The sequence below is a fragment of the Urtica dioica genome, chromosome 7, assembly GCF_054948205.1.
Source record: "Urtica dioica subsp. dioica isolate 48M chromosome 7, U.dioica_male_clone48M_v1_H2, whole genome shotgun sequence".
NCBI classification, from domain to species: Eukaryota; Viridiplantae; Streptophyta; class Magnoliopsida; order Rosales; family Urticaceae; genus Urtica; species Urtica dioica.
Genome location: NC_142762.1, coordinates 46,764,757 through 46,825,704, shown reverse-complemented (window position 1 = coordinate 46,825,704; position 60,948 = coordinate 46,764,757). Strand labels below are relative to the sequence as shown.

The 60,948-nt window shown below is 34.9% G+C and overlaps 6 protein-coding genes across 9 annotated transcripts in view; 4 read left to right on the top strand and 2 right to left on the bottom strand.

The window, feature by feature from the left end:
• Positions 1-2,808: 2,808 nt before the first annotated feature.
• LOC149392275 (DNA glycosylase superfamily protein) lies at positions 2,809-5,590 on the top strand. The gene is made up of 4 exons (XM_089621273.1): positions 2,809-3,519; positions 4,340-4,481; positions 4,584-4,725; positions 4,973-5,590. The coding sequence occupies exons 1-4, from the start codon at positions 3,117-3,119 to the stop codon at positions 5,330-5,332; spliced, it is 1,047 nt and encodes a 348-aa protein (XP_089477399.1). The 5' UTR covers positions 2,809-3,116; the 3' UTR covers positions 5,333-5,590.
• A 541-nt stretch (positions 5,591-6,131) lies between these two features.
• Positions 6,132-7,819, bottom strand: LOC149392274 (protein BRASSINAZOLE-RESISTANT 1-like). 2 transcript variants are annotated; one of them, XM_089621274.1, is made up of 2 exons: positions 7,378-7,819; positions 6,132-7,067 (listed from the first exon to the last, which is right to left on the bottom strand). In XM_089621274.1, the coding sequence occupies exons 1-2, from the start codon at positions 7,615-7,617 to the stop codon at positions 6,321-6,323; spliced, it is 987 nt and encodes a 328-aa protein (XP_089477400.1). In that variant the 5' UTR covers positions 7,618-7,819; the 3' UTR covers positions 6,132-6,320. The 2 variants fall into 2 exon arrangements, with proteins under 2 accessions (XP_089477400.1, XP_089477401.1); XM_089621275.1 differs by having other exon boundaries at positions 6,132-7,031; positions 7,378-7,815.
• A 65-nt stretch (positions 7,820-7,884) lies between these two features.
• Positions 7,885-11,342, bottom strand: LOC149392273 (Methyltransferase MT-A70 family protein). Its single transcript, XM_089621272.1, has 9 exons — positions 11,007-11,342; positions 10,693-10,912; positions 10,414-10,550; positions 10,198-10,231; positions 9,959-10,034; positions 9,674-9,851; positions 9,468-9,557; positions 9,276-9,375; positions 7,885-9,025 (listed from the first exon to the last, which is right to left on the bottom strand). The coding sequence occupies exons 1-9, from the start codon at positions 11,334-11,336 to the stop codon at positions 8,838-8,840; spliced, it is 1,353 nt and encodes a 450-aa protein (XP_089477398.1). The 5' UTR covers positions 11,337-11,342; the 3' UTR covers positions 7,885-8,837.
• Positions 11,343-17,131: 5,789 nt separating this feature from the next.
• LOC149392272 (NAC domain-containing protein 101-like) lies at positions 17,132-19,819 on the top strand. 3 transcript variants are annotated; one of them, XM_089620418.1, is made up of 6 exons: positions 17,132-17,289; positions 17,890-18,086; positions 18,175-18,401; positions 18,501-18,617; positions 18,848-19,082; positions 19,184-19,819. In XM_089620418.1, the coding sequence occupies exons 2-6, from the start codon at positions 17,927-17,929 to the stop codon at positions 19,402-19,404; spliced, it is 960 nt and encodes a 319-aa protein (XP_089476544.1). In that variant the 5' UTR covers positions 17,132-17,289; positions 17,890-17,926; the 3' UTR covers positions 19,405-19,819. The 3 variants fall into 3 exon arrangements, with proteins under 3 accessions (XP_089476544.1, XP_089476541.1, XP_089476542.1); XM_089620415.1 differs by having other exon boundaries at positions 17,133-17,289; positions 19,178-19,819; XM_089620416.1 differs by having other exon boundaries at positions 17,164-17,289; positions 17,881-18,086; positions 19,178-19,819.
• Positions 19,820-26,666: 6,847 nt separating this feature from the next.
• LOC149392271 (uncharacterized) lies at positions 26,667-29,802 on the top strand. The gene is made up of 6 exons (XM_089620729.1): positions 26,667-27,177; positions 28,150-28,276; positions 28,608-28,747; positions 28,859-28,936; positions 29,016-29,084; positions 29,217-29,802. Exons 1-6 carry the CDS (start codon positions 26,977-26,979, stop codon positions 29,286-29,288), a joined length of 687 nt encoding a protein of 228 aa, XP_089476855.1. The 5' UTR covers positions 26,667-26,976; the 3' UTR covers positions 29,289-29,802.
• A 30,889-nt stretch (positions 29,803-60,691) lies between these two features.
• LOC149392270 (calcium uniporter (DUF607)) overlaps positions 60,692-60,948 on the top strand; it is a 1,320-nt gene continuing 1,063 nt past the window's right edge. Inside the window, exon 1 of the mRNA XM_089620826.1 lies at positions 60,692-60,948. This exon is cut by the window's right edge and continues 332 nt beyond it. Within this exon, the coding sequence (XP_089476952.1) occupies positions 60,726-60,948 (223 nt within the window). The 5' untranslated portion in view covers positions 60,692-60,725.

Below are 60,948 nucleotides of genomic sequence, written 5' to 3'. Positions count from 1 at the left end.
ACTGCTTTCGACTGTGTCATCTCACAAATACGAGATCTATATGGCAACCCTTCTATCGCTTGTCCTATAAAGGCTAATTCCGAGCTTTGTCCCTCCCTCGAGATTGAGGACGGCCAGCAAGGAGGTACCCATTGCCAAGCTCGGCCTAGGGACCATTTAGAGATTAAGTTCAAGTTAAACACAAACAAGAAGAATAAAAGATAAGGAAAATAATAGAATGCCTAAGAAATTCGTTGCTGGCTATTTTTTTTTAAATAGCTAAAAATTTCAATTTTTTTTATAATTCAATGAAAAAGTACTTCGAATCCGAAAGTTATAATGCTTAGTTTGGTATTGAAATGGATACTAATCAAGCAATATTTGAAATATCCATTGATTTACCGAATGATTTATCATTTAAGTATATGAGAGTGATAATGATTATTATTTGGACAAGAGTAGTTAACTCCAAGGGCAGAACCGGAAAAGTTAATTAGGGGGGATGTAAGAAATATTTATGGGGGTTATTCTACAAATTTTTAAGGTAAATTTTTTTTTAAGAATAAGTCAGCCCCTCCTAGGCAGTATCTGCCTCCGTCCCCGGCTAGCTCACTTATCTACAACATGAAAGTGAAACTAACTTCCGACTAGACTTGATGGAACTTGGGGAGAAGGTTGAAAAAGTGTGGCAGCAAAACTCGATGACACTCATATTTTCACACGGCCGCAATCGTTCATATAGTAAATATCTACATCGGGAGTAGTATGGAGATAAACAAGATGAGTTTGGATAACAAAGAAGGAATCCGTGATCATCTTGTTTAGAAGTACTCCGTGAAGATTTTAGGGATTCAGAGAGAAAATGAAGTGTCTGAATAATAAGAAGAAAATACAATAATTTGGATATATAACTCTAATAAAAAATAAATAAATAAAACATTAAAATAACTCTACATAAATATAATAATAACAAATATACTATGCTAATACTCCGATAGGTTAAATCCTCGAATTCGGCATATAGCTAAGAAAATGTTTAGAAAACGAAGTAGCCAGTTAATGTCCAAGCGGCCCATAGCTAAGAAACTTGGGCCTCAAGGCCAGACCTATGGAGTGAATGTGAATGTGAATCTATGTGAGGCGACCAAGTCAAAGAAATGTAGCCGTTAGAAACGCACTAAGTGCAGAATTTGCTTCTTTCTTTTATGTTCTGGTGAGTGAGCAAACTTTGGATTCTTCCACTCAACGGTAAGGAAGACCCTAACTTCTTTAGCAAAAAAAAAAAAAAAAAATCCATATCCTTCACGTAACCCTTTTTACATCACCAAACGACTATGACTCTTGGCCTAAGTTTTTGGCTTTAATGCTTTTTTATTTATTCTGCATAAAAAACCGGAACCAAACCCTTAGTCGCATTTCACTCTCAAACCAATAGTTTATCCATTACGACAAGCGCTTTGAACTTTTTTATTATTATATTACCAACAGCTTACTTATTTTTTTGCTCAAGTACCAACAGTTTACTTGATGGATTACTCTGGATAATCTAGTATTGGATGCATTTTAGTGCACCAAAGATTTTCATTTCTTGTGGTTTAAGGAAAGATATTGTTTTTCTCTTGAAATGATGTGCTATTTGACACATTGACTAATTCAGTCCTCAAAGTTTGTGAAAACGGAAAGCGAAAGATTATTTGACTGCTTTTTACTTGGGAAATTTAAACAAATTAATGCTAATTACAATTATCACTAGAGGAAATACAAATGTTAAAATTAGTGCCTGAAAAATCTTTGGTGGGGAATATCAATTTATCCCCATCAGTAAGGATTTTTGCTTTTCTAGCATCTCACAACAATCAGCGGTTCAAATTGTTATGTTTCATAGAGGATCAAACGAAAACATAGGGATTACAAATCAGCTCAAATGCTATCTCATTTCCTTTCGTAATTTCCTTGAAATTTTGTAATTTCATATAAATATCCAATATCAATACTTTAAAATCCACTCACCGTCATTAAATTACAGTAACACAATACATAACTCTATGTATCTAGCTCCGACCCAGTGTGGTGTATTTTTATGCTCTCTAGTAGTGGGTCCCACTTGACTTAATATTCATTTACAACCATATGATGGTTAGACTTAGACTGATTGGTGATTGTAACGGTAAAAACCGTAAGAGCAACATTAATGGTTCCTAGCTTAACAATTTAAGGCCTTGCTTGCAATTATGAAAAATGTTAAGCTATTTGCTTAATCATTATTTGGCATTTTAGCTATGTGTTTGGCTAGTGAAATTAGCTCTATAGAGCTAATTGCTTAAGCAAACTACATGGGACCCAATACACTATTTTGGTAATTATTTTATTGTTTTTACAAATGGAAATTGAATAAAAAAATAAACAAAAATAGAAAATGACAAGTGGGATAAACTTAAACAAGATGATAAATTAGCTTACCATTGTGGATGATTTAATTTAAATAAATTATATTTTGCTATGGCTTATGTGGCATGGTAAACTAATTTGACATTAGCTTACCATTGTGGATGCTCTAAGATCCTTTTTTTGTACGAGAAATTAGAACATATCGTTAGAAACATAGAAGGACACGAGTAACTTTTTTTTTTTTTTTTTTTTTTTTACTATGTGTCAATTTACCTGAAAGTGTGTCATTTATATCATAATTAATTTACATATTTTGTCTCTGTGTTACTCCTTTTCCTTTTAGATCTAATCAAACACACCCCAAATGCGATGGATGTTTAATTAGAGGATAGTGGTGAAGGGGTAAAATCGATATTTTGCTCGAACCCACAAACGTCCCTTTCAAATCGAAACGGTAAACCCGACCGACACGAAAGCAAAGTCACCGGCTATTACAAGTCGCCTTACCCCAGTTCTTTCTCGTTTTAAAAACCCTTCTTTCTATTTCGTCGTTTTGTGCTCGCTCTGAATCTTCTCTCACACTTCCCATGCTTGCTCTGTTCTCCAAGTTCTCAGCTCCATTTCGATTCTCGCAAAAGAACCTTCTCTTTTGACTTTTTTACCCTCGTCTGCTCTCCCAATTTTACCTCCAGTGCCACACAAGAACAAACTCCCCGTTCATTCATACTCAGAGCTCAAATTCATCGGAAATGTCTGTGGCGACGAAGCTTCAGTCACCGGTCTGCGAACCGCGAGCGATTCTTGGTCCTGGAGGTAATCGAGATATTAGGGTTTCGGACAAGTCCGAGAGTCTGAAGAAGAACAAGACGCCGCAGAGAACCGCCGTGACGGCGGCGAGAAAGCCTGTTTCGGAAGTTCCTCGGTCGGTTGTTCGGAGCAATGTCTCGGTTGATAGTTCGTGCTCTTCGGACTCTTCTTCGAGCGGTTCTCTGGCCAAGACGGTGAGCTCGAAGAAATCGACGACGACTCCGATGTTGAAGCGCAAGGGATTGAAGCCTGTGAAGCCCGTGCATGACGGAGTTGAAGTCTCGCCTATGGCGTCGAAGATTCTTGGCCCGCCTAAACGCTGCGATTGGATCACATCGAACTCCGGTAAATTCTTAAGCTCTTTTTTTCCCCCGAATTGTCGTATTAATTTTATATAATAAAGAGTTAAAGAGTGCAAGTCTAAATTGGTATTTATATAATAAAAAAATTGAAAAAAAGTACGCTGGTTTGCAATTGATTTGAGACTTGATAGACATTTCTTCCTTGTGAAATTCGATCTTGTTTCGTTATTAGATTTCGAAGAGATTGAAAATCGTAAATAGGAAACGGCATTGAAAATTATAACAGTAAAGCTAAAGCATATGTATATAAATATAGTTGTGTTAGGTGTTTTTTCCTTCTTTATATACATAATAATAATCTATGCTGCTTTGGATCGATAATTTAGGCTTTAATAAAATATGGCGGGAATAATATTTTTTAATCGTGAGATATTATTTGTGCATCTCATTAATTGTAGTAAATCACGGAACTGTCACAACAAAGACGAATAAACAGAGCAATATGTACATTATTGTCGGTGAATTACATCATTTAAGTCTGCATAGTAGTGTTGGTGTAGCTGAAGCCTGAAATACATAACGCTGAACATTTTAATGTTTTTTAGTTAGACAGCGTGGTTACAACTAAGACCACGCATTATAATACCCTGTATGCCAATTTTGTGTATTTGGGTTCATTAAGTGTGTCCTTTAGAGCACGTGAAGTAAGAAATCTAAGTTTACTACCAACGAGTTTGTTGGTGTTTGTGGGCCAAGAACCTTAAATCTACCAAGATCACGGATGTGATAATGCTTGTTACTCAAATGAGATTTTATATTCACTCTGGTTCTATTATATGACACGATTGATGCTCTCGAAACAGACCCGTTATACGTTTCATTTCACGACGAAGAGTGGGGCGTTCCAGTTCACGAAGACCAGAAACTATTCGAATTGCTCGTCTTCTCACAGGCTTTAGCTGAACTCTCTTGGCCGGCAATTCTAAGCAAAAGGGACATCTTCAGGTATATAATTCATGGACTTCCTAAACTAAGAGAAGAAAAACAAAGGGCATATATTCACATATTTGATCTTATCATATCAATTGAACCCCCCTTTTTTTGCAGGAAATTATTTTATAATTTCGATCCATCTTCCATTGCTCAATTCACCGAGAAAAAGCTGATGTCTCTGAAAGTGAACGGAAATCTCGTGCTATCCGAACCAAAGCTTCGTGCTATTGTGGAAAATGCAAAGCAAATACTCAAGGTAAAAATACTCAAGTCACTTACATAACTTGGAATCCTTTGTTTATTGAGTGCCATGCCATCTAGAGCAGAGCATCAAGTGCGGAATGTGTGTTTATCTGAAATGGAAAGCTTTCCTCTCTTTCAGGAAAAATCCTTATTATTATTATTATTAGCTCAGTACCAAAAAGAAGAATAAATGTTGGCATGTGATGAAGAATAGAATGAAATGAATGAATGATTGATTGTCTCATCTAATCCATTTGCAGGTTCAACAAGAGTTGGGCTCCTTTAGCAATTACTGTTGGGGCTTCACGAACAAGAAGCCCATCAGGAACGGGCTTCGGTACGCGCGTCAAGTGCCGGTCAAGTCCCCGAAAGCAGAGATCATCAGCAAAGACATGATGGCGAGAGGCTTTCGGTGCGTGGGACCCACAGTGATCTACTCCTTCATGCAAGCCTCGGGCATCGTCAACGACCACCTCACAGCCTGCTTCAGATACCACCTTTGCTGCAACGACGCCGTTAATGCCGAGAAATCACGAGAGCAAGAAGAGAAACTGTGCGAAGCTCTTCTCGGCAAGGCAAGCTTATCATCATCTGATACTGAAACTGACTGTGTCCACTAATCATTCAGCTACTTAACTAATCAATCACACCGATCCCCATGACTAAGATATCTTAAAAAAACTATTGTAATAATAATAATTGTAGGTTTGTGCAGCTTTTTAGTCGTGTTAGTTTGTGTTCTTGGGTTTTGATTTGACAAGTTAGAAGGGTTTTTTTTTTTTTTTTTTTACTCTCAGTGTGTTAGTGATTTCTGTGTAACTCGCTATATTCATCATTTGCCATTTTCTTTTAATAAAATCAGTCGCTACTTTACTCAACATTCTATTAATCAAGGCAATAATCAGATAAACCACTCAAGTTAGTAAATAACATCTTTTAGTGCGAGTATGTTGTAGCACGTGATGAATAATTGTTGAGAGAGAGAGACAGAGAGTATGGGAACTCGTGGGAATGTTGGTGCTTTTGGTATAAAAAGTAAACGATACATGAAATGAGGCAACAGAAGAAACCTGCCTCAGAAGGCAACAAATTCAAATGGCTTGCCCTAAAGGTCGTTATACCTGTAATAATAAAACCAACACTTGTGAACATAAAGAAAGCCCTGTAATCTTCTCTCACATCTTAATATAGTATAGCAGCGAGGGACCATGAACATGGCTTGTCATTAAGAAGGCCCCCATTTATTGGTCAAGGGGGAAGAATCACAATCCACACTCAAACCACTTGAATGATATATATATTGGCCATTGATTGATTGGCTGATTGCAAACGATTTCTTTTGTTCTTTTTCAATAATAACAATAACAAGTATATCTTTTTTCTTCTTCTTATAATTTCTATGGGGGTTCCGAGAGTATGTAATGGCAATAATATCTACATGACATGATCATAATAACTCAAAAACAATTCAAACTCAAAATGGATTAACCATGATTTTAAAAGGAAAAAAAAAATAGAAATATGATGCGAATGGAATTCAATACTTGAAGGAACCCAAAGATCATTGACAAACCAGCAAAGAGTTTTTTTTTTTTTTTTTTTTTTTTTTTAACTCGGAGCCGCTTTTCGGTTCCCCAAAGTGAGCTCCAAATCCTCCAACCCGACCTCGTGAATCCTCTCCCCAACCCAGGGCTTGACCGGACCGCCCCCGAAGTCGAACTCCTTCCCGGGCCCCGCCGGAGCTCCCGCCGGAACCGGCTTGGCGGGCACGGGCGGTTTCGCGAGGTTGAACGTCGGAGATGGCGGCATTCCGGCGGAGAACTTCCCGAAGCTGACCCAGTGGTGGCCGGAGTCCACGGTGGAGGTGTCGGACTCGTCGCACTCGGGGATCGTGGCCGCCGGAAATTGGAGGTGGTGGTGGTGGTGGTTATGGTTATGGTGGCGGGTCGGGCTGGCCGGAGCGGACACGGCGTAGAAGGGGTAGTTGAAGGAGGCCATGGACTCTCTCGCCAGGGCTTCCCAGTTCGGGAGCGGCTTCGGGTTCCTCGAGGAGTTCGGGGAAGAGAGCGGCGGAGTCACCGGAGCAGAGTTCGAGATTCGCAGCGGAGGGAGCGAGGACCGCAGGTAGGGAATGAGGTTCGACGGGTTGTAAGCCCCGTCGTGGCGGGACGGGCTCGGGAACGATGACGAGGACGGGCTCGCTTGGTACGACGGAATCGGGCTCTGAAACGCCGACGACATCGGGCTCGGGTTTTGGGAAGCGTACGGCGTCGCACGCGTCGAAGTCCCCGCCACGTCACTTTGGGGTGCCTTGGATCCCTGTGAATGAACCCACACTTTCACTTCTTTGGAGATCTTGGGTACAACAAGTACAGATCTTTTAGAGTTCGCACAGGCTTCTATTTCCGTTTTTATATTCGTTTTGATCAAAAGATTGACTGACTAGTACTATTAACTCGTATCGCTCAAGCTTAGTGAAACAGCAAAAGAGAAATCGCAAGGAAAAAAAACGTGGTCAACTGACGAACAGGATCCGGAAACAAACACACGGCGAATTTTCCATTTTTGGAACAGATAAACAGTGAAATCAGAGGAAGCGATGAAATGCGAAATGCAAGTTCAGATCTACTACGAACAGATTCGGGTGTATAGGGAGGATTATTACCTTGCGATAAGTAGTGCCGTCCTCTTCGACGGTCCAACCAGCTTCGACGCAGAGAGCTTTCAAGACCTCGTTGTTGTCGCAGTGTTTGGGGAGATTGAAGTTTCCCTGAGCTCTGAGACCTGTGTATATCTTCGCCGCTATGGCTCTTCTCCTCCTCTCTCTCCGCCGGTTGTTCTCTCTCTCCCTCCACGATGGCTTTCTACGAGCCGTCGACGCCGACGTGGCTCCGTCTGACGTCATAGTCTTTTCCCGGCCACCACGCACTGCGTCGCAGCTGATTTATCTCCACCCTTAAAACACACAGAGCAGAGAGAGAGAGAGAGAGAGAGAGGAAAATAAGAATAGAGTTGTGTTCACGAGGAATGCGCTTTCGCTTCTTCGCTGGTATTAGAAGAATCTCTCTCTCTCTCTCTCTCCCCTCTGGGTATGAGAGCGAAAAAAAGAAAGATAAAGCTTATAATTTTTGGGATGCGCTAGCCTGTGGGCGAGTGCACCATAGAGTTAACACTCACTTTAATAAGTTCCGGCATACCATTTGACTGCTTTTAATTCATATAATTAAAACCTCATTTGACTGGTCTTTTACCTTTTAGCTATGTCTTATTTTCTTGTATTAAATGCTAAGAAAATAATAATATGTCTATAGTTTCCTTTTTTTTATGACTGTTTCATTCAATCATTCCTAGACAATTTGCTGATTGATTAACCATATTCTGAAAATACAACACGCTTTTCCATGTGGTGTGAATTGAATCAATGGATTTTGAAGAAGCAATTAGCTACTCTAGATGATGATTAGGACCGTTGGATCAGTAATGGGCGGGGAATTTGATGTGATATGGGACTGTGCACAGATGGTGGTGACCGCAGGGTATAAAGACAGAGTAAGAAAGGGCTTAAGGCGCGTGGAGAGATTATGTGAAAACGGTTTTGTTTCTGATGACCTAATAATTGCCAATAGGGGATTGTGGGTCCCACAACAAGTCAGCTTTTTTAATGTCTCTCTCTCTCTCTCTCTCTAATCCTCTCTCACCCTTGAGTTTCAAAGTGAAAGCCCACAGTGGAGATGTTAGTTTGTGTCTACATGTCTTTCAGCTAGGCCCGTCTTAGCCCAACCCCAGGCGTGCTATACCCTTTTGGATTTATATCTCCAATTCATTTCCACCTCATAAAATCTAATCAACTGTGCTCATCTCTCCCTAGTCTAGATGCAGAGCACAACTAAATACTAAACACACATTAAAAAAATAGTGCCAAGTTAGTTGATTATATCTTCTTCCTGTTAGACGTGACCTCTTTTCTTTGCCTGTTAAAGAGTTTTTCGTTACGAAAACAGTCCCGAGTTAAAGACGTGTATGGATAGAACATCTGATAGACTTGGGAAAAAAATAAAAAATAAATAAAAACCAATTTGATTACATGATGAGGAAAAGTAGTTTGAGGATCATCACCATGTAGTATTAATCTTGGGCCCCATGTAATGGTGATCCGCTACTAGTTCTCGCCTCTTCGTTATTATAGAAGAAGCTTGACTCTTGGTAGCGAAGAGGTTCGTTTCCCCAAGAAACCCAACCCGGATTCATTTCCCTCGCAAACAGTTCTAAGCAACGACTAGGACCATGCCCCGTGACGTACTCTTTAAGGATACCTAAGAATTTTTGGAACAAAGAATTCAGATAAGCCAATGTCTTTTTAACTTCACTCAACAATAATGAACTCTTTGGAGTATCGAACATTTGACTCGATTTTTTTACTTAGCTGACTACATAGATATCAAATATTGAAAAACATAGGGAATTGCCCGAGTCCGACACGTTTGTTGACAAAGAAACTAGAATGGATTTATTTCCCAGACAAGTGAACGGAAGAACTGTGTTCAAAGAGAAATGAGTGAATACCTCCAATTGGGGGTTTCCTCGAGTAATCGCCGGGTATACTGATGATAACTTGGTTATCTGGTATTGTTTTGATACGTGATGTTTTATTGGAATCGAGGACCTGCGAGATAGAAATAGAATGTGTTGTGTAAACAAGATAAAATTCAAGAAAAATATTAAACACAATCAGGATCTTAAAGATTACGAACTCACATCTGTATTACACTGTCCAAGAAGAAGGCATTCGTATGGCCTGTGATGAAAAAGGTCTAAGTCACTGATCGGTGAACCGTCTGCTTTTACCTGAAACAGTTGAGAAGAAACGGGAAATCTAAATACAATACCTCAGTGACCAAAAATAGATAAATAAATGAAGGTGAGTCATTTTTGTTCAGAGTTCAAACGGAAAATGAGATCACCTTCAACCAGTAAAAAGTAGCCATGTATTTCACTCCCCAGGAAGGGAATAGCTCTTCTTCAACGAAGCGGCGTAATTTCTCCCTATTAGTTACCCATAAGGCTATAAGTGCTCCGTCTTTGTGACCAAGTTGCTTGATAGGAAGTGAAAGAAAATATCTGTTTGGCAAAGTTGGATACCTGACTCAACACAGCATTAAAGAAGATGATTATCATCCGAGCTAAAAGAAGAACCAACACGAAATATTTTCATGAAGTAGGAAAGTCTTAAGAACTATGATAAACACCTCGACTTCTGACGAGCACTTCCATTTTCCCACGGAGGATCAATCACAATGAGATCAAAGCCAGAATCATTTTTGGCTGCTTACAAAGAAAATAGAAAAGATAATTGATACAACAATATCAGATAAGAATGCAGAGAGACTTATTCGAGACATTTTGTAAGCTACAAAACTGGACTACTCAACTCACATAGCAGAACTACTGTGTAGAATTATATCCAACTTTCATACCCAATGATTACCAGGAATAAGATTGTGAACCTCCTTCAGATCAGACTTCCATCCACATGACAAAACATTAAGAAGAAAATGTAAGTCAAGGATTCAAAGGCAGAGAATGGGAATCTGTCTCTAAGGAATTAAAGACTGCATAAATCAACAGAGTGTAAAAATCTACATTTCAGAACAGCGTCGTAAAGAATCTCAAGTAAAAGCATGGATTGAAAAGACTAATTTACCATGTAGAAGCAACTATCGCGAGGTAAAATGTAGCGAGTGTCTATAAACTCAGCTTCCACTTCGTCACCGGTCTCATTAACGACTAAGTTATTAAACAAAAGGACAACTCGTTCATAGCTTTGCGTGGTAGGACCACCTGATACAAGAAAATTATCAAAAAATTATCAAATCCTTACAATTGCATTAACACATTCCAAAATCTATACCCGTCGCAAATTCATTTATCAGTTCATCACGGCACCAGTATCGAATTCCATGGTTTTGGAAACAAAGCGTACCTCCATTTTCAATTGATTTGCCACTCCGATGAAATCTGAGAGTAATGTCGTACAAATGAGCTTGCCAAACGCGCCCAAGATCAACGAAAGATTGCTGAATAGCACTTTTACAAGGAGACTGCGAAGAACGCGAAACCTTTCTCGAATCTCTCGTAGACTCCAAAAGATAATCCGCTCCAAGCATGGACTCACAGGCCTTCAATAACAGAGGCTTCGCTTCCTGATATTCAATAGTTTACACTATATATATAAAACACACACAAAAAAACGGCGAAATTCAGAATCGCTACGATTAAGAACCAAGAAGCGATTACCTGGTGGCGGCGATCGGCTGATTGCTCTCTCTCATTGAGCTCGTAAGGTGTCTCTTTCTTCTTCTCATTTCGTTTCCTTTTCTTCGAATTTGAAGATGGTTCCTTCGGCTCCTTATCCACCGGTTCGAAAAATCGGGAGTAATATCTCGAAGGACAAACCCTAAACCGCGCATAGGAATTGTTGAGAACACGAACCGGGTCGATGAAGAAGGAATTTGAGTCCTCGAACCGGTAAATTCCAGAATCAAAGAACTTGGAGAGCTTTTCGCGGTTTCTCGAAATCTCCATTGTTAGGGTTCCTCGGCGAGATTGAAGCAACTCTCCCGCCATTATCAAACTGGAATATTGAGCTCATTACGTGTGGAATTCAAAGCGGATTGGGCCGGAGTGTTTGTAACCCGGTTCAACATAAAACCCAACTCTCCTATTACTTGGTTTACCTCAATTTTTAAACATTTCTTATGATATATCATTTTTTTTTCTTATGAATTATTATGCAATTTACTTCATGTATTTGTATAGAAAACAACAATAGCTATAGAACGAAAATAATATTCATGAAAAAAGGAAGTAGTAACTTTGTCGGAATATTCCATTTATAAGGTATTCTAGGAATTATTTTAAATACTATGTAATTTAGTGAATTATGTGTTCATTCATTTTGAGTTACATCAATTCCCGATCACTTGTTTTATTACTCATTTGAAAGTAACCTCAGTTTCAGTTCTTCTTACTTCTTATTAGCAGGCCATGCCAATTACACACTTAAAACCACTATGAACGTTTTTTGTTTTTTTTTACATTTTTTGTGTTTTTTTCATTTTTTGGCGTTTTCATCCTATTTCGTTCGTCTTTTTCATGTTATTGTTGTTTCTAGTGATTTTTCGTAATTTTCGCTTTCTGTTTTGTTTTAATTATTTTCGTCTTTTTTCATTTTATGTCGTTTTTGTCCTATATCATGTTAATGTTTATGTCGTTTCTAACAATTTTGTTTATTAAATTTTCCGTCGTTTTTAACGATTTTCATTGTTTGTCTTATTAATGTTTCTGTCGTTTCTAACAATTTTTGTCGTTTAAGTTTTTTGTCTTTTTAACGATTTTCGTCGTTTTTTTAATTTTCGTCCGATGTCCTTTGTCTTGTTTATATTGTTAATTTTTGCGCCTTGTCATTCTTTTTGCTTATTTCGATTTTGGCAAAATAAATGCGTACCATATATCCGAACTCAAAGCCAACCGCTACAGGTTTGTCGTGCAAACCACTAGACAACACGTGATGATATCAATTTTCTTTAATATATGTATCATAATATAGTTTAAGACGTACCCATTAATAGCTGTTGTAATCTATAATTTATTTTATACTTGAACCAAAACAAAATTTTGATCAAGTTCTTGTACAATAGATTTTCTCCACTAATTTTGCTACATAATAGTATATTGAATCTCTTTTTTTTCATAAAAAAAAGTCACCTAATGGGAGTGAGCTTCTGGTTTTTATGCGTGTGAAAAAAGGATAGTTTCAATTGAAATTTTAATAAGTTTCAAGTAATTTTTTTGTAATATTGATTAGACCTCAATAATATAGGACATGTTTGAATTGAGAGATCTGCGTACACCATATCCCTAGTGTTTTTTTTTAACAGCCACAGTGCATCATTAATTAGCAAACTAAACTTAATTAGCAAGTGATTTTTTGGTCTCTGTCCCACCAAAATGTTGTTATCTCAAATCGTTGACTGATTATTTCACAAACTATATTATGATCACATTTAATATACTCTACCCTACTTTAGCAACAAAATTTATGTCGTGAAATAATTCGAAGTTGAAAGCTGTTGGGCTTGAATCCCAAATGAGATGCGCTTTCTTTATAATATTTCTTGCACCTCGAAAATATTTTAAGGTAAAAAACAAGAATACTGCAGGATACGACAAGCCTGAATTCTGACTGCACCAAGACACAGTATAATCCGAACGTAGGCAAGAACGATTTTCTGAAAAACGTGTTTTAGAGAGAGAGATATATATGTTTGAAAAGCAAGTGACAAATTCCAGAAACCCCACATGATTTATATAGGAATTCGTACCTGTTCGCGAAAAGGTAACGACCAACAGTCGCACCTGTTCGTTTGAAAACAGTTATAGTCGCAAATGACACGACCGTTCGTTTCCAAACGACACAACTGTTCGTTCAAACGAACACTAAAAAATAATCAATATGCCAGAGGACACGACCGTTGGTAAGGTAACCGCCACGAGAGCCCGCGAATCACGCCATAAGTGTGCCTACAAAGAGCCACTAAAACCTCTACGCCCGAGCTCAACCGTAACGCTGACGCCGCGCTCGCGTGCGAGAGAGTGACAAGTGGCACTTTCTATGCTCCGTATCATTTAATAAAAATTATAAATTAGAACATATATAAGGAGCTCAAATCCTTAGTGTTTGTTTCATGTGGAACTATGTTCCCAATCATTCTCTCACAACATACTATTTTTGTCCTTTAATGAATGAAAAATAAATTATTGTAAAAAAAAACAAATGTTTTGTTTCCAACAATTGAACCACCGTGCTTAAATATTTTCACCAATGAAGTAATCATTGGTATGTTTTATGACAATTGCAGTGAAGTCGTGACCTTTGCAAATGAATTGACTGTTTTTGTAATATTATTTATAATTTTTTTTATTCCACGTTGCAAAGAAGTCTATATGTTTATACTATTATTACTTATATAGCCATATTTACGGTTTCACATTATTATATAGCCAACGTTTTGTAAATTTTAGGTAAATATGGCAAAGCAAGAATGTCACGTCTACTTCATAGTTATTTACCTAAGATTTACGAAACGTTGACTATATAGCAACTACAGACATTTTAGTTGGCTACTTACCTAATTTTATATTTGAGGTATATTAGCCATTTAAGGGAATGAAACCAGATAATCATCTTATACAATACAACTGAATCTAATTTAGTTATGGACAAATAAAAAAATAAAAGTGAATAAAACCGAAATCTAACTAATGTACTAAGTTTATGTTTTACTCCGACGGTCAATATTTATAATTAGGGATTCAGAATGTCAGCGATTAAAAAACTTTATATAAATGTAGATTTAGTATTTTTATTTTGTAGTTGAGGTTTAAAATTTCCACGATTTTTCGCCGATTTTATGCGATGGCGCCGCTATAATCCGACCGACGAAGGAAATTTTTGTTCGTTTCGTCGTCATTTTTTGTTTTTGGTCGTTTTCGTTTGTTGTCTAAATAAGAAAAATATACATGGTCTCCAAGAATCGAACTTGAGACGTGATGCTCCAAGTTAGGAGTGCTAACTACTTGACTAATTTCGTGTTTGTGTTAGTCTAGTTTTTTTTATTATACGTATGTTATTTAATTTAAGACAAAAGAAAAAAATAATTTTAAAAATGTATATAAAGAAAAATGATACAATATTTACGTGTATATATATACATATATATTTACATTATTAACACATTTATAAAATATTATATATATACAAATTTTTATTAAAAAAAAGGTTATATACACAATGCATTTTCTTTATACATATATTAAACAAATAATTGGCTGCATAAGCCACGAAATGTGTAGTAATTTATTTTTAGCCAATTTTTCGTTAATTTCCTGTAAATAGCCATATTGCTTACGTGGCAGCTTATTAAATAAATTAGGTTTACATTTTTGCCCTTATTTAATTCGGCAGATTGAATTAATTAGGCAGTTTTTTTTTTCAAATTTCGAATTAAATAAATAAGGCAGTTTTTTTAAAAAATTTTGTTGAAGGAAACCGATTAGGAAAGTAGTTATAGGTACCGGTTGACCTTAGGCAATCAATTTCTATTTTTGTGGCAAAATATAATATTCAATCTGCAAAATATTCCTCATTTATTGACTTTATTCTGGAAAACAATTCAAATATTACAATTACGATATTCATGATCTCAGTTGGCCGCCAAAATATTTTAGAACGTCCAAAATATTTACATAATTTTTTCCAGTTTTTATTTAGACGAATATACTGTAAATATGTTTCTTATTTACAATGAATATACTGTAAATATGTTTTGTATTTACAATGAATATACTATAAATATGCTTCTTATTTACACAAATATACTGTAAATATGTTTTCTATGAACAAAAAAAAAAAACTGTTCTTCGCGGTGTCGCAGATCGGGACCTTGGACGCAGATCGCGGAGAGGAGGACGAAGTGACGCTTTGACGGCGGTGGTGACGTGGTGGTGGTCGTGATTATTAGTGGTGGCGGCGGCCTGAAGGAGGTGCTGCCTCTCGCGGAGCTTGGAGGCCATTTCACACGCATGCACGGCCAGAACCATATATGGCTGTGAAATCAACTCTCTGGTGCTCTCTGCGTCGTTTCCCGGTGTCTCCTCTCAGTCCGACATTCTCGGCGGCTCGTGGCTGTCCTCGTTTTCTCGGCTGGAACACGCGCGGGTGGTGTTCAGTCTCGGCGATTGATGGCGCGCAAGGAATGAAAAAGAAGATAGGAGAAGGAGATGAAGAAGACGATGACGATGAGAGAGAGGAGGGGGATGCTCGGGCTCGGCCATTGATGGCAGCCAAATCCTTTTTTTTTAAATTTTTTTTTCCTGAAGAGTAGTAAATAGCGTGTGAATGGATACGGTTATAATGACTTTCCTCAATTTTCGCCATCATTAATGACCAAATATTTGAGCCGATGACATTTAATAACCGTGATCACAAAATGGGCGGGAATAACAAAGGGCAATCTTGTCCCATTTTGACTGTAAATAAATCTCAATGGCTATTTACCATTAATTAACTAAATGTGGGCTAAAAATAAATTGCTTATTTTCGGGAGGTCATTTAGCTTAATTACCCTATATTAAATATATTTTGCCATATTTTTTTTTCTGTTAAGTTTTTAATCGGTTTGTCGGTTTTCCATGGAAAACGGCATATCGATTATCATTTTTTCACATTTTTTTTCGTTCGGTTTAAATCTACTTGTTGATTTTTTTGTAAATCAAGAAGCTGAAACCGCAACAAAAATGGCATTTCAAACTTTGGTTGTAAGTTGTCCTAGTGAATATGTATAACACATTTTTTTTTTACATTCTAAAGCAACAACAAACATGTGCATGTATTCAGTCTTGCAATTATTCAACCACCATAATATATATTATATTTTTTTTACATTTCTTAGTCTCATTGCTTTGCTTTGTGTCGACAGGTGGAGACAAAAATTTGAACAGGCTTGATGTAAGTAAATCAAGGAATCAAATGTCGCCGGATTTAGAATTTCGGCTGGAATTTCCATTTCGGTGGGTCAACAGCGGACGAAGAGCAAGTTTTTCGTTTCGTCGTCGTTTTTCGCCGAATATCATCGTTTTTCGTTTTTTGTCGTTTTTTTCGCCGAAATGTCGTTTATTAAATAAGCAAAATTTGAGTGAGTCATGGGATTCGAACTCATGAGCTCTGATTCATACGTTCGGTTTAAATCAGCTCGTCAATTTTTCGTAAATTAAGATGTTGAAACCGCAGCAAAAATGGCATTTCAAACTTTGGTTGTAACTTGTCCTAGTGAATATTTATAACAATTTTTTTAAAATTCTAAAGCCACAAACCTGTGCATGTATTCAGGCTTGCAATTATTCAATCATCATAATATATATTATATTTTTTTACGTTTCTTAGTCCCATTGCTTTGTGTCGACGGTTGGAGTCAAAAAATTTGAACAGGCTTGATGTAAGGAAACATTAGTTAACTAAGGTCAAATATATTAAATAATCTTATCTAATTATCGTTAGTATATTTATCCATTCAAATGTGTCCAGAAAAAAACCCAGATGCAGATAGCTCGAGTCAGAGTTGTCCTTTGGTCAAAATATCGTCAATTTTTCACGAGTTATTGCGAAATGAAATATGCGGGAGAGAAGCTTCCAAGAAAGAGTGAGGAGAAGTGGGGTCCACTTTTATGTGAAGTCAGCAAATTACGTACTACCACGTTTCCGTAGCTCAGTATATAAAACAATAAGAGAAAAACCACGAAAATAAATTAAAAAATAATAATGAAAAAAAATTTGAGAGTAAAGTGTGGTATACTATTCGCGCGTTAACCATGGTTATGTTATGCTTTGTGACTCTCTCTCTCGTTTTCTCTCTCTCTCTCTCGTGGACTCGGAGGCTATAAATACGTGTCTCTCAGAATCTTGTCCTGAGTTCTGCGAGTGAAAGATTTACGACTCAGACGATTCGCTCTCTCTTCAAAGGTTAGCGTAACTTACTTTTCATCGACGGTTTGATGGTTTGTTCGCCATAATTTTTATCTTGTGATTGCAAATTTCTCATAAACGTTTTATTTATGTCCGTTTGGCTGCGTTCTTGAATTCTGTTTGGCTGATGATGAGAAAATGAGACCGAAAATTTGGTTTTGAAATAACTATGATGATTGATTGCCTTTTTGTTTTGAATTTTTTAGTCGTAGACTCGTGTCACCTAAGTCAACTAGTGAGCATGACCGTATTTCATTCATCAAATTTGGAATTATTCTTGTTAGTGATTTGATCGTGTGTTTCGAACAATTGATTCCTTGACGATATTGAGTTTTGAAAGTCTTGGTCTCGTCGGATTTACGACTATTAATGTAGTTTAATCTTTCTGGGGGAAAAGAGAATTCTATGGTATTTATGTGTAGTTTCTTCTCCGTCTTGGACTCGGGTTCAATTTGGGATTAATAAGTGGACGAGAAATCTTTTCCCTTTTCTTTAATTTACAAAGGTCTCGGCTATGCCAACCATTCATGATTAATCCCATACTTGAACTATATAGTATCTAATGTGCTCTGTAACTACAATTTCTAGGATTCACAGAGCGTTTTCTTTTCGATTGAGTCATCTCAATCTGGTCATGTGTCCTCCGGCGGCTTCTCTGGCCAGTGATGCCGATCTCTATGGCGGGGATAAGGAAATATTCATGTTCTTGGACGGAATCTCGAATGGAACGTCACTTTCAAGTAATGTGGTTTCAGACGTTAATCCTTACCAAGATCATCCCTCGGCTTTACCTGGTATACCTTCGATACATTTTTTTAGTCACAAACCTTGATACATTGTTATATAAATATAACAATGAATGCGATTTCTTGATTTGTACAGAAGGGGTTTGGTTCATGATTCGATCCGACTCGAAGAAGGACGCGGATTTTGGGTACTGGAGGACCGAAGGGGATGCAAGTAAAATATTCCACAACTCTTCAATTACTGGTTGGAGAAGCACTCTTGAATTCTTTGAAGGTCAACCTCCTCTTGGGAATAAAACCGATTGGGTTATGCAAGAGTACTGGATTACTCGAGAGATATCTTCTCAACCGATTAATGATAAGGTATAAGCCAGATTTGCTGACCCTATATGATTTGGAATCTAACTTGGTAGTTTTACTGTTCCGCTTCACCCTATAATGTCAGTTGGTTGGGCTCTGCAGGAAATTTGCCTACTTTGCAATGTCTTTTCTGTTGATGAAAAGCCTCGAACGATTGCCCTATCAATTTCTCCTGATGCCAAAAATGATCAAGTGGCAAGCTCTACTAGCAAGTCTCAGGTACATAAATACCATTAATTCACCCTTCACAATAACATAGCAGAAATGTTGTTGAATTCTTTAGCTGATTCGAAGTCAAAACATATTTTCTTGTCTGAGATCTCTTAATTTCCCGTGTTGCAGCAATATATTTATAAAAACAGAAAATAGAGATCCGCTCATGACTCATTAGTTCATACATACAAACATAGACAAAACATGTGATATGTTGATCTGTCCATGTATTTTAGGTGGCCGATAATGGTGCGGATTTTGTAGCCGAGGACGACTGTTTTAATGGAGGCGACTACTTAGAACTTCTGGATCTAGAGGCTCCCGCGTCACGTTCTTCTAGCTCGGATTCAAGCTGCATGAGTATGTCGTCCGGTGAATGCTTTGATTTCGATCTCATGCAAGACTTGGAAGCCCACGATGAATCTTCTAGGCCAAACGAGATGGTCCCTAGTCCATCCTCTACAGCTAAAGGTATATATATTCCAATGCCATTTATATTTCCATTCCCATGATATAATTCTATGTTTTTGGGGTCATCTTTTTTTATGTCATGTGGTTGGTTAAAGGTACAGCTCACGAGTCACCAAGCGAAGACAAGCCAGAAATCAAGAGACAGCTCTCGGATAAGGTCGAGAGTTCGGGCAAAAGTCAGGGGTCTGATTCGGGGAACGAGGGAAGACCATCGACTTCTCGAGATCATCAAGCTGTCTCGGACGAGGATGTGAAATCGGCAGCTTCGGGAAGGAAGAGAAAGGCGAAGAAGAAGAAGTATCTCTGCTTCATACCGTTTTAGGCATATGTGTATGTCGACTTTAACACGGTACGTATAGTGTTTTGTAAACTGGAAATATAGATAACGTATGTAGAGTAGTACCATTCACGACCATGGCTTTGCTTATTAGCTCAGGATCACTGGAAACACAGGGTTAGAAATAGAAAGACAGGGGTGACTTATAAAGATAGGAAAGGGGTTTCAGAGATCTGTTGGTGTGTTGTATTTGTGTAGTGTTGTAACGGCGGTTTAATACAATAATTGGGTTCGGTTTTCTTAAGGGTGTGCTTGTTTTACTTTTAGATTCATGGATTATATGGAATTAAAAGCATTTATATATATAGCTTCGTAACACTGGTAGTTTTGTAGTCACGCGACATATGATGGGCATATTTGGGAATATATGTACGGGCACATGCACGGTGTTTTGATTTTCTTTTTTCTCTTGCATGATTTGATATAAACACTTATTTGACATTTTGACCAACGTTTATTACTTACGAATATCTTTAATTGAAAAATCCCAGAATATATATTATTACTGTGATGATAGGTTGATGATGGTATTGCTGACCGCAGAAGTATTTCACATTGCGGATCTTCCCCCAACCAACAGCATTAATGAAAACTAAACGAAAATAAATAAATAAAAGGAACAAGGAGTGACAGTTGACCTGAATAATACGTACCCAAAAAACGTCACTCACATGTGTTTCAGTTAAGTTTGAAAGTCAAGCTCCCTAGAGTGGGAGCATCTAACGTGCGTCGGATATGAAAGCCTTGGTTTTGAAAGGAAAAATAAAAATAAAAAATCTACACTGGAAATGTAATGAGTGTTTTTTTTTTTTTTTTTTGGCTATTGGTATTACTAACAATGGTCTTATACTTGAAGGTATTTGAATTACACCTGAAATTAATCATCGTAGATGAGTGTGTGATTGGAGTAAAATGGTTTCGTTCAGAGTAACTCGTAATGTGCACGTTTGAAAGTTGAAAACAAAATATGTTTTTTTACATGTTTAAAATCTTTGTCACATTATGATATGACTATTTATATCAAACTTATGAAATGTTGGTTAAATTAAAATTTCAACGTTTTAATTTGACTATTTACTTAGAGCGCTCTAATAATTAAAAAAAAAAACATATATTTACTTTTAGAAATTGTAGTCCTCCCTATGTGGTTACCATTGGAACTTCAATTTCAGACATTGGCTGAACTCTCTCATTTTGAGTTGCACATTTGAATTGACATTAACGAATTATATATAAAAAGTCAACCAAATATTGTTAAGCAGATTAATTTGAACATTAAATATGATTTCATTTAACAATAGACACATAGCTCGTAGTATGATTGAGGAATGCAGCCTGCAAATTTCTTCAGGGGCTAATATATATAAAATTAATAATGTCGCACATAAGATTGGATGACTATTATAATTTTCTATGTATATAAAATTAAAAAAATACTCCAGATGACTTAGCAAGTTTTCATTCTTTGAAACTGTAGATATTGGCACCAATCTTTAAGTTAGTTTTTGTTGGTAGTAAAAATATTAGATTTAGCGTTCGATTAAATATGATTATAGAAAATGATCAAAATAAACATCTTGATATAAACATATTTTAAAAAATAATAAACAAAGAAATCATTTTTTGATCTTTAGTTATTTTGTAGAGTACCATTTTCATAGAATGAGTGTGATATTTATATACTTAATTATGTAAATGCGTATATTTATTTTGAAAATATATATTTTATCATAAATATTTGTTAGAAAAATTATAAAAGATAGTTTAAGTATTTTGACTCGATATATTTTGTGAATGTAGGTGTGATTTGTTATTAATTACAAATGCGCATATTTTAGTTTCGGTATATTTTATTATCATATATATATATTTTGTTATATCAATTTTTGAACGACTTACGAAGATAACCATTGCAGTAACTTCATGTGCAAGCAATCTGTGTGAGTACCTCTAATTTCTGATCAAAGCGAAATGTACATCGACGAGTAAACGTTGAGTTAGTGTGTACTATGGAAAACTCGAACACTATCAAATGCTTATATAATTATATAATACAATATTTAAAAAAAAAAAAGAGTGGAGCCCATCATGCCCCGTCTCATCACTTGCCAATTGCCACCTCACTCTGCACACCTCTTATAATAATTTCTTCACTATTAAAAATGTGGGTGAACTTATTTATTACAATTTACAACCACAATTTATCATATCCAATGCCATAGTCTAGCCCAATGTTCAAAATATCGATACCGATACTCATACCGAGGTTCTGATTTTACGGATATATCAAGTATCGACGGATATATCGACGGATATTCTATAACAATTTTAATACCGACTACCGATTATATCGGTGATATATCGATGATATATCGATTATCGACGGATATATCGACAAAAATCTTATAACAAAATATAATAAAATATGTACCACTATTTATATTTTTAAATTTATAATAAAACAATCAAATTTAAAATATACCTATAAGCTATAACTTTTTTCTTATAGATATACATTATTAATATTTACATTACTTTCTCAATATTAAAAAATGTAATAAAATATTTTTTCAAAGAAATTGTAATATTTTTTCTACTACATTACAAATATTCTTTAAAATAATAAAAAAAAAAAGAATAGTATTATATATTTAATTATTTAGTCTATTAGTAATTTAGTATAGATATTATATATATAATACGTTATGTATCATACATATATTTATATGTATAATAAAATATAAATAAAGAAATATTGATAATATCATTATACTAAGTAAAATTAATAAGTAAAATGTATAAATAATAAGAAATAATCAATAAAAAAATAAAATAAAAAAATAAATAAACAACGATATTTTCAAATTTGGACGATATTTTGTCGATATTTGTCGATATTTTGGATTTTTTAACTAAACGATATTTTGTCGATATATCATCGATATTTTACCGATATTTATAAAACGATAACAATTACAACGGATATTTTACCGAGACTCTTCAAAAAACGATATATCGGCGATATATCACCGATATATCCCGATATTTTGAACATTGGTCTAGCCCAATCGACCTAGTTCTTACAAGTATGAAATTCATTTATATGGAATCCAATCAATTTTACATCTTACAAATAAAAATAGTTGACATCGTGGGTTATTGATATTAGATAGAGTTTATAGATGAGACTCGACACTAATGATGTTACGGTTATATTATTAATTTATTGTTTTCTGTTTAATGCAGTTGAATTATGCGGGTTAGTGATGGCTGTAAGTCTAACGTTGACTTAACACTAGTTACACAAGTCATCATCTGCTAAGTACACACTACGCAGACCTCGGAAGAAAAATAAAAATAAATAAAGGGAAGTTGAAGGCAGCTAGCTAGCACTAAATGTAGTACAGTGTCAATAAATATAAAGTAAATTGTGGCAATAAACCTGAACATTTTATCGAATTGAGAATTTGAGAATAGTTGGAAGACAATTGAGAATTTGAGAAATTCGTCGCCGTCCTTGTGGGGTTTGAGAGCTTTTTCTTGGAAGACAATTTTAATTTAGTTTTGTGTTTTGATTTCTTGGTTTTAGCTCTTGCTGGTTCTGTAGTGAATCGTTATCTTTGTTGTTGTGCTTTGGTTTTTTTGACTTGTTTATGAGCCGGATTAGCCGTAGTCTCCTTATCCGTAGTGGATTTCCTGTTAGGTTTTGATCTATGCAGGTGGAAGAGTCATCTTCTTCGTGATCATCGGACCGAGGTTGGTTGGATTTTTCTACCGCCAATCTTTGGGTTTTTGAACGAGCCTATTGTGTGCTCTATTGGTGCTTGTAATTCTTCTCGTTGTCGGAAGTTTGCACATAACGTACTTTTACCGGATCTTAGTGTTAGATTCACTTCGACTTAGGTCTTGGTGTTCCTTGTATTAATGTGTTTTTCTCCTGTATTGATGGGTTTTTTACCCAATTTTATGGAAAATCCGTTTATTCAAAAAAAAAAAAAAAAAAAAGAATTTGAGATTATTGAGATTGCGGTCTTCAATTGATCGGAATGTTCTATTTATAGTATTGGAATTTTGGCGAAATAAACATTACATTTTGGTTAATTCGAACTATTCACTTAATAAATAAAATAAAATAACACTCGAATGGTATCATAATAATTTTTTTGTTCCGTGAATAATATTAGAACAAAATTCCGATACTTACGGAAACAGAACAAATTTTCAGTCTTGTTCGTTTTTACTGCCCAAATTTACACTCAATTACTTACAAAATTGTGCCACAAATTTCTCCATTATTTTATTCTAATATGAGAATAGTTCAAGATGTTGTATTAGACATGACAAAATACATTTGAACAAAGAGTTTAAGTCAAAGTCTGAAATGATTCAGAATAAGAATTGATTAATTGCACCCAGTGTTCCAAATACTAATAAATATTAGGATTTGAGCCTCAACCGACCTAATTACAGAAAACGAATCACATCAAACACGAAGAACAAAGACACACAAATTTATAGTGGTTCACATTCAATGCGAAAAGTACGTCCACTTGTGCCGCCGCAAATTCTCACTAATACCCAAAATCAGGATAAAGGTGTTACAATATCTCTTACGCTCTACAACATAAACTCGCGGACAAAATATTTATAAGGAAAAGATAGGGCTTTTCCGACAAGTTGATCAGCGAATCATCGTTGTAAGGTCTTCATTCGTCATAGTCGATCAATTAGGCTCCGCACCTCAACGACGAACACTCATGAATAAATCAAAACAACCGATGACTACTCACTGAAAATTTTGAAATTTCAAGTAGCGCATCGTATCTTCATTAGAAAACAAACATTGAGGTCGTTGAAGAAAGCATCACCATTGGGTCAATATTGTATACGAAAGAGGGTTCAATAGATGTCCACCCTAGTTCAAGGACTCCAACGATCCAATGAAGAAGGGTATGTGGTGCACCAAGAAGGTCGGTGTTAGCCAGATGGAGCCCATCACTGACCGATGATTAGCAAGAAATACTTACAACAAACGAGAGGAGTTGGAGACACAAAAAAGGAGATGAAACCATAGAGTCTGCTAGAGAAATTATATTTAGAGGAAAGACGAATTCAATCCCTTAGAAAATGCCGCAAAGTTGTTTATTATAATTTGATTAGTTTTTTTTTTTAATTAAAATACTTTGATTAATTATCCGAATTGAAAAACTGTTATTAATAAAATAAATTATATAAATTTTTCAAAATTACCCTTATTAAAAACCAAATGAAAAGTAACTAAAATAAACCACTTATTCAACTAAATTTTTAAAAATCCATAGAAATCAAGAAAAAGCAATCATTTACAAATTAATTAAAAAAATTAACTCGCTAAAAAATTTAAACCCAACATTTTAAAAATTAATATTTGTTGAAATTTGTTTATAATATTTTGTAAATGTATATCTTGGTTACTATCAATTACGAAAATAAGATGATAGACGACAATTTTAAAATTGATTAAAAATCGAGTATATTATTTTAATTCAGCTAGTTTATAGTTTATATGTTAAGTGGTTTAGTCCCACTAATTATTATTATTATTATTCGTTGCAAATATATGGAAACTTCTTATTATCCTTAAAAAAAAAAAATGGGAGTTATGGAAACCTCCTAGCCAAAGCAAACGAACGCCTGTCTCACACTTACTGGTCGCCACATAATGACAAAATCTTGGCAGTAATATATTTAATTGCCATAAAAAATTATTTAAAATAAATACAAAATCTTCGAACTAACACTAAGCCATAACACTTCTAGTATTTAGTCAAATCTTTATAATGCTACCCAAAGATTTAATAGTTTAATGTGATAGAGGTCATAAATTAATATACAATGATGCGCACCCACATGAGGTTCTATGGTCATTCCTCTTAAACTTTATCCTAAAAACCAGGATTAAATATTTAAAATAAAATCAGCTAAAAAAACAGAATAAATGTAAATTTTATTTGTTATAATAAAAAAAAATACTATGCGCGAGATAAGGAAGCAAGGAGAGAAAATGAATGGTGATCACGAGAATGTCCTGTGGTCCTGGGCACACGCTGTAATAACCTACGCCTTCCTAAGATAACATTAAAATAATGAAACGAAAATATGTAGCTTTTGTCTCGTTTTGTTTGCTTTAAACCGAGGTGTCCAAAAGCTCCAGTGCTTCCTTTCAACTTTATGATCATTACACATGCTATATCAACATGTTTTGCTTTTTTTCCCCCCCAAATTCAACAATCCAATCCGACGGCCACGATCCATCCCCACCGATCCAACGGCGCTTGACGAGGTCGTCCCAGATCAACGGCAAGAGTTGTCTCATTATGGCGGGAAAATCGTCCCACCACCACCACCTCCACAACCACAACGACCCAGCTAAACGACAGAGATAGAGCGAGGACACGTCACACAGATATTTATTTATATGTAATTAATTTAAAGAATTTGATTAATTTTTGGATGAGAGAGAGAGTGGGGTATCCCATGCTGGATAGGACAACACCGACGGCAGGTAGAGGTAGAGCCTTCCCTCCTTCGCGTGGGTCCCACTTATGATAAATTCCGCTGCTTCCGTTACGTTCACATCATCTACGTTACCTTTCTCTCATTTTTTTTTTGCCAATCACCATGTTACCCCTCGAAATTACCAATAATTACAGAGCACATTTTTTTTACGTAGGAGAAAAGAAGAGTAGTAAAAAAAAAAAAGAGAAAAGGACAACCTAATCTGACTTATCATACATTTTATATTTTTTTGATTTTATAGGAATGGGAATGGCTACGGTTGTTGAATATTCAAATTATTTTGAAACATTGCAGACCTATTCAATAGGACAGTATTGGCTGTGGTCCAAGAAAACCAATTCGGACAGGTATATATAATAAAGTCATTTTGAATCAAATTTTAAATTTTCAACGCATAATGGATTTTTCCTTTATGATTATAAGATTTTAGCTTTTAATTTAATAATGAAACGCCGGGAAGTTACAAGATCGGGGAGGGTACTTTTGTAATTTCACACAACCCACCCACTACTCCATCTACGAGCAGTCAAACGGTCAACACGCCGAGTTGCATTACCACGAATGAAAAACCGCTAGTGGTATGGGCTTCAGGCCCGTAAGTACCACGTGGCGGTAAATGATTGGATCATTTAAGGTCGTCGGGATTCATAGCGAACACAACAATTAAAAAAAACCCAAGTCACTCTCATCCTCTCTCTCTCTCTCTTCTATCTCTTCTTCTCTCTCATGCACAAACACACTACTTTTTTTTTGTTCCCTCTCTCTCTCTCTCTATCTACTTCCTCTCTCTTGACTGTGTTTTTCGAACCCAAAAAAAGCCCAAAATTCCACAACAATTCGTCACCAATTGCACTGAAACTCCCATATACGAACTCAGCAATGCGTGATCTTTCGTCCGAATGCAGTTTTGAGCCATAACGCTCGAACTCGAAGTAACACCGCAAAGAGAATACGCAAAAAAAAAAAAAAGAATCCGAAAAAGAAAAAAAAACTAGGGAAATGTTTGAAGCAGTAGAGAGCTCCATCAATGGAGGTTTCTCGCAGATGCAGAGCTGCGGAGATAGCAGTGAGGAAGAGCTTTCTGTTCTTCCTCGCCACACGAAAGTCGTGGTGACTGGTAACAATAGGACTAAGTCTGTTCTCGTTGGTCTACAAGGCGTCGTCAAAAAGGCCGTTGGTTTGGGAGGTTGGCATTGGCTGGTAAATTTAATTTCAATTCCTCTGAGTTTTATTTTTTACTTTTATTTATTTATTTATAAGCTTCATTGTGTTTTGCATTATCCTTTTATGAATTCGGTGGTTATTAAATCTGAAATTGTATTTTTAGGCAATGTGGTTCGATTTCGCTGCTTGTTTGATTGATTTTGCTGTTCCAATTTGGGTTATTTTTTAGTTGAAGTTGGTGATTTCATTGTAATAAGTTCAATTTTTTTTTTTTTTATTCAATTTGAAAATTCTCAAGTTTTGTTTATATTACTTATTTATTACTTTGATGTTTTTCAATGTGTATTTTGATTGCATGTCTGAATATTTCAATGGATCTGGTGAATTGATAAAAAAAAATCTCGAAGTTGGATTTGAAATTGGGGTATTTTAATGCGTTTTGTTTCATTTTTTTTTGTTTACCCATAAATTTTCCCCTTCTAATTTGTCCTTTTCTATTTTGAGGGTTTTATCATTCAATTTTTTAAATGCTTTTATTTAGGGTTTGATGGCGAGTCCTTCAATTATATTAATCGAATTTGTGGTCCACCGATAATAGAAATTAGTTTATATCTTACGTTAGGAAAGTTTGAATTAGATTAGATTAAAAAAAAAATTGATTTCTTAATTTTCAATCAGCTCAATTATTCGCATGCGTCGATTGCGGATTGAAGTGATTTGTTTTATTAGGAATTCGATCTTGTCGAGTCCTTCATTGCAATCTTTAAAACGTTGAATTTTACAGAGCTTTGTGTTCCCAGTATTAATACGAACTCAATCAATTGTTTTTTATTTATATATTAATACTACATTTACTCTGGTTCTATCCTTCAACCTAATCGAATTTAATTGCCTTTTATTTTCCTGGGTTTCGTTATCAAGAATCTTATCCAATCAACTTACATTAAACTCGTCCGTGAACTTCATTTCTTGTTATTTACGCATTTGCCACTCTGCGAAAAATTGCAGGTTCTTACGAATGGCATTGAAGTGAAATTACAGAGAAACGCTCTTAGCGTTCTCGAAGCCCCGACCGGAAATGAAGAAGACGACGACCTCGAATTCGAGCACCTCCACTGGAATGGATCGGATTTGGGTGAGTATTATAATTATGAACTAACTATCCACCTTATCCATAATTATCACCCAAATTATCTGGTATTAGTGACTGATTAACCTGGGCTTTGACTCAAATTACTATAAACAGTGATGTTGAGAGGATGAGAGGAAAAAAAAAAGTAGGTGATGTGGGTGGGCACATTGGATACGCCGTGTTTGTGTCTATACACCTTTTACTTTTAATGCTATCTATCGTAATTCAAACACTTTATCTTCTTTTTTGGCAACACACTCTTTCTTAATTATGCCTATTCTTTTTTCTTCCTTTTTTTTTTTAAATGGGTGTTAAACTGTTAATGTATGTTCAGCATCCGATGATACCCAAAAGTCTCAAAGATCAAGACACAGAGTTCACAAGTCATCAGGGTCGTCTCACAAGAGCATGTTCAGATCTCTCTCTTGTGACTCACAATCCAAGGGCTCTATTTCTACTCCTCGTGGGTCCATGGTACCTAACTTTTCTTTGTCCCTACTATTTAATATATTGGATACAATACAATTACAGTCACAATTACAATGTGGTGTATTTACAGTTTTGTAATTTTTTTTTTTTCGTAAGGCATCTCCTGTACAGAAAGTCGACCTAAGCAAACTGGAAATGGCTGCTTTGTGGAGATATTTGCGACACTTTAATCTTGTGAGTTTGCAACATGTTTTTTAATTTTTTTTTTATATATGCTCATGATGTTATTTATTTAATTTTTAATTTTTGGAAGGTTGATGCTATTCCCAACCCATCAAAGGAGCAATTAGTAGATGTTGTCCAGAGGCATTTCATGTCACAGGTGAGAATACGATATTGTCAAGAATTTACTGAAAATCTGTCTTCCTTGGAAAATTAGTATCAATATACTTTGGTTGCATATTACTAGTAGTCAATTGATAAAAGGAAAAAAAAAATGTTGTGTTTGATGTAGCAAATTGACGAGTTGCAAGTGATCGTCGGGTTCGTCCAAGCTGCGAAGAGATTGAAGACTGTTTGCAAATGAGATATTTGTAGAGAGAAAAGAGTGAGAGGGTCGGAGATATATTCGAGACGTTCGGTTGTCGATGATGATGATGATGATGCTAACAGATACACTCTGGGAACCAAGTCTAGGCTCCCCCGGTATTGATGATATATATATCTATATATATATATTGTGTAAAATATCTCTATCCAAATACTTGTTTATGTTGATGGTGTCTATTAGTATTAGTATTAGTATTAGTATTAGTATTAGTATTAGTAGTGGGGTTGGGTGGCAAAGGCAAATTAATCTATGTTTCAAATATAGAGGATCTTCTTACCTTACCTTTTTGGTAGCTGAGTAGTTATGTAGATATAATATATAAATATAGTATGTAAACTTGATGGCAGAAAGGTCCTCGCTAAGAAGACATAACTATGCTCTCTCTTTCATAAGCTCGGTTTTAATGCATTGCTTGCTAACATCTGAAAGATTGTGGGAAAAATGTAAATATTCTTCTTATTTCATTAGTGCTGTTGTCTCTGCCTCTCAATTTCATTGTGAATGATCTTAATCTCGCTCTCTTTAACTTTTAATAGAGGGTTTTTTTTTTTTTTTTTTTGGTCGTCTTTCCGAGTTTGTATTAAAGATAACAGACAGTTGTGTGTGAATACTAATAAGACTTTACCAAAACTCATTCGGGATCGGGTTTTCCAGTTTCCTTGTCTTCCGGGCTTGTCTACTTTTAATGTATGAAAACAAAATATAAATATATATATATGTATATTTAAAAAAAAAACTGTTGCTTATCTCGTGTTACGACATTAATTTTGCCGGTGTTTAATAGCGCATATTTAAAGAAAAAAAATATGGTCGGTTTAAGTTTGTGGAAAAGAAAAACTAGTTATGCAAAATAGGATTAGCTAGCTGAAGCCTAAAGGGATTCCCTTGACAATGGTATGGTGATTTCAATTTTTTTTTTAATAACCTTGCGTTGAAAACTTATCTTTTAGGCCAAAAAGCAAACCAAGAAATATGTGGATAGTGGAAAGGAAAATAGAATTCTAAGAAGAAAAAAAAAACAAAAGGAAAGGAAAAAAAAGAAAAAGATAGGTGAAGGTGACGACGCAATTTGTTTTTCTGATTTTCAAAGACTCGTCTTTTTCCACATAAACAAAAAAAAAAGGACACAATAGTTTATTTATCATCTTATGGTAATGCAACAATTAAAATTGTACATTTATCACATAATTAGCAATAAGGTTGATTGATAATATAACTTATAATATATATGTATTTTGCTGGAATTATATGCTATAATTGTACTCCACGTGAAATACTTGTGTTGCTTTTGTTTTGTCGTCGTACGATACGTAAGCATATTTCTTTCCAAAGTCTTAGAAAGTCAAAAGCTCAAAAGATTTTGAATATCAAAGTGGGCCCCATATGTGTGCCACGTGGAGTCACAAGAGCTTATCGACGCGGATGGCCTACACTAAAAGTAAGAGAAAAAAAAGAAGATGCAAAATTTAATGACCTTTCATTTTTTTCGATAAAAAAAATGACCTTTTATTTCATCAATCTCATTAATGTTCGGAATAAGAATAGTGGACTATTCGAATTGGTTCAACAAAGTCAACAATGGGAGCTGCTGTGAGTAAATTGTTTGGAATTGTATATAGTTTCCAATAGCCATATTTAATAGCAGTTTTATCATTAAATATATAGAAATTGAGTCACTCATTGTGATTTGTGTGTTCAACTTTCGGTGACCAATCACAAAATTAAGTTTATAAAAATATATCAAAAAGAAGTAAGTACGATCAAATATTGGCCCAACTTATTAAGGTTGATTTTAGTTTTTGTTTTTAAGTTAAATTAAGCAAGTGTTTGGTAAAATAATTTTTTTTTTTTTTTTTAAAGTTAAAAAGTGTTTTTGAATATTTTAACTAACAAACTAAAAACTACAATGTGAAGCTTTTATACGTAGCTTTAGTTTTTGGTTTATAGTTTCTCTCTCTTAACTTTTTTTTTCTCTTACACTAACTTTTAATTCTAATTATCTTTATATCATTTTATCAAATAATTTTTTTGAAGTCACCAAAATTTATAATTTATTTTTTACAATTTATAGACACCCACTTTGATATATTTTTTATATACAAAAAAATATCTTATTATTAATATTAATTACATTTTATATAAATAATTATTACTTATAAATATTAATATATATTTTACCAAACACAAAATCAGTTTTTGCTAACGGTTACAGCTATTTTACAATAGTTTACTAAATATTTATCTGTTTTTTAAAACAACAGTTTTTTCGTATTACTATTTTAAAATCACTTTTTCTAAAAACAAAGTTATGTCAAACGCAGACATTACATAAGCAATTATTTATTTATGCTTGGTGTATGCTTTTCTTTAACTTAACTTTTATTATGCTTCACAAGAGAAACTAAAATATTTTTGTTTTGTTTCATCTTCTTTTTTACTAACAAAACATGCGAAGGAAAAAAGTGGTGAGGAGATAGAGGAATATGTAACTTTTTGGTTTGATATCAAGTCATAGCTTTGAAATGGCAATTAATATTCATCATCAATCATACACTCTCTCTCCAATATCATATTCATTAAATCATTATTTTTACTCACGGTGTATCTAGATAATAAGTATATATAAAAAGAAAATGGTTAAAATCATAACACAGAGATAAATTTATAATAAAGAAACAATTAATAGTGAGAATGTTTTTCAAAAAAGTGATTATGTAAAATATTCAAACTATATAAATATATTCGTCAACTGGCAACGTAATTTTGATACTCAAAACACATTCCAAAGATTTTATACTATAATTTAAGCCATAAAATTAGTAGCTGAAGTCACCAAACATGTCTATTATACAAAATTCTCCATCGAATATATAGGGTGTGGATAGTATAGAGGATTATTTTATGTACCCGTGAATCAGGCGAAAATAGTCCAGTATCGGAGATATTCTATCAGGGAATAAAATATTAAAAGAACCGGTCCTTAAATCATAATGTTCGTTTGATAAAAAATAAAAAAAAGGTTATAATGTTGGTTATTGGGACCAGAAAAAAAGGGATATGTTTTTGTCATTAGTTCAGTGGGTTAGGCCTCTTTGGTTTTCTGTAATAATAGATACGGTATTTAGTTTTGTGACATTTAATCGTGTAATTAGGTACATTTGTTTCCCGCCACGACAACATCACTATCGTATTTGACTATTGTAAGAATATATTTAGAATATATTAAGCATTTAGCTTCACCTTCCTTTGGCAAGATAGTCAAACCAAATCCCACTATAATTTTTTTTAAGACAATATTTATTCTACTACTAAATACGAGTGTAGTATATATCAGTGAGTACTTCTTTTATGTCTAAATTAAGACAACATATTGGGGACTAAGTTTGGCAGTGATACGTGTTTATATGTCCGTTAAAATTCCAATTAAAATGGCTAGAATAACACCCGGCTATAAACGAATAAAGGATAACACCCAGTGTCAGAAATTGCAGTCACGACAGAATTTAAAAAAAAAATAAAATAAGGGGGAAAATAAAAAAATTGATACAATTTTGGAGTAATTAATGTTAGTTTATTATTATTATTATTAAAGTTAAAGGAGACATTTTTTGCAGTCAGGTTTCGGATCCTACAATATTTCATCCCTATCAACTCGATATTCTAAGAGCTTAAACCTCAAAATATAAATGTACTAGTTCTATAACGTATTTCTTCACGAATCATATCTCATTTTGGTGTTCCTTTCCTCTAATCAAAACGTACGTGAAGAACATATAAATGTACATCTCGCCAAAATGTCATCTCTAAATACGAAAGAGATCATTCCTCATCATCATCATCATAGTAATCCAAGAGTCAATTTAAGCAAACCCATAACATGCCTAATTATCTTTAGCACTACTTAAAAACGCTTTCCCGCCGGAAATAGAGGAAATATGAAGCAAAACAATCTATTCTTTGTTTGCCACGCCTAAAAAGTTTGTGCATAGTTGGTGGACCTTGGACTTATAATACCCAAATAGACATTAATACTTTTTTCCTCTTTCAATTAAAAAATAAATTAAAAAAAATATATTATAACACTATACAGAAGTCCTATAAATGTAAGGAGGTTTTTGCGTACAAGTCTAATTAAGTCTCCAACACACTTTATCGTCACACAATGTGGGGCGTTAAGAAATTTTTGAAGGCTCTAATATTTTGTCACATTTTCATGCTTCTGTTTTCGTGTCCCTTACTGCCTTGCCACTCGGCGCCGACCAAGAACCACCGCCACGACGATCAGCGCCGCCACAAATACCGGCGGCGCGTGGATCATCCTCCATCCTCGCCGACTCCGCCGCCGCCGGCGTGGTTCTACTTTTATTCTCCGCCGCCTCCGAGTCCTGGCCCGTGCGCTCCTGGGAACGTTCCGGTTCACCGGCCGCCGCCACGTGGCCACCGCCACCGCAAGACGATGATGACGTGAACGTTTCTGAAGCTGAGATTGTATGAGCGTTGCCTTGCCTGTGTGGAAAAGGGTTATGAAACCAGTCCAGTCCGTCGGTCTTTTATATATGTCGTTTTTGCCTTCCCTGTGTCGTTTTTGCGAAAGATAATAAACGGTTATTATATCTTTTTACTCTTTTCTTTTGCTAACTACTACTACTAAAGTACTCCATCGCTCCCAATTCTTCCTACAAATTAAAGAATTGTTTATTATGAGTAAAGTGAGACTATTTAGTAGGAGCTAGTCCTCTTGGGCAAACATAATTAGATCAAATTGGAATTATGTTTTGTACTGCAGCTTCTGCCTGAAAAATGGTACCAAAATTTATTGTGGAACTTTTCACAAAACATAAATTTTTGTTTGTAGTATGATATTATTCATGAAATATAAATATTGAGGTATGTTATAGTACTATTCACAATCTTTTTTCTCGAAATTTAGATTATATTATAATTTTGAATTTACTTTTGCTAGCAAACGCGTTAAGCAAATTTGACCATTCCGTACGTCAGTGAAACTTCATTGATCCTTCAAACCTCTCTCTTGCTTCTCTACTTGTAAAATATTATACGGTATATAGATAACTTAAATTATGTAATTTATGTCTCTTACAATTTTTTTTTTACTCTCTTTTTTAAATGTAACTACGCCATTCTTCCGCCATAAGCGAGCATTGATATTCCCACTTTTTTTTTTGGCTATTGGTGATCAATATTGAAAATCAACCGAAATGAAGTGTATTCCAATCTAGCCAAAATTCAAATATTATTTAGAATAGCACATTATGTTATAAATGGTCCCGAAATATCGATAAAGAAGGAATGGAATTTCATATTACTAATTTTCAACTTATAAGGGGAAAAATATGAAAAGATAACAATACCATTTTTTTTTTACTAATTTAATTCTTTACTATGTCCCCGTCTTTATTATAGTTTTCCACCCACACTTAAACTAAATGACAATGACAAACAATGTAAATAATCTACATAAATATTATATAAGAACAGGATATAATAAACTGAAATGGTATCTTCTTCTTTTTTTCTCTAGAGTATTTCCTAATTTTGTTTCAGATATAAATTGAAAAACAATATTCCAATAATATTTTCTCAATGGCTTAAAATTATTGAATTTTTTCATATTTATTAACATGAATATTAATAGAACTATTTTTTTTATTCTGTGAAATGAAATAAAAGGCTCTAATTCTAAGATACAAGGAAGAATTTGTTATATATAAAAAAAAGGTAGAATATTCAAGATGATATCCTGGGCCCTTGGTTACTTGGTACCAAAGGCCCATATCATGATATGTGGGTCGATTTGAACACTAGGCCCATTAGATAGTTCGTGTGAGATCATCTCAATGTAAACATAATTTATCGTTCTAATTCCCTATAAATCATATCGTATAATCAAAAGACGTCTGAAAAGCAGTCACACACCAAGTAGGTAGAGTCAGTCATACGGCATATTTGATACAGTATAACTAGTATGTATATAAGAAAATAATTCAAAATACAACAACACATACGACATATTTGAAGAAAATAATTCAAAATACACACATCGTTTTTAGTTGGCATTGTAGGCTAGGTATTGAAAATTCGTTGTAGCCATTTTTTATAAATATATTTTACGCTGTTTAGAAAATGATTAAAAGTACAAGAAATACATAATTTGAGGATCGTTTTGCCATAAAAGAAAATGTTTATGTTGATCAAAATGTCACTTACATAATAGTTTATGGACTACTTGATTACTAATTAAAAGTTGACCAAAAAGAGCTCCTAGCTCAATTGAAACTTAGAAGATCATAACCTTTTAGTTTTGTCCGTATGTAGAATCACACCGTGATCTTTCATAAACGACTGAATTAATTCCTACGTTGAATCTCTTTAGTTTAATTTAATGAGGACTAAAGAAAACTTCGAGCAGAACAATAAATTTTACTTTTTTAAATTTTAATGTTGCACTGAGATACAAAATACCAAGCTGAAAAAGATCATCGCACTCTCTCTCTCTCTCTCACTATTAACGCACTTTAATTGTGAGTTGTTACGTGCAATTAAAGAACTTAAGTATAATACGTGTCGTTTACATAATCTAAAAAATTCAAAGATTCCATTGGTTTGGTCAAAGATTCATATCAAGATCCCATAATGTCGTTTTGCTCAGCACTAATCAGTCCTTAAAAGTTAAAGCTATTTTTTTTCCTACAACTTTTCCATTTTTCAACCGGAATAACTGAACCCTACTCTCGACCCATATAAACCCAGTCAAGTTATATTACACTTTAGAGTATTATTTCTGGATATGATCAGCGTGTCCTTTAAAAGTTTTCAGTTGGCTTAATCTCCTCGTTACATCTAATTTTGCCTTTCAAATTGATTATTTTTAATATTGTTTTCACAAAACTTCGTAATAAATGGTCACTTCATGAATAAGATGATGAGATTCTCTTCAATTAGGTCAGAGTTTTGTTTTTCCTCTTATTGAAGCAATTAGGTGACATCGCGTCACTATTTTCTACATATAATTCATTGCTTCGTACATGAACTTCGTTCATCGCGCGTGATGTAATTGAAACTTGAAGTTCAGCACGTTAAACTTTGACTGAAGTAATCCCAGTAGTTGTACTTTTGAGGTGAAATTAATTAGATGTTTTTAAAACTTTCGCAAAATAACGTCTCTACATTTTATCGTAAATCTATATATCAAGTTATAAAAAAACCAATTTTTTTTTATTGTTTACATTTTTTTTTAATACTATTTTGAGTTATAATTAACTTTGTTTATTATTTATAGTTTCATTAAGTTACATAATCGCAAATAATTGTTCATCGTAACACCGTATTTAAAAGTATATATTGTAATTATATAGTTTTTTTGAGACGTTAAAATTGCATTTTAGCCAACATTTGATTAATATTTAGAAACTAACCATTTCTGTTATCAATCAAATTACCACATCATTATATTGGCAAATTTCCTCTCCTATTACCATTTGACATGTCATTAAATTGACTAACTTTTTGTTATCAATGAAACTTGAGTTAAAATGTACTAAAATTTACCCATTTTGAATCATTCCATTGAGTATTAAAATCGATAATAAAAATTAAAGTTTACCCATTTTGAATGTGAATACAAATCGGATGAACTTTAAATTAGAATGCTCGTCAAATAAAGTGGGTTCATGTTTCTGGCCCTTGTACCTTGACTATGATGCGACGAATTTAACCCATTGACTAGCAAAGAAGAGGGAATGAAAAGAGAACGAAGGTTTTATAAAAACAATTTAATGGAATCTCGGATGGGTGACGTTTTTTTTTTTGGAAAAAAAAGGAGAAACACAGTTGATCTTAGGCTGGCTTTGATTGGTCTGAGCCTTTTATTTTGGTGAATGAGTTAGTATTAATTAATCTTTATTAATATTTATTTTTTGAGGTTATTGTTGTCTAAATAAGTAAAAAAAAAAAAGTCTATTATTGATAAAGTAAAAATATTGAGTCTTTAAATAACAATGACCCACTTTTTAAGACTAGACATTAATACATGGAAAAAATTATTATGATAAGTATATATATGTTCTTTATTGGGTAAGCACATTTCACATACATACAAAGAAAAATGGGTCGATTTTGGTCTACTCATAAAAGGAGTAACCATTCCCGTAAAGAAGTGTAGTTGCGTATATATTATATACAAATTCATGAAAGAAACATATTTTTCAATGCATTATTGGCCTTGCTGCTCAATAATTAGTAGTGTCCGACTTGTTTCGACATATGACAATCAAAACCAATACAAAAGGTCAAATTAATTATTTTAAGTATCAAAACTTTCTTTAATGGTTAGGTTATTTTTTGACATTTGTTGCACATCCAGACTCTAACGTGAAACAAACACGTGTTTTGCGCAGGGTTTAAGGTTTAAAGGGCATTTTTAGTAATTTGCAGTCTTATTTTTAATACTCTCTCTGTCTAAAGTTCTGTAGCAAAAAATGGAAAGAAAAAAAAAAAAGACTACAGAAAAATGGATGCGTGGGAGAACGATGTAAAGTAGGGGGGTGTACAAAAATTGACCGAAAATTGGTTAAACCGATAACCGAACCGATCCGGAACCGAAATTCGGTGCCACGTCATCAAACCGAAAATTCGGTTATCGGTTTTGAAAATCCAAAAATTCGGTTATCGGTTATTTAACCGATTTCTTTTTTATCCAGTTTTGAAACCGGATAACCAGTTTTAAACCGGATAACCGATTTTAATCGGTTAACCGATTTGAACCGGATAACCGATTTGGATAATTATAACATCTTTAAAACTGGTTAACCAATTTTGAAATCGGTTAACCGGTTTCGAAACTGGTTAACCAGTTTTAAAACGGTTATAAAATCGGTTATCGGTTTTACAAAACCGGTTAACCGAATTTTTGGTTAACCGATTTTTCGGTTTTTGACCAATTCGGTTCGGTCATTGGTCCAAAATTTTCAAAACCGAAAATTCGGTTTCGGTTTTCAAATTGGTCCAAAACCGAACCGAACCGAACCGAACCGATTTCACCCCTATAAAGATGGTGGAAAGATTCAATTTACTTAACCTAAGCTTTCATTCAAAAGTTAATTGTTAATCAAGATAATACTGCGGAGTATAATCGAGGGTTAAGGTTGGTTGATAATAAAAAGAAATATAAAAAAGTGTAATTTTTTTTAGTAAATAAAAAGTGTAATTTATTAGTTCAAATCAATGAAAAATAATTGTTTAAAAAATTAACCACTCGCTCATCTTTTCACCATTTTTTTGCATAATTTGTTTGGTTGATTTTTTTTTCTTATCTAATTAATTGTTTTACTAAAGTACAGGCACGAAGCCAGCTGTAATTGAGGGGGCTATAGCCCCCTTCAATTTTTTTTTTATATATTTTTTACCCAATTTTCATTTTATTTTTACAATTTTTTACCCTTAAAATTTACAAATTAGCTCCCTTGAATTTTTTTTATTACAAATTAACCCCCTCTAAAGGGAAATCCTGGCTTCGTCCCTGCTAAAGTACTTATCAAAAGAGTAATGCAATCATATAGTCATTATGAGAATGTTCAAATTACATTTTAGCTAGGTTAATTACTGAAAATCAACCCCTCTTATTATTTACTAAATTGTCGAGTCATCAAGTTGACTAATTTTCACTCTTATTATCACTTGCGACGTCATCAAATTGACTGATTTATAATTATTAACCAAACGTTTAAAATACAATCCACAAGTTTTATATTTAGTTAGTTATAGTTTTTTGTTTTTATCATATTACATGTGGTTTTAAAACAATCAAAGAAAAGTTAAAAATTATATAATGAGTTGTCAAGATACAATCCGATCAAAAATGTCAAGATACAAGTTAAAGCGTGACTGACTATCATAAGAAGCAAAAACAAGAATCTGAATCAATTCTGCTTGTATACATAATTAATATATTTTAATATAATAATATCCTCTTAAGATATGAAACCGCGGGCCTGAATGTAAAATTATAATGGCATAAAATATATAAGAAAATAAATACTATATAACGTCACTAATACCATACCATCTACGTTCAAATTGTTCCAAATCAATTATACCACACCATTATATATATGTAATGCTTCATACATATCTCAATAAATAAATAAGCTGAATCGGACCGCTTCTGATTCCAACGTGCAGATAAACTGTCTATAGATTCTATGATTAAACTTTAATATATAACTTCAAGGGAATTTGAAGATAGATAACTCGCAAATCCAGTATCTGCATCGAATTTTAAGCTACTAGTTGGAATTTCGACGCAGAGGAATATGCCTTATTCGTTGATCGCTTTAATTATTTCCAATTTGATACAAAATAATGTCAACCCAAATGGCGAGGGAACATTGATCCATAGTTTGGTCCTCGTGAGCTCCTGAAATTATTTCCAATTTGGTACAAAATAATGTCAACCCAAATAATGTCTAGTGGTAATTTCACGCTTATTAATTTCATCGTGAGGTCACCGGTTTGATCTTCATGAGCTCTTGAAATACATGTTCTCTTATATAGGTAAAAGTTTACATGATATATTATATATATATATATATATATCATGTAATTTTGGTCGATAGTGTCACTTCTAAAAATGGAGATGGAATACAATCCTAGGTAAATACCGTATTTATTTATATATCTTCACCTCACACATTTATTTAAAATTCGATATCGAATTCATTAAATTATCCGAAATATGCAAATTTTTAATTTTTAATTTTATTTTACTATATACTAATATTATTATTGTTGGTAGTTGTACGTGGAGTTGAATTATATATATATATATATATATATATATATATATATATATATATATATATATATATCATTCTTTCCTACATTCGATGTTTAAGTTTTTGGTAAATAATTCAGCTGCCTGAAGAACATATGTTAGCTGTAAACCCCCCAAGAACTTAGCTTTTGGGTGGCAAAATTTTCTGACTATAAAGTGTGATTTCGAGAGACGAAGAGTTTAATTTTTAAGAAACGCAATATTGATGTTTGAAGATTATGTTTTGTAATTTGTGTTTAAATATTTATTGTAATTGATGATATGATGTATGATCTAAAAAAATGAATTATTTAATATATATATATATATATTAGTTGTACAAATGTATATATGGGAATTCCTTACCTCAAACTTATCGGCCATTCTAAATATATATTATAATAAAAAAAAAAAACTTCTCGACCATTCTAAATGGTATAAAAATAAATTAAACAGAAAAATATGAAGCATTGAACGATGAATTGGAAGCTGATTCTTGGGAGAGTGGTAGTGACGTTGGAAAACGATAGTTATCCAAAACTTTTCTCTTCAAAAAATTATTCATTAGATATGATATGGTTGTTATTAATCGGATAAAATTATTCTATAGGCTTTGCTGCTATTCTTGTGGACAGTGTTCGGAAAACAAGAAAGGACAAGCTTTTATAAATTTAACAATTCTATTTCTTACATCTAGTGGAGCAACATCAACCTCGTCATTTCGCAATATTAACCCTAAAATATATGTTGCCAAAAAGTATCGACCTATAAAATTCTATTATTGCTCATTTCAGTAAAATCAACTTTATATTACTTAATAATCCAAAATTATTGTTACCAACAAATCTTACGTACTCTAATTTGGAAACTTCGTGAAACAAAAGAAATTGGCTTTCGTCAGGCTTGGAATAATCATTTGAAATAATACCAACGAAAATATCTTAAAGTTACGGTACCAATCACATCGAGACACCAAAAAAATGATGTTTTGTTTGAAGAGCATGGCTTGATGAGCTAGGGTTATATAAATGACACATTGTCTCAAATTTGCTTGGTAAAAAAAATAAAAATTAAAAACATTTAATAATGTAATTTATAACTCATAATATAAAAAAATTAATTACTTTAGTCTTTGAATTCAGTTTTAATTTAGAAAACTTTAATAAACAAAAGTATGTCTACACCTGATAAGCAAACATTTTGTTTCACGAGAACTAACATGTGACCGATTTTGATAGCGGCAGGCCGGCCCAAAGTACTACGGGACCTTAGGTAAAAATAAAATTTGAGGTCTTTATTTTAAAAGTATATAAAAGAAAATGGGTCTTATACATAATAATTTTTATTTTTGAGGCCTTTTTAAAAAAAAAATTAGAGTTTTTTTAGATTAATTTTTTCACTAAAAATTTGAGGCCTTAGGCCATGGCCTAAATGGCTAAAGGGTAAGGCCGGCACTGGATAGCGGTATTTAGAGGGTTTGGTTTAGGTATAGCGTGACCATTACAAAGTATATAACTCTATAAACATGTCTAGATCATATTTATATATACATATTCCAAAGGAAAATAATAAGTGCGTCAGTGGACCTTGTAGGAAAATAAGCAATGGTTGCACCACTAACTATACTACATATGATCATGGCCTTACTTGGCAAATTTTTTTTTTATGAAAATATAAAGGATATATAAATAATTAACTGTATCTATATAATCTATACATAATTGATGAGAACCTAAAGTTTTACAACTTTGCTTCAAACGCCACGTTGCTTAGCTAAATGATAAATGATGACATGTGACATTTATTATTATTAAAAAAAAAATTTCTCAAAGTTCTCTTTATTTTTTTTGTCAGATTTTCTTTTCTTTTCTTTCTTTTTTCTTCTTCTCTTTTTTCCTGCGTCTCTTAACTTTTCTCTCTCTCTCTCTCTCTCTCTCTCCCTCTCTCCATGAGCGTACCTTAAACCAAGGAAAAAAATATCGTTTTCGTTGTCGTTTCGAGCGTCCTGATTTATGAAAAATCGTCACGTCGATGGAAAACCGAAAGAAAAAATTGTGAAAAAGGGTAAGTGAAATACCGTTTTCGATGGAAAACCGACGTGCCGACGGAAAATCGAACGGAAATAATGTGGCATAATATATATTAAATATATATACATCTTCAATTTTAAATTTGTAAAATATATGGTACTTAAGATATTAATATATATATATATATATATATATATATGATATTATGATATATATTTTAAAAGTTTATGACAATGTATATATTATATTTTTAAGAGTTTAATTATATGTATGTCTAATATATTTATTTTTTGACACAATGTATATATTCATTTACTCATTATATATACATGTATTTAAGAGAAATGTTTAAAAAAATACTCATTATATATATAAAAATATAAATATGAGTGCAACACGTACCTAGTATATATATATATATATATATATAATGATCGGATAATGATCTATATTTCTTGAGATTTATTATTTTAAATCAGTCACACCCATACAATCAATTGTCAATTTATTATTACATTAACTTTTCATTAATTATTAAAAGTTTATACAAAAATAAAATTTTATTTAGTTTTTCATATTAATTTACAAAAAAAATGATAAAAATATATACATTCCTAATTGTTAATTTATTATTTGAATTTATTCTAATGTTATTAATTTATCAAAATAGACATAATATTATACGTATAATATCATTATAACTTATTGTGTGTTATTGTACGATAGTATCTATATCGCGACGACTAATGACACATTTGAAAATACTATGGCAATATGAGACGTATGTAAGTAGTTTTCAACCTCTTATGTACTTTGCTACGTCACATTGAAATGAACATGGGAAAATGGGGGGCGATAGATGTCCACTAACGTGCATGCAATATAAGAATCCAACAAGTTAATTATGGAATCACTCGTCATCGTATGATTCCAAATCATCCCAATTTGTTGGGATTCTTTAGTTCTCTAATTTCTGTTGGTCACCTCATTTTTATGAAATTCTTGGGTTCAATATGTTCATGTTTCACACACACACACACACACACACACACACACACATATATATATATATATATATATATATATATATATATATATATATATACACACATAGTATGATTCCAAATCATCCCAATTTATTCTTTAGTTCTGTAACTTCTGTTGGTCACCTCATTTTTATGAAATTCTTGGGTTCAATCTGTTCATGTTTCACACACACACACGCGCACACACACATATATATATATATATATATATATATATATATGTATATATATATTAAATGCGTTTTATGATACGGAGATGACGTAAACTCAGTGCATCTCTAACATGAATTTTACTAAAATATAGTTTATAAACCGAGTTATAGTCTTGGAATGTCTATTAATGGGAGTCTTAGCCGAATTCATGTTATTTCAATAGAGAAATCGGATTTATATCAAATCAAATAATATTTTGCTACTAATTTAATAAGTTAATTTTACATAATATTCTTTAACTTCAATTATTGTAATCATATTATTAATAGTTATATATTTATGTACTACAGCTCATATACATTCAACTTGTGTTTTTATTTTATTTTTTATATTCAATCTCATTTTATATAATTTTCTTTACATTATACATAATTTAAAATGTTTTGTGTCTCTTAAATATATATGGACTAATACTTTTTTTTTATATATAAATTAAACACTTACATATAATAGTTGTTAATTACTTGATACAAAATTATAAAGTGAAGTATATCATACAAAAATATAAATTTAAACTTTTAGATATCTCCAATAAAATAAAGTTACATATACTAGATACCAAAGATGCAAAATATAATATAATTACCACTTAGTCTATGTGGCCAACATTAATCAAGTGTCGGCCGAGCATTTCCAGTTAGTCCGATGGAATAGCAAGGACAATTCCGGCCGAACGATTAATATTAGATGCTGCTTATACATATCATATTTGTTATATATTTAACTTTATGATAACATATTATGAATAGTAAAATTACATGTTTAATGATTTACTCTATTTATAGAGCAATATAATTCTATTTTGTCCGATATTCTGAGTTAGAGATGCTCTTAATGTGATGATCTAAAATAAAAAATAAAAAAAATAAAAGAGAGATGCTCTTAATGTATAAGTCAACCACTTGATTTCAGAATACCATAAGATCCATATTCTCATAATATTCCTCTAATTACTAAAATAGTATATATTGGTAGATGACTATATATGATAAAATCAAGGGATTCAATGATAACTAAAATATTTTGGCGCTTAACTGAACTTACGTGGAATCATTATCAAGCTACTTTCATCTACTAAGGACTCAACACATCCAAATTAATGCGTTTCACACACACACGACATGCGTTGCCAACTTTTTATGTTCGCATATATGTTTTTCATGTCCTTCGTAATTTGTTTGTTTTTTATTTTTGACTTTCTTGGAGAGCGCATTTAAAAGGATTTATACTAGTGCGGCAGTGCCGTTACTCAAGAAAACGCACTTCTTGCATAAACATAATGATAATATTATTTAATATCATATGGTAAGGATTCTTCTATGATCTATCAACTTTTAAATTTATTGATAAACAGATTTTTCTGGGCCAACTTATATGTCATAAAACCTCAAAGTTTATATTATTTTTCTTTAAACAAAAAAAAAAAAAAAACACTAAGAATTTTATTTAGCAACTTTATTTTGAGACACGAAGACCCTAATTTTTCTGATCTCATCCCGATTTAAAAGGAGAAAATTTAGCTAAAGTGTCTTTCTCTCTCTCTCTCTCTCTCTCTCTCTCTCTCTCTCTCTCTCTCTCTCTCTTTTTCTTTTTTTTTTGCCTATAGGTTTGTTTTGTAGAACTATTTCTTGACTACTCTTTGTGGTTATGAATTCTAGAGTCGTTGTCGTGCAACTATCGTCGGTTGATCTCGTCATGAAGGGCTTTGTTTTTGCTTCTTGTTTTATGTTTCACAAATTATTGAGCTTTATATATAAAATAAATTTATGATTTTTTTCACGGACATGAATCTTAGTTGCGAGTGCAGAACTCATGAAACCCCAAAGAATATGCAAAAACCGAGTGATTTACGTGTTGTCTAAGAATACTTGTAAGTTGTAACACACACATTTTTTTTCAATTGTGTTTGTAATTCATCTATCATCTCCTTCTGTAAGGAGTTTTGAATTATTCGTGTGTACTTTATTGTAATTTTTTTTAGTTTTATTAATATATTCCCGTTGTTGGACGTTTTTAATAAATAAAAAATATAGCGGATAATTAAAAAAAAAATGTAGAGTTTAGACTAGAAAACTATTAATTCGGTTTCTATTAAAATAATTATCTTTTATTCTTCAAAAATATTTTCCACACCGTCGTGATTCACATTTGATCAATTATTTTGCTAAGTCAACCAGATCACATTATTGCGTAATGATTCTGACAAATTGGCAAAGGATGCTGATCTAGTTGAAATTAAGATTTCTCTCCTTTTTTTAGTATTTGTTTATACAACTCAGTAATATAATGGAGATATAGGGAAAATATTATATTTCGTCTTAAAAAAATGTGTTATTTTATTCTTTTATATTATATCATACGTACATTATTATAGCAGCGATAAAGCGACATCCAATTAGGATGTGATTATCATATTATGCTAGTGGATATGTTCATTGATACAGACTACAGTGTCTATTCATTATTCAATATTATAGTTATCTAAGAACAAAGTGTCGAGAATATATAAGTTTATGCGAATATATGCACTATTTTACTTTCATAGAAACATCAGGAACATGACATTAAATGTCAAGTTCACAACGTACATACACTACACAGCAAAAAAAAAATGTCACACTTTGCTATGAATTTAACACGTACGTATAGAAAGAAATAAAATAAAGCAAGCTCAACAATGACGTTGGATGAATACAGTCGCTTCAGTTAACTAATTATCTAGTTAGCCTAATAGTTTATATTCGGAAAAGTAACCTATAGTTTCAAAACACATGGTCATCTTTTCCAAACCCCTTTAAAACCTGACATAGTTTTTTTTTTTTCAATAATTTGTCACATTTGCAAAAAAAGGTTTTTCTAAATATTAAGATTTATAACTTATAGAACTATAAGCTACCTGGCAGGTATATATAAATTAAATCTAGCTGTTGCTTGAATTATACATATAAACTGTTAACCGGTATTATACTATATTACCTAGATAGATATTCATTATTAAATAATAATATAACCTCCGTAGTCCGTACATTTGTTACCAGCTCCATCGTGGTGTTGAAGAAATTTAATAAATACATAGCAAACGTCAATTATCCCTTCAGCTTTTCCTTAAAGAAGAAAGAGACGTACGTGCGTGTGTATAACATGTTGATATTTACGTACTGTAGTGAAATATATATATTACAAATAATTTAATTAGCTTCTGAACTTTCTTTTATCTTAAATAATCGCAAACCGTACAAAAAATAACTTACATATATATGATCACATATACTAGTTTTATTGCTTACTCTCAGTTGGAGTAAAGTAATCAGACATTTACCTTTAATTTATCCAGGTTTAAAAACAAACTTCGTGGTTCATAAAATTTAAATAAATAATCACTACTACAAATGTTGGATTATACAACCCACTTTTTTTTAAGTGTTGTAGAAACTAGGGATTCTACAACGCTTATGACAAGCGTTGTAGAAACTTGGTGTTTCTACAACGCATATGGTTAAGCGTTGTAGAAACTTGGTGTTTCTACAACGCTTATGTATAAGCGTTGTAGAAACTGGGTGTTTCTACAACGCTTCTGCCTAATGTTTCTACAACGCTTCTGCCTAATCGTTGTAGTATTAAATATATTTCAGATTTCCCACAACGCTTTAACAATCCGTTGTAGAATTCTCGCCGCGGCGCCATGTGTTTTATGCCGCGGCGAGAACTTACTACAACGCATAGTGAAAGCGTTGTAGAAGGATGTAATACGCCGCGGCGAAATTTATACCTCGCCGCGGCGAGTAGTTTCTACAACACTAAACAAAAGCGTTGTAGAAACTTATACCTCGCCGCGGCGAGAAGCTCCTACAACGGTTATAATATCCGTTCTAGGAACGTCTCGCCGCGGCGAACACATATTTTCGCCGCGACGAGGTGTTTTAGACTTTTAGGTTTTCACTATAAAAGGCCGTTTTCAGTTTTTTTTTCTCATTTTTTCCAATACCCACACACGAGACAACCATTTTCGGCCGCATCTCTCCAATTTTTTCTTCCAAAATCCCTCACCACGTCCTCACCGTCGCCTTGTCCTCGCCGCCATCTCTCTCTCTCGCCTTGTCCTCGCCGCCATCTCTCTAGCCGAGTCCTCGCCGTGCGTCCTCTCACGCCTCTCTCTCTCTCTCTATCTTGCCGCCTCTCTCTCTTTTAAACATTGTAAGGTATGATTTTAAAAGTTTTTTAAGGTGGTTATTGATTTAATTTCGTGTTGTTGATATGGATTTCTTGTTGTTTACCCGAATTGCATATTGTTTGATTTTTTTAATTCACAAATTTAGGGTTTTGTTTGATTTTCTCTTTTTAGAACACGAAATTAGGATTTTGTTTGACATATTATGAATGAATTTATGTTAGAATGAATTTGAATGAGAATTTGAGTTAAATTGAAATATCCGGATTGTGTTTGACATATTGTGACATAGGTTAGTGGTTAAAATGGTTATGTTGATTAATGTTGAGATTGAATTGTTTATGAATTTGTGATTGATCGAATTGTTCATGAATTTGTGATTGGTCGAATTGTTTATGAATTTGTGATTGTTGGAATTGTTTTAATTTGTCATGTTTAAATATATATAGTTGGAATTGATATATAATTTGTTTTATGTGTTACATAGTTACTATTTAAAATGGTTATGTTAATTGTAGAATTGTTTATGATTATGTTTTGTAGGAGCTTGAAAATGCGTCGAACTAAAAACACGGCGGGCTCCACGGCTCCGAGCTCTTCCAGAGGTCAGAGTAAAGGAAAAGGCAAGCGACGTCGTCAACAGTCTCCCGAAGAGGAATACAACTCGAGTATCTTTACTAGCAAGGTCGCGGAGGAACGCTACGACAAAATCTTGCCGCGTAACGTGATCCTTGAGAGAGGATTCAATGTGAGCAATACGTCGGATATAGGAAAGCTAATCTGCAACAGCATAGTTGGTCATGATTGGGGGAGGTACTGTGTTTTACCCGAGTTCGATGCGAACGTCAACTTCGTGTACGAACTCTACGCAAACTTGCCGGACTCCAAACGTGATGTTGTGACGGTCCGTGAGAAACTGGTCGATATGAGTGTCGAAGCTATCAACAATCTTCTTGGGACCCCAGATGTGCCTTTCGAGAACGAGGGCTATCGAGAATGGCTAAGAAGTTGCAGCCATGAGGAGATGTCGCGGGTGTTGTGCATTCTGGGAGATGATTGGGTCACTGAAAAAGGAAAAATGGTACTCAAGCGTGACCAACTCACCAGGATCGCTAAAACGTGGATTTACTTTGTTTGCGCTCGTCTCTATCCAATCAAGCACTTCACCACTCTCGACGAGGATCGTATCCAGGTGTTGTTCTGCATTGTTAAAGGCCTTTCTATTAACGTCAGTCGATTCATCTATACTTGGATGAAGAAACTCGACTATACTAATGAACGACACGGTTTGCCATATCCGTCGATCATTACCGGCCTTTGTACAAATGCGGGGGTACCACGCTCGAAATGGGATACGATCAAGAGTCCAATGGGGTTTATTACGGATTCCATTATCGATCGGTACAAGATTAGGGAGGAACCACAAGCGGATGAAGCGGAGGAAGATGGGGAAGAGGAACCACCACTCAACGAGCCCCTATTGCGCTTACCAGCACCTCCGGTAATCGACCCCGCCACCATCGACTACATTGCTCATTGCTCCAACTATCTCGTCGGCGGGTTCTAACACACGCAACAGTACATGCACCAACAAGCGGAGTATGACGCCTCTCACATCAATCAATTGAACGATCTCTACTCTCGGTGGGACATCAACCAGGAGAATTAGGTGTTATTTCCTCCATATCCTCAGTACTCCGACTATCCGTACGCACCACCACAGTGGCCACCGCATATGGCACCTCCTGACTATCCGGCGCACTCATCATCACCACCACCACCACCGAATGACGAGTAAAATTTTAAGGCAATTTGTTTGATTTAAGTTGATTTTTTTTCAGTTTAAGACAAGTATGGTTTGTTTAATGTGTGTTTGAAACTTCAGTCTATGTTTGAGACTCGTTTGGTGTGTTTTATTTAATGTATGTTTGAAACTTGATGTTATGTTTAAGACTCGTTTGGTTTGTTTTATTGATTGTAGAAATTTTATTTGAATGATCATTTTTAGTTGGAGAACAGGTTAAATATGGGAAAAAAGTGAATGATTAGGTCGTAGAGTGCTTCATCGCCGCGGTTAGGTACATTTCTCGCAGCGGCGTGACTATCCTGCCGCGGTGAGTTTATACTGTTTCCGCGGCGAGTGTTTCTACAACGCTTATAGAAGCGTTGTAGAAAGTCCTCGCCGCGGCTAATCAAACAAGTCGCCGCGGCGAGGTCAAGCGTTGTAGACACTTCGCCGCGGCGACGTATAGTCTTCGCCGCGGCGAGTGTTCTACGCCGCGGCTAAAATATAACGTCGCCGCGGCGAGATCAGTTTTTAAAAAACACAGACTCTCGGTAAAAATAATAGGATCTCGCCGCGGCAATTTACATGTCCCGCCGCGGCGATGAAACTGTGCCGCGGCATGGAATGGTCTTCGCCGCGGCGAGATCTTGTTTCTTTTTATACCGAGAGTCTGTGTATTTTAAAAACTGGTCTCGCCGCGGCGAAGTTTTATTTTCGCCGCGACGTACTGTACTCGCCGCGGCGGGGTCTATACGTTACCACGACGGGGTCTATACGTTGCCACGTCGAGGATTCTACAACACTTGTTCAAGCGTTGTAGAAAGGTTGTCACCGCGGCAGGTGTTGTATATTGTCGCGGCGAGATTTTGTGTTTTTTATACCGAGAGTCTGTGTTTTTTAAAAACTTGTCTCGCCGCGGCGAAGTGATATTCCCGCCGCGGCGTACTGAACTCGCCGCGGCGGGGACTATACGTTGCCGCGGCGAGGATTCTACAACGCTTGTTTAAGCGTTGTAGAAAGGTTGTCGCCGCGGCAGGTGTTGTATATTGCCGCGGCGAGATGTTCTTGCCGCGGCGAGTGTTATACTCAGCCGCGGCGATATCGGAGAAATGTAATTTTAATGTAAATGACATTGTATAGAGAAATTTTGAATGAAAAATAACGTTTTCCACAGGAGAATAACATAAAATCCAAAATGAAAATACATTATCTAAATGTTCAATATCAAACAAAAATAGGATCTATATCCTTACGAAGTAGATGAGAAACATCGTCATCATCAAAATCATCCATCTCTTGATCAATAAGCGGTAATCCCGATGTGAACAGATGAATGTTAGACATGTCTTCGTCTTCGTTACCGTTTCTCGCTTTCATATGAACCACTAACGATAACTCAGGATTAGCTGGATCCGAAACATAAAACACTTGACTTGCTTGTGAAGCCAAAATAAATTAATCATTCTCGTAGCCAATCCGTCTAAAGTCGACAATTGTAACTCCTTCATTATCAACTTTAACGTGATTATTGTCTGCTCATTTGCACTTGAATAATGCGACTCGCAACCCGCAATAATCAAGTTCTCAAATATCTTCAATGTATCCGTAATAGTTCATAAAAGCATGTTTTGGATTCTTATCTTTGGCCGACGAAACATGTAAAGCTTCGGCAAACAATGTAACACCCCTATTTTGTACGGGATGCTTGTTGTCTTGTTCTCTTGTGTAAAATGTAAAACCATTAACAGACCAAGCAGTGTACCTTGTAACCATTGAGGAAGGCCCGCCATATAGTTTACTCAACGTAGATGAATGTCCTGCCTCTTTAAATAAGCGTTTTCCAAGCCAGTTTTGAAACAAACGGTTGTGCTCTTCTTGCAACCATTTTTCATTTCTACCCTTCTTTGGATTATTCACTCTCAACTCATTCAAATGAATATCCACAAATGGCGTGACCTCGGAAACGTTGTGTAGCACATGGAGACTTGCTTGCTCCCATTCTTTTCGGTTGACGCTCGAATAAGTACCTATAATGAAACAAATACTTAAAAAGAATGTTCATATATAATTTAAATAAACAAATAAAGTGTAAAAAAATATCTGTAGATAGAGCTTTTGAATCAAAATTGGTGTTCTTGGGTAACCCAATTTCGTCTGTTTTAGCTAAATACTCAGAACAAAACTCAACCGACTCTTCTGCTATGTAATTTTCAACTATGCTTCCTTCCGGCCTATTGTAGTTCTTCACGTAGCTTTTCAACACTTTCATATAACGTTCGATTGGATACATCCACCGTAAAAACACGGGCCCTCCTAATTTTACTTCACGTACCAAGTGGACGGTTAAGTGGATCATTATGTCGAAAAACGAAGGTGGAAAGAACTTTTCAAGCAAGCACAGAGTTTTCACCAATTTTGACTGCATTAAATCCAGTCGAGTTGGATCGATGAGCTTCGAGCAAATCGAGTTAAAGAATACACATATCTTTGATATTGCGAATCTCACATCTTTTGGCACAATTCCTCGCAAAGCAAGAGGCATCATTTGTTGTAGCAGCATATGACAGTCGTGCGTCTTCATTCCAATAAGTCTCAAATCTTTCAAAGACACGAACCTCTTATAGTTTGACGAATGACCTTCGGGGACTTTAATAGAAGCAAACCCGTTACACAATTTCTTTTTCTCCTTACGATCTAGAGTGTACTTTGCCGGTGGTTTTTTTGTTTTTTTCCCACCCCCCTCCTCGGGATGCAAAATGCTTCTTATATTCATCTCTTTGAGATCCAATCGAGATTTTATTCCGTCTTTCGATTTATTTGGATCATCAAGAAGTGTACCAATAAGCGATTCGCAAACGTTTTTCTCGATGTACATAACATCCAGACAATGCCGGACGTAGTGTGTCTTCCAATAAGGAAGGTCATAGAAAATTGATTTCTTCTTCCAAGGATTCTCTTTGAACGATTCTTTAGTACTAGCATTCCGCTTTCTTTTCTCAAGCACTTCATTGACGTTTTTAACCATCTTATAGACATCTTCACCAGACAAAATTCTAGGAGGGGGTCGTTCTTCTGAATTTCCATCAAATGCTTGTTTCAATCTTCTATATGAGTGATCTCTTGGTAAGAATCTTCTATGACCAAGAAAAACAGTTTTCTTACCATGCTTCAAACGGATGGAAGATGTGTCTTTCATGCAAATCGGACAACCAATCGAGCATTTCACAGAGTATCCTGACAACTTTCCATAGGCCGGAAAATCGTTAATAGTCCACATTAACATTGCCCTTAAGTTGAACGAATCTCCACGGTAAGCGTCTTTGACTTCCATCCCTTTCTCCCATGACATCTTCAAATCATCGACCAACGGTGCCAAATAGACATCAATATCATTTCCTGGTTGATTCGGTCCTGAAATCAAAAGCGTTAACATCAAGAACTTTCTCTTCATACATAGCTTTGGAGGGAGATTGTAGTTCACAAGTATAACCGGCCAAACACTGTATTTACTGCTCTGTTGAACGGGTTCATTCCATCAGAAGCTAGACCAAGACGCAAATTTCGAGTATCAACACTGAAATCCTTATACTCTAAATCGAATGATTTCCACTGTGCAGCATCAGCAGGATGTCTCAACATACCATCATCGATACGTTTTTCGGAGTGCCAAACCATGTTCTTCGCGTGTTTGACACTATTAAACATTCGACGAAAGCGTGGCATTGGAGGAATGTACCATAACGACTGAAATATATTTAACGAAAATCAATAATAAATAATGAATATGAGCTACATGTATTTCCTAATCAAGTGATGAAAATGTACGTACCTTAACTGGAACTCCTTTAACCCTGTTACATGGAATTTTACCCTTCTTCCACCGTGACTCTTTGCACGTCGGACATTCATCTAGATCTTCATACTCGTGTCTATATAAAACACAATAATTTGGGCACGCATGAAATTTCTCGTACTTCATGCCTAATGTACCTAAAGTCTTCTTTGCTTCATACATACTTAAAGGTACTTTATTGTCTTTCGGAAAGGCTTCTTTCAGTGTTTCCAACAATAGAGTAACACTAGTGTTTGTCCAACCCCTCGACGCCTTCAAATGGAATAATGTAACTAAAAATGACAACTTCGAATAGCTTGTGCACCCTTCATATAATGGTGTCTCCGCATCATTCATCATGGACTCAAACAATTTCGGTCGCTCAACAAAATCGTCCTCCAAATCGTTCATCATTCCGCACATATCATCAATATCATCTTTAACATCATCCTCATTTGCCGTAGAACGAAAAACCTCACCATGGTAGAACCATCTTTGATACGAGGTCATTATTCCATATGCAAACAAATGGGTCCGAACGAAAGCAATCGAAAAATGTTTATGATTTCCACATTTAATACAAGGACAACGAATAGATTTCACATCTACCATGTTCTCTCTAGCAAAATCACAAAACTCATCTACACCTTTCCGATATATCTCATTCAATCTATTCTCCCACATCCACTTTCTCATCTTCATAAAAAAAACCCTAATTATACAAAAAATTGCCCATTCTAATTAGTAAACTATCAAGAGAACAATATTTGGAACAAGTTAAAGAAGAACTTACAAGATTTGAATGTGTAGATGAGACTAGTAAACGAGGACGCGGTAGAATGGGTCGGAAAGGTACTGGAAATCTTTTTTCGAGTGAGGTTATGAGAGTTCAAAGTGAAAAAGACGAGAAATGAGAATTTATATCACCAGTCTCGTGTCACTCGCCGCGGCGACATTTATACTTCGCCGCGGCGAGCGCATTCTACAACGCTTCCAAAAGCGTTGTAGAATGGACTCGCCGCGGCAAAAAAATTCGGTCGCCGCGGCGACACAATCACGCCGCGGCGAGGTACATTTTCGCCGCGGCGAGAATCTTACCGAGAGAACCATGTTTCAGACACATAATCTCGCCGCGGCACAAAACATTGTATGCCGCGGCGAAAGTATTCCTCGCCGCGGCGAAAATTCTCTTTCGCCGCGGCGAGGATCCTACAACGCTTAGCTAAACGTTGTGAACCGATGCCGTAATGTGAGCTATAAATGCTTGGTTAAACAATCCAATGAAAATACTCAAACTAATCAATATGAGAAAAAAATAACCAAATTTTATTTTCACTGTACATGTCTCTAAACTATATAACAAATAAGTAAATTAGACACAAACCTCTATACGCCTATCGTTGATATGACAATACAACGTGTAAGCTTCGGTATTAGTGACACTAATATCTCTTGAATCATAGAATCGGGATGCTTTAAACAAGACGTGACAATGATGTCGGCAACTTATTGCGATTTGGCCATCATAAACTTGTCGATATTTCTAAAAAAACAATTAGTTTATAAAATATTAAGAAGATCATAACATGAAACAAAAATAGAAGTTAAAAAAACTTTCATTACAAACCTTAATAGCTCATCTATGTAGAAGAGACACGCCGCGGCGAAAATTGTAAATCGCCGCGGCGAGACTATCACGCCGCGGCGAGGTACACATCTCGCCGCGGCAGTAGTCATGCACCACGGCGGGAACACTTCTTCGCCGCGGCGAGAATCTTACCGAGAGCACCATGTTTCAGACACATAGTCTCGTCGCGGCAACATAAATTTTACGCCGCGGCGAAAGTATTCCTCGCCGCGGTGAGGTTCCTACAACGCTTAGCTAAGCGTTGTAGAAGAGTTACGCCGCGGCGAGATTTGTAAATCGCTGCGGCGAGGACAACTAGGGTTATCCTCGCCGCGGCGAAGGTACATTTTCGCCGCGGCAAAAGTTTTTTGGGTAATTCTCGCCGCAGTGAGAATTTGTTGTTGCCGCGGCGAAGATTCTACAACGCTTATTCTAAGCGTTGTAGAAGCATCTTGCCGCGGCGAGATCCTACAACGCTTAGAATAAGCATTGTAGGAGCGTTTTAAAATGTGAAAATTTCAATTTTTTTAAACTACCCGCCCATTTCATATTCTATACTTAGCGTTTTTTTTTCAATTTTCCCTCATTCTCATTCATATTCTACTTCATTCTTCTCATCTCTCTTTCCACTCATCTCTCTCGCCGCCCCGCCCCTCTCTCGCCGCCCTCCGGCCCTCACCTTGCCGCGCGCCGTCCGTCCCTCACTCATCTCTCTCGGCCCCCCTCTCTCCCTCTCCGGCCCTCACCTCGCTGCGCCCCCGCGCCCCCGGTCTCTCTCTCCGACCATCACCTCACTCATCTCTCTCGGCGCTCCCGCCCCCTCCCTCACCTCGCCGCGTGCCCACCCTCGCCGCCCTCCGGCCCTCACCTCGCCGCGCGCCCACCCTTGCGCCCTCCGACCCTCACCTCGCTGCCTTCGGCCATTACCTCTCCGGCCCTCATCTCACCACCCTCTCTTAGCCGCCCTTGTGCTCGTCCAATTCCGGGTAATGTTTTTGAACATTTTTACATGGACTTATTTAGTGTGAATTCGATATTGATTTGAAATTAGGAAGATATTGTATTGGATTTGAGTTTATTGAATTTAAGTTTGATATTGATTTGATTTGAGAAAGATATTTGATATTAGATTGAATTGAGATTGAAATTGTGTTTTTGTATAGAATCGGATTGGATTTGAGTTTATATTGTGATTGGAGTTGAGTTTGATATTAATTTGAAATTTATGTTTTTGTTAAGGGTTTGAGTTGAAATTTTTATTACATTTGAGTTGAAATTTTGATTACATTTTAGTTGAAAATTGAAATTATGTTTTGAATTTTGTTTATTAGATTCAATGTCGTCCACTACTACTACTTCTAGCGATTGTGGTAAAAGAAAAATTAGAAGACAACTAGCACTAAATTCCGATGAAAAAGGAAAAAGAAGAAACACTTTTATGAGTCGGGTTAATAAGGTCAAAACTCTAGGTAAAAAAATTCCGGTACAATTTGATGATAATGGACAACCAATTGGTAATGAGGGTGATGAGTTGTCGAGTTACTTTGGCGTGCTAGCTAGAGAATACGTTCCACTTTCGATGCGCGATTGGAGATCTAAAGAGAATAATCAAATTAAAGAACGGATTTGGAACGAAATGTTAGAAGGATTTACGATTCCTATTGAACAAAAGCACGATTGCCTTATGAGAGTCGGAGAAGCGGCAAGGTTATTTCGTCATGAGTTATACAACGATCTACTCAAAGATATCATCAACGATCCAATCGCCTTAAAGAGACCGGCTTGTGTTTTGAAATTCTACACAAGTGTCACCGAAGAAGATTGGATAGCATTTGTTGAGTATAGACGAGCTGAAGTGTTCAAACAAACATCGGAACATGGGAAAGCAAATACCGGAAAAAGTGTGTACAAATCTTGAACGGGGCGAAATGGATATCGAAAGCTTGATCAAGAAAAGGTTAGGTTCATTTATTTTTTTTAGTTATTCCAAATTTGCCATTGTTTTTTAATTATTATATAATTACTTCTTACTAGCACGACGAAACGGGGGAATGGCCTACGAAAGAGGAACTTTGGATTGACTCGCGAATGAAAGACGTAGATAACTACAATGATGAGAAAGACAAACTAATGACAGAAAAAATCGTAAGTACTTTACATTTGTTATAACAATTAATCTTGTAATTTTATTTGAAAATAATTTTGTGTGTAGAAAACGTTATCACAACAAGCAACGCAAGGGACATGGGTGCCGGAATCGGGAAAGAGCATTTTGCAAGAAGCTTTGGGAACGTCGCGAGTTTGCGGTCAATCCAAACACACTTCGCGTTTCAAGTACTTTGTTCCTCCAACGTCGAACGAAGAATTAATTAGGATGCGTCAGGAGATGAGCGAGTTGAAATCTTTGGTGAAGAAAGCCTTCGGTGGAAATGGTAGCATTAATGTCGGAGATGCTAATATCGAGTCGCCTAGTGTCGAGCGTGTGGAAGAGAATCTCAAGGACAAGGTTGTTGATGATGAAGAGATGGCAAACGTTGAAGAACACGTTAATGAAGCGGTCTCTTTAGGTATGTTCATTATTTTTTTTTATCTATAAAGCTAAATATTTTGGTATTAAGATATTGATATATATTCGTGATTTGCCTAGAACACGACGATGTTGGCGATCGTCCGAAGATCGATCCTAACATCATTGATGATCGTCCGAAGATCGATCATGTCGTTGTGGAAAAACCCGATAGTGTTCGTGCTAGTTGCTCATTGAATCCAACCACGCCGGTGACACCGAGTTCGGATGAAAGCGTCGAGTGTCTTCTTTTCATTGATGATGTTGTGAAAGGAGGCACAATTCATGTTGTAAATGGGCGAGCGTACATGAATGGAGGCGTAGTTCACTTCTCACCTTTGGAGGAAGGAAATTTACGCGTGGTCGTTTTGGGGGTTTTGATTAAAAAAGCAAAATTGCCAATTCCCACCGAAGAAGCTCAAACCATTGAAGATGCTATAGGCGGGTTTGTCTCGTGGCCGAAGAGACTCATAGAAATGGACACGGGAATAGAGAGTCGCGCTCCGGTTGTCAAACAACTCTCAAAGCTCGGTTTTGAGAGTGAAGCTAGCATCGATGATGCTAAGAAGATTTAGTACAAGGTGATTAATCCCAAGTATCGATTGCTCGCTCAACATGCCAACAAAGTAATGTTACCGGAAGGGGATGTGATTATGGTCAATTTTAGTCCAAGTCTCGCGGCTATCCCGATTCCGGTGTCATTTGAAGATGTTTCCGATTTTTTGCAATACTTGGAAATTGGCGCGGGGAGCATAACGGTTTATATGGAGTAAGAGTTTTCTTTATATGCGTTTTTTAATATCAATATTCAATATTTAGTATTTTGATCAACTAAATATTTGTTTGTCATAGCTATCTACGCTCGAGGCTAGAAAAGGCGAAGAAGACTCGAAACTTTTGTTTTATAAATCCGAGCTTAAGTTCGTACATCGAAAATGACGACGAGAAGGCTTATTTGTCAAAACGAGTCAAGGACGTTGGAAACGTGGTACGACATTGCAAATTTGGTGAACTAGTTTTGATGCCGTATAACAAAGGTAATCATTGGATGCTCGTTGTTCTCGACCTTTTGAGAGATAGCGCTATGTTCTTTGACCCGTTGAGAAATAAAATCTCAATCGATTTAACTCGATTGATAAAAAGGTAATATTTTGATTTCTTAAATAATTTTCATTATAAATCGTTCTAGTGGTTTTTTCTCTTATAATCTCCGTGTTATATAGGGTTCTTGTGGATTTCAAGCTAGAGCATCAAAACGCCCATAGTAACGGGCAATCAACGTACATCAAGGCTTGGGACGGTCCGAGACAAACCGGAAACATGGAATGCGGGTATTTTGTGATTTCTTATATGCGTGATATAGTCTTAGGAGGTGTAGGAAAATTAGAAAATAAGAAATCCTATACAAAGGAGGATTTAGAGAGAGTTAGGGAAAGAATGGGTAAGTTATGTTCAAACATTTATTAACTGTGATGATTAGTTAGTTTTTTTTATTGAATTATGGATTGGTTGTAGATGTACATATTTGATTTTGAATGTTTTGAAGATGAAGATATTATTTTTTGGATTGAAGGTTATTTTCAGGTGCCAGTTTTTTACAACGGGTTTCAGTACCGTGTAAAAACAGATTTTGGATTGAAAAAAAAATTATTCTCGTCGCGGCGACCTATATTTCTCGCCGCGGCAAGTAATTCGAGCCGCGGCGAGAAATATTATTCGCCGCGGCGAGAAAAGATACCGAGAGCAGGCAAATTAGAAATCTTAGTCTCGCCGCGGCGAGCTTTTTTCGTCGCTGCGGCGAGTTTTTTTAAAAAAAATTCATGGCCTTTCTATAACGCATGATTATCCGTTGTAGAAGCATCTCGCCGCGGCTAAGATATGACGTCGCCGCGGCAAAATTTACGCCGCGGCGAATTGATTCTACAACGGATATACTATCCGTTGTATAATAATCTCGCCGCGGCGACAATTATACGTCGCCGCGGCGAGAATTTTTTAATTATTTAAAAATTTCACAATGGATGTATACCGTTGAATGAGGTTCCACAACGCTTAGATATCCGTTGTAAAAAGTTGGATTCTACAACGGATATTTAAGCGTTGTAGAAACCTCTTGGATTCTACAACGGATGTTTAAGCGTTGTAGAAACCTCTTGGATTCTACAACGGATATTTAAGCGTTGTAGAAGCTTCTACAACGCAGGATTCTACAACGCTTGTACAACGCAGGATTCTACAACGCTTGACAAGCGTTGTAGAATCATTCCACAACTGTTTTTAAGCGTTGTAGAATCCTTGTTTTGTAGTAGTGAATATACAAAAAATATTCAAACCTAAGAATCAAATGAAGTGTTAGCAAAACAAATTTGGGATTGTGTCAGCAAATAATGTTTATTTTCCTTGGGTTTTGAAGGTGCTTTATAAGATTTCATACATTTGTGCTCAGTTGTATAATTGTATTCTTGTTTTTACCACAACATGTATATATAATTTGGTAGTTGCTGGGTACGTAGCTGTCATAATGATAATCTTAACGGTCCGACCTTAAGTGGATTAGGCAAGTTTTTCCTTATTTTATTATTAAAATTTTAGAAACTAATTAGTAAATTAAAATTTCTCTATTTTACAAAAATATATATATATATTATATATATATATATATATATATATAGTGACGGAGCCAGAAAAGCCCATCAAAGGGGGCTAATTTGAAAAAAAAAAATTCAGGGGGGCTTGATTGTAAAAAATTTATAAAAATTGGGCCAAAAGTATAAATTTTCAAGGGAAAAAAATGTATTTTTTTTCAATGGGCAAAAAATGCAAAAAAAAAATTGATGGGGGACTTAAGCTCCTGCTGAGCTTATACTGGCTCCGTCACTGTATATATATATATTTTTATCTTTTACTGTGTAAAATAATTTATTTGTTGATATATACACAAGACAGATGTGGAAAGCTAAACTTAAAATAGTTTAATAAATAATTTTAGAAAGAAAAACGTAGATTCCATTTTTTTTTTCTTACGAAAAATACTTCAATTTACCTACCAAAATTTTACAACTTTATTCCCTGATAATCGAAAGGAAAAATGCAAAACAAAAACTCATAAAAAAAATATAGAGAAAATGACAAATAAACAGGAAGGTTGGAATATTCTTTTCTATCTTAGTAGTTACGTTCACGCTGGACACCTTATATATATATTTAGAAGACGATCTCTAAACTCATTCATTCAATTCAAGCCAAACATAAACCAAAACCTAATCTCTCTCTCTCTCTCTCTCTCTCTCTCTCTCTCTCTCTGATTATCATTAATGGCGTTTCATAAAATCATTTCGAAGCGTCTATTTAACGACGTACAAAGATCAGCAAAATCAAATATTTCTCCGATCTCATCACCCTCGCGCGCCGTCATATCTCTCCTCCGCGAAAGCTTGAATTCGCCGGTTTGCCGCGAGAAAGGATTTTTCCAGAGGTTCCTCCACCGTCGAGCCCTAGACCGCTCAGCCACAACAAAGCTCCCGGACTTTCTCTCGC

Bases quoted from the DNA above. Each gene is read 5' to 3' on its own strand.
- LOC149392275 (XM_089621273.1), top strand. From the start codon at position 3,117: ATGTCTGTGGCGACGAAGCTTCAGTCACCGGTCTGCGAACCGCGAGCG. The intron at 3,520-4,339 runs GTAAATTCTTAA...CTCTCGAAACAG, and splicing joins TTGGATCACATCGAACTCCG to ACCCGTTATACGTTTCATTT. The intron at 4,726-4,972 runs GTAAAAATACTC...ATCCATTTGCAG, and splicing joins ATGCAAAGCAAATACTCAAG to GTTCAACAAGAGTTGGGCTC.
- LOC149392274 (XM_089621274.1), bottom strand. From the start codon at position 7,617: ATGACGTCAGACGGAGCCACGTCGGCGTCGACGGCTCGTAGAAAGCCA. The intron at 7,068-7,377 runs GTAATAATCCTC...GTTGTACCCAAG, and splicing joins ACGGCACTACTTATCGCAAG to ATCTCCAAAGAAGTGAAAGT.
- LOC149392273 (XM_089621272.1), bottom strand. From the start codon at position 11,336: ATGGCGGGAGAGTTGCTTCAATCTCGCCGAGGAACCCTAACAATGGAG. The intron at 9,558-9,673 runs GTGATCTCATTT...CAACTGTTTCAG, and splicing joins CTACTTTTTACTGGTTGAAG to GTAAAAGCAGACGGTTCACC. The intron at 9,376-9,467 runs GTGAGTTCGTAA...TCTATCTCGCAG, and splicing joins TTGGACAGTGTAATACAGAT to GTCCTCGATTCCAATAAAAC.
- LOC149392272 (XM_089620415.1), top strand. From the start codon at position 17,927: ATGTGTCCTCCGGCGGCTTCTCTGGCCAGTGATGCCGATCTCTATGGC. The intron at 18,087-18,174 runs GTATACCTTCGA...TGATTTGTACAG, and splicing joins TCATCCCTCGGCTTTACCTG to AAGGGGTTTGGTTCATGATT. The intron at 18,402-18,500 runs GTATAAGCCAGA...TGGGCTCTGCAG, and splicing joins CTCAACCGATTAATGATAAG to GAAATTTGCCTACTTTGCAA.
- LOC149392271 (XM_089620729.1), top strand. From the start codon at position 26,977: ATGTTTGAAGCAGTAGAGAGCTCCATCAATGGAGGTTTCTCGCAGATG. The intron at 28,748-28,858 runs GTACCTAACTTT...TTTTTTCGTAAG, and splicing joins CTACTCCTCGTGGGTCCATG to GCATCTCCTGTACAGAAAGT. The intron at 29,085-29,216 runs GTGAGAATACGA...TGTTTGATGTAG, and splicing joins AGAGGCATTTCATGTCACAG to CAAATTGACGAGTTGCAAGT.